Genomic DNA, 67,224 nt, shown 5'->3' with positions numbered 1-67,224 from the left:
ATATTACTTGTTTATCTTGCTCTTGATCTAGTTAACCTGTACGCCATTGTTTTCAAATATGACCAAAACTATTTATATGTTTGTTCGAGCAAAGTCAATTTACACTTCAATTGCATAGACTGAATGCAGAATCTGTAAAATGACATAAAAATATTCTGTTATTAAAACGTAATTCTTTAAGGTGGGATCTATTCCACAGGTGACATGATACATCAAAGAAATTATCACTTGCTTACGAGAAAATAAAGTAGTGACTAGCATATTACTTAAAAAACGTGGGGAAAGAACTTGTTTAGCTTTATACTTTTGAATGTTCCCGTTGTTCGCCTTAAGAACTGCGACTGATCAATCGCTATTGACATGTAAGCACCTCGAGAGTAATGAACATAAACACTGAAATGTAGGTACATCCAAGTGAAGAGTCTCAAATAGGACGAAATGTGCGTTTTGAATTCGATTTCTAACAACTATCTAACTGTGAATATACGACATTTTCATAACTTAATATAGTTTTTCTATATAATCAGTATACTTGCAGCAAGCCTCATTTGTTACAAAGTATTATAAATATCCGTTATAAATTGAAAATACTTAGATATCATTCATATACAAACGACAACAGAGTGCATACTAAACACGAGATTCATCATCAAGACAGGAAATATTTTGAAAGAAATAGTCATGGGTTCGAGACCCGGCATCTCAAGGTTAAGTGTTTTGACCTTCATATCTCAGGAACAGCTGGTCGGATGACCTTGACCCTTGTTTCGTTGTGATCCTGCTGCCTCGGCTATCGACCGGTACAAGGACCAGGAGATGTGGTCATTGGTTCGAGACCTGGCATCTCAAGGTCAAGTATTTTTATTAAAATTAGGGTAATCACTGAAAAACTGGAAAGCATTAAACAGCTTACTCCTCCTAGTTTACAACAATTAAATACTATGAACCTTCAATCTCACGTGAGATGAGACCATAAGATTTAGGATACAATAATAATATTTAATTACCATTAAGTCGAAACGCAACCAAAATCAAATTTTGAATATATATAAAAACTACCAAAGCACTGTAAAAATGTTACAATCGCATTCCATCTTAATAGTATAAAACTTTTCAGCGTGTCAATCTGTATTTTATATGAAAATGGATACATTTTAATCCACACGATACGGATTGGAGACAGCTATCCACTTCAGAAAATGGATGAAGGGTTGCACAAGATCATGAATCGATTGAAGTTAGACATTAACACCGTTGGGTGCCGTTCCAGTGGTCTAGACTCTAAACAATCCTGCGCGAGACCGAAGGTCCTGGATTTCGGTCCCGCATACGGGATCGTGAAAGCTAACTGCTGAGGAGTCACATCATAGGGCGAATAGGCCGTCTAGTGCTTACAGGTTTGCAATGGTAGTCTAGTTTACATCGACTCATGAATTCAACTATTAAAATTACTACAATCTCCACTAATCCTCATTTTGATATTAAAGTAATAGTAAGAATAATTCAAAAACAATGTTCAGTATACTTATGATAAGAAAACGCCTTTTCATTGAAATACATTCGAACAAAAATATTTGTAAGCTAATAACTATTTGTCTTAACTAAAAATGATTGAAATATAGGCGTATATTTCATAGTAAGTAATTAAGTAAAAATCACTCTTCTGTGATTTGTAGAGTTTATTAAGTTTTATTTGTAGTGGTTATCTCGGATATTATTTTGATATTAATTACTAAAACAATGTAGTTACGTTATAGGTCGCTAGGAAACCATCATCATAATAGGTATCATTGCCAAGGTTTGACTTGATAATTTCGAATAAATTGAGCATTGGGTAGATTATTATAGTTAAATTAATATAATTGTAATATCTCAATGAGTAGAAGAATTAGATTTTCTGACGTTTTGTGACTCAGTGTAAGCCACTTCTTCAGAGAATAAATAACCAAATCATCATAATATGTTAATCTTCAAATTTATAAGTATAGTTTTCCTAGATAGTTTTCACTTAATGTCTGACGTGATCCGTTTGAAGTGTAAACATATTCATACTGCTGAAAAGCATTATGCATTCATCGTCGGTGATACTCAGTAGTTACCTGAACATCTTCAATTACGCAATATCAAGACGGAGTTCGAATCAGTTTAAATCAAACCAATTAGATTGGTAGTCATAATATAAAGTGATGAGTAGAATGTGCTCACTACCAAACCAATTAACATAAATCGACTACTTATTAATCAGTGACGAATTAGTATAATCATTTTAGTTATATATTAAGTTATTCTTGTATTGAATGGCTTGGTAATAACATCCCTAATTGTAATACTGGTTACCGTACGTCCGAATGGTGGAAATAAGTCTTACTAATAAATAGGCAATATTGTTTCAAGCCGATTAAATCCAGTTAACTAGAATTAAATATAATATTAATTTATATCATTCGACAAATCTTTCAGTCCATATTTACTATTGATATAAAATATCTTTATACAAACAATTGAGATCCTTATTCTCAGCAATGCTTTTAACAAAGGTCAATTAGGAAATGATTTTAATTGTTGCATAATCTCATTGTCATAACTCTATGAAACAATTACAATATTTAACACTACTAATAGGATGCTAAATTGCAAACACCAATAAATATCGTATACTTATGAGTGTAGTATTTTCATACACGTTTATCTCATGTTTAAACTGTTGGTAATCATAGAAGCTAATCAAAGAAAGTATAGATTTGATTTCCTAAATATTTGCTCAATCTATTTCGTATTACTTACAAAAGCTAATATTTAAGGCTTATGAGGACACATAGTGAATAATCGTCATGGTATTTATTTTACAACTACTACTGTTAATAATAAAGTTTAGAAGAAAACATTGAACGACAAATCAGCGAAGCCGCAAAACAGTGAACACTAATTTTTTGTACCATGAATCCATATAAAAGTGTCCTTAGGAAATGCACATTTCTAATAGGCTGTAAATGACATTACACAAACCAACCAACTAAAAAGTGTGTTTTCAAGAACCTAAATATTTGCTCTCTATTTAAATACAGACAGATGTTTCTTTTCAAATTGTAATTTATATATTTTATAGTTGTATGCAATAAATTTTGACTTCCCAGCTTCTTTCTAGGTCGTGAAACTCCCTAGTAGCCTAACCCTGAACGAGCAACTGAATTTAACATATCCAAAATATTATCAGAATGAGTTTTATGGAGATTTTAGGAAATTTCACAGGTTGAAATCATGAGTTAATTGAAGCTAGACCACCATGGAAAACCTGGAAGCACTCGACGGCCGTTTCGTCCTAGTATGGGACTGCTCATCAGTGCGCATCCACGATCCCGCACCACGCGGGGTTCGAACCCAGGACCTACTGGCTTCGCGCACGAGCACTTAACCATTGAACCACTGAGCCGGCATCCAACGGTGTTAATTTTTAACTTCAACCAATGGTGTTCGGTGGCACAACTTCGTGGATTGGTTGAAGTTAAAAATTAACACCGTTGGATGCCGGCTCAGTGGTTCAATGGTTAAGTGCTCGTGCGCGAAGCCAGTAGGTCCTGGGTTCGAACCCCGCGTGGTGCGGGATCGTGGATGCGCACTGATGAGCAGTCCCATACTAGGACGAAACGGCCGTCGAGTGCTTCCAGGTTTTCCATGGTGGTCTAGCTTCAATTAACTCATGATTTCAACCTGTGAAATATCCAAAATATGTTTATTATACATAGATAGCTTTGTACATAATATTGTTATTTTAGAAGCTCTATGAAAATGTCCTAAAAACTGATGATTGTCTAAACACAGATGTGACAAAAATGACCAAAGAACACTAAATGATTCAAAGTATTTTCAATATTTTGTCTTGATTCCAGAGAATTTTCTTGTTAAAGGAAATCTAAATACCTTTCATCATATTTACTATTCAATTTGTTTTTTTTTCATATTAAAAAGAAAACTCATGCCTATTGTTCTAAAGAGTTGACAAATAATCCATTATGATCAGTACTAAAGACAACTCAAAATGTCAATGTATCTAATCTATCTTATGCAATACATATGATTACTTTGATTAGATATAAACAATAGTAAATGCCTTTTTGTCTTTTATTTAAGAATATAACTAAAAACTAATAGACTAAATCCCTAGATAAAAATACAATGTGTATTTCATAATTAATATACTTTGTATAAAATGTTTCTGTAATACTAATATTATCTCGTTTGTTTTAATTTGTTAAATCCTCCAGGGGACAGTTTCAAATAATTATTGTGATTATATTGGAAAACCTGCAACAAACATTCTCATTAGCCTAATGTTTTATCCTAACATCTTATACTAAATGAAGCGCTTATCGAAAGAAAGAAAAAAGAGAGAGAGAGGGGGAGGTGAACGCAATGCGGGAAAAATAGTTTCCCTTTATTTCCGAAAGTAAAATTTTAAAAAAATACAATAACAATTGGGATACGACGCATTAGAAATAGGACTAGTTATGATTAGTTTTCAAATATTAAGTTCTTATGATTTATGCTTCTATATTTAATCTTAATTATCATATTAATATTATAGTTAGTTTTTCTGCTAACGCCTCTTTCCTAATCTCAAATATGGCACCAGAATGACAGGAATTACTTTGAATCATTAGACATGTATCATTTCAAATTGACCGTAAGTAAGAAATTTGTGAGAAAGAAAAAGATTCATTTTAAAACAAAATAACTTACTAATTTGTAATCAAACATCAGTTGTTATAATTTGAAGTGAAATCATGACCTGAATTAGACACAAAATACTTTTCTGATGAATTGTTTCCAGTTAATCTATTACTATCTTATGGTATTCATGACAATATAATTACAGTAAAACTAAGATACAGTATTGGTGTACTCAAGAACAATTATGACGATAATAAAGCAACAAGTACAAAACGACATTGATTTTCAGAATATACAATGAATTCAACATATTTCATTGACTTCTTTACAGTTACATATACAAGTTATTTATAGTTTGGTTATTTTAAATCATCGACATCATTTGAAATTTATGAAAAACATGAATTGTCCAATAATGAATAACTAGACATTAAAGAGGAAGAATGTATATGTAAAGTCTCAAAGAATGAATTTGAAGTAAATCCAACGTTTTGCATATTTCTTTGAAAAAGCCTGGATCAGATTGTCAGACGAAACGTTAATTTTACTTTAAATTCATTTGCTCGGATTTTACAAATACATTTTTCCTCTTTAATACCACATCGGTTCGATGCCCAAATATTGTGAAACTATTAAATTAATAACTAGGTGTATAGAAAGTGAAAATTTGTATAAATTTAGATAATAATTAGATTTTCACAAACGCTTAGAAAAGATGTATGAAATAACAGTTCAACTCATAGGTCTTTTATTTTTTTCTAAACCGCTTAGACTCCTCCTCAGCAGGACGAAACGGCCGTCCAATGCTTCCAAATTTTCCATCATGGTCTAGCTCTTAGATTATTCTAAAAGAATTTAGAACTGTCAGTTCATGTAATTATAAAAAGCTTGTTAAAATTTAATTCTTAATTATAGATGCAGTAAAGATTTATACACCTGACAATTCATTACTAGAAAATTCACTTTATTACTTTAAATAATAAGCAAAGATAGATAGTGGCTAACAGTGGAATCCAGGACTCACGTTTCGTCCTATTTACGACCCGTCAGATGGATGTACCTGCATCTCAGGTCTTAGATTCCACTGCTAGTTATTATCCATCTTTGCTTATAATGCTCGTGAATTAAGGCAATATTGGAACAATACGCACAGTATGCACATATGCCAATAAGAGACTGATCAATTACAGTCCTAAACATCAATGGGAATATTCAAGTAAACAATATCAATTGAATTTTAAATAATGTTTACAATTTAAGGTAACTAAACTAATTATCTTCTGTGTAACTGAAAAGAAAGCCACTATACACAATCAATTCATTGTATTCTACCATCACTGTCGTCACAGTTCTTTTTAATTTATGAAGAGAATTAACTGCATAAAATAAATCAAGATTTTTCATTTAAAAGTTACTTTTACTCATGTATTGATGTTAATCGAATAACTATTTAGAACTAACTGCCGTAATCACTAAGTTCATTGAAAGATAGTTGGTGGATTTTATAAAATTTATTCAGGTTAATCATGTAAACTATCGTGTGATAGCTCAGTAGTTTATAGGTCAAACGTTCGTGTACTGAATCGAAAGTCCTGAATTTGAACCATAGTGGCGGTGTCGTTGATATGCAGTTCTAAGGAGTTCCATACTAGAACAAAACAGCTATCTATGGCTTCTTTGTTTTCGATAAAAATCTGTTACTATGATTATTCCGTGGTGTTCACAATGGAATTATACCATAATATTTAATAATTTTGATTTTCGTAAAATCATACTTATTAGAATTTACTCAATATGATACATTTATTCATTAGTGTTTTTAAAGAATTTATGGTTTGATTTATTTTCACCAAACAGAATGAATTCATTTAGAGATTATTGATTTTAATGTAATAATTGAGTTCATTGTTTGTTGAGCTCTCTGCAAATTACATGGTAAATCAGATTATTATTGTTTAGTTACTAAACATTACCTTTAACATTAGTTGATTATTTGCTAAGATGGCCATAAACTTAGTTTCATTCCAGTCTGTAATTGCCAACAGGATGTGTTTAGAATTATGAAAGAGATGTGATCATCGAAATGATTCAAACTCCAGTCATTCACAGTAACAATAAAAAATGCTGCAAATAAACTACTCAAACACTAATTTACCTGCCGTAGGCCTTAGATTTCCATATTGATCGTTGTGCACTGACCATAATTATGCTTTTCTAGTCATTAGTTTTGTCTAGATTATATCGATTGTATTTCTATATGACTATTATTCTACATAACTCAATGTTGAATCCACTAAGTTCAAGTGCTAGAAAGTTGGAGGCAACCTTCAGAAATCCTTAAAAACACACTTGTTTCTAGTAGACACAAGCTATCAAGGCTTATCTAAAGTCTTCAAGATACTGATATCGTTTATGGAGTTTGAATGCATTACAAATCTGTTTAGCGAACAAGCGGACCATTTTTGTTTAGTAAAGCTTTATGAGAATTTATTTATTTTACCCAGAGAAGCTTACTAAATAAGGATAATACTTTAATAACTTATCTTTAACAATATATGAAACCGATCAAATGTCGAAGTTTGTCAAAAAATTATCAATTATGTTAAAGCTAATTAAAAATTTCAAACGAATATTATCTTACCTTCCAATGTAGTTCATATTATTAGAAAAATTGCTGTCCCACCAGTGACAAATTCAAAATTTCTCTCCATATTGATTTTTTTTCCCAGAGTAAAGGAGAACATGGAATATTTCCCAAACGAATTATTATCTTTGACATTTTGATGTCAAAAAAAAAATTTAAAAAAATTAATAAGAGACCAAGAAACAAAGAAGCGGATTTAGTAAAATGCTCAATTCATTGTTCTCTTTTTAGTAGATAAGATTTGGTTAACCCATATTTGATAATATGAGACATGGTAGAATGACAATTGTAATGACTGTCAGTTATTACTTTTTTCATTAAACAAATTTAAGTAGTCTAAACAAAATGGGAGTTATGTACAGAAAGTAAATATGAGTTTATAAGTAAAATGAATATTATTGAAGTAAAACTGAATACACTTTTTTAAAAGAAAGAATATATTTAATTATAGGGGATTGTCGAATGTCACTGAGATCACGATCAAATTTTGGTTAGATAAGCAATGAAAAATTGAAGCATTAGACACAATTTTCTTATAATATAAGACCTCCAAACAGTGTGCATCCATAATTGTATTGTGAAATAAACTTAGGGCCTTCAGTTCTGGATGAGGACGTTTAACCTTTATAAAATTGGTCGTGGTTCCAGTGGTATACATGTTTACCTTCAGTCAATTCTCAAGACTACTCAGTTATCTTCCATCTGACATGTTTGAACTCGACTAGTCATGGCTTCTCATCGGTACTTAAAGAACTACTACAAAAGAAGAAATCATTTCTAAGTGCGTAACAATTATCAGCGTAGGGGTTTAAACAAATATATTTAACTAAACAATATCCATTTTATCTAGCTTTGTTAAAAGGACCAAGTGATTACTCATGTCTTGGTAAAACGATATTCTTTTAAATTGTTATCAAGCATCAGTTAAAGATTGATCTCTAGTTTTTTTTATCACAGCTAACACTTGCTATAGTAATAACATGAATAAAACACAAACGATTCCATAAGCAATCCAATAGATATCAAATTAACGGAATTTACTGGAAATGTCACAATGAGTAACTAAGTTTTGTTTATCGTAGTAATATGCTATACTGAAATAAATTATAGAAAACATTAACTGCTTGGTTTGCGGCACGACTTCCTTTATAATTCTAAATAAGAATATTTTATTTTAATTATTTTTTTAAAAAAGTCAGAATTCAAAATTAACTCTGTCAAGAAGACTTAAATGAGTAATAATAGTCGGTGGGTAAGATTTTGAGATGTACTGATAAACCCCTCAAATTACTTGTTCTGAAAAAACAATTGAGTTCATGGGTGTAATTAGATGTAACCAGTACAGCCTTGTTATCATACTAAGTCCCATGGACAAATATTGTTAAACCAGGCCAAATAATTAGAAACGTTTTAACACCTATAACGGGATCATCACATATTTTTGCTTTGTATTTGTTAAATGTTTAATTCATTAAATTTTTATATTACTATAAGAGTGGGCTTTGGTTTCAATTGGCAATTGTTGGTTGGTATTCTACTATTCATAAATCATCATAAATTATTTATTGACCTATGATCCAACATGTAGCATAAGTGACATAACTGTGTACGAATTATGAATTTCTACTTGTGGTGTTTTTTGGGGAAATCATGACGTCAGCTTGGTGACCTAAATTCATCGTTCTGGTTCTGGAGGAGGCTTGATCTCAACTGGGGTAGTAATTGTGCTCTGCTGAGAGTTCCAAAACTAGCACAAAACAACAGTTTACTTCCAAAAAGTTTTCCGCTTTCATTACTTTAAGATAGATTTTTACTTTAAATTGTTTTCTTTTGATTTTCGCACAAGTTTCACATTCTGTTTGTAATTGAACCTCATTAATTTTTATTTTCGCGTTGTTTATTTTGAATCATTAGCATTGCGTTTGATCAATCTCACATTGGCGTATGTGAATCCTGTGCTGTTCAATTTCTGGGTTCGAGTCCCGGAGTTAACATCAACTCTGGCATGTAGGTACATCCAGCCGAAGAGTTCCGAATGGGACGAAATGTGTGTCCTGAATTCTACTGCTAGCCACCATCCACTTTCTCCTATTAACTTTTATTTCTATACAATTTTACAATGACTTAATTATATATATATATATATATATATATATATATGTTAACGTCACCTGCATACATCTACATACATTTTTAAATAACAGATTACAACAGAAACATAGGAAAATGTTTGCTAATGTTACTCTCACTATTAGTAACAGTGATGACAATCAAAACAATAGCAATATTATTGCTTATCAGTAATCTAAACAATAATAAGGACAGAAAACAGAACTACTAAAATAGGAAAAGTCTAAATGAAAATAATTTTAAAAAAAGTTTCGTTCTTTTTATAATTTAGCAAAATTAACTTCCATTCTCATTTCGATTTGCGATAATTTTGATTATCGCGTTGTTGTTAATGCTGACAGAAATTTGATATGTGTGCATTATATGTGGATTGCATTAACAAAGCCATTATGACATAAGTTTATATAGAATAGATAGAATATAGCTAGTGGTGGATACAGATGCATCAAACTGACGAGTCCCAAATAAAACAAAAGGCGTGTCTTTGATTCCACTATCAGCCTTAATCCATGTATTCTGTATAAAAATTTACGCTTTTTTGATACAAGTCAAGAATTTTCAGAAACTTCACACAGTTTTTCTCATTCTTCCAATATAACAAATACCTGTAAACTGGTAGATACAGTTGAAGATAACATAAAGAGGAATTTCTCTATCAGTGACTATTCCATTTGATACAGAGAGATCAACTTGGTGGCTGGATACATCTTTCTGCTATGGTATTTAATCTACAGTCAATTTTCTCAGCTATTTTATTATTCGCTTTTATTGTCTTTATTGAGAAAATTTAAAAATAATTTTACACAAAATATTACCATAAAATTGTTTTACCTTACGAACGTCAAAATAGTTTTACTGTATGGAGCTGAAAATTCGAGAACTACCACAACCATCATCAAAAAACCACAAATGATTATAAATAGTTTTGCACGTAAGATACTGAATATCCGTTTGCCGGATATTATCAGCAAGAGCCTACTATAGGAGAGAACAAACAAACTTCCATCTGAGGAGGAAATTAGGAAAAGACGTTGAAAGTGGATAGGACACACTGAAGAAATCACCAAACTGCGTCACGAGGCAAACAGTAACTTGGAATCTTGAAGAGGGATGGAAAAGAGGAAAGCCGATGAATACACTGCACTGTGACTTAGAAGCAGATATGAAAAGGATGAATAGCAACTGGAAAGGATTGCACAAGACGGAGTTGGATGGAAAATGCTGGTGGGTGGCCTGTGCTCTTCCGGAAGAGTGACAGGAGTAAGTAAGTAATGAAGTTACCGAATCCTTTACTTAAAGGAATTGCAAAATTACTTACACGTTTTAGTAAATTAATTACTAGTAGTAATTGTATTTTTTCTAGTTTTTTGGCAGATGTTTCGATTCACATATCTAAATTGTTAACAAGTAGTTATGACAGAATGCTTTAATTTCGTACTCTATTCTCTTATTTTAGTTCATTTTGGATATTCAAAGTTGAACATTAGTTATTTTCTTTTTTTTTATTTTATATATAAATTGACTTATGGCTCCGATATTTTCTCGATCGATTCATTTCTAACATTAGAGAAATCTACTATCTAACATTTTAGTTTAACCTATATATATGGTGTACACTACTTATATTGACAAATATGAGTAACATGTAGCACCAATTGGAAATAGAGTGCAGTAGTAACAGAATTGAAAGAATCATGAATCATGTAAAGAACAACTGAATGAAGGTGTGCAAATCATGTATCTCAATGTATGGTTTTCGTAATTTACGAAAACACTCTGTAATTTTGCATTGAACAATAAATTGGTCTTCTCTATTTGAGTCCCCGTTCAACCACATATATACTTAAAATAATAATCTACTTAGTAATTCATCTAAAAACATATTTATTCATATGGATTTATTTTAGAAATGAAATTCAATCGGAGTGATTGGTTTTCCCAAAACATCCCAAATCAATAAAAAGAGGAGTATACTGTTTCATTTTACATGAAAAAGAATAAAAACATTATTTTCAGTATGGGGTTGTGAAGATTGTTGAATTTTATTGAAATCATGAACTGATCTAAGTTGGACAACTATTGATGACCTGAAGGTAAAATATAATTGAATCATTGTTGTTACTACACTTTTTTATTTTCTGTAAGTGAACATTACAGATATGGTTAGGAAAAGCATAACTTGCAAGTGATTTTTGCTATTATCCCAATTTCACTTAATTTGTGAAGCTCTGATTACTGATTGTTAAACAGTTTGTTTAAATTTTGGTGTTATTTTTCTGTTGTTAATACATTTTACATTGTTTACAATTCAAGATACCACATGCGTTTAAACTCACTATTTCCTTATGAGTACACTGATCGTTTTGCCAAGTTATAATAAGACATATTCCTAAATGTTAACTGTTTCATTTCTCTGTACTATCTGAACATACAACTGTGAAGCATTTGGAAAAAAATATTGTAGATGAGAGTATCATTTTGTGATTGCTTTTGGACCTTCACGTATACGTATATTAACAACACCTCAAGCAATGTCTTGTTTTAACAATTTCTTATTAAAACATAATTATATGAACGAAGAATATTCTTTCCAATCAATTTCTCATCAGGTTCTACAATTATCTCATATCCAAATTAATAATCTATAAAATTGGCCAGATTTAAGGCAGGGTACATCATTTGGAAATTGTAATATGTGAATCAACAGTTGTTGTTTGCTATATAAAATCGAATCAAATCGTTCATGTTGGGGTTGACTAATATGAAGTGTTAACTTGAATCAGTTTATAAGTGAAATGAAATTGTGCGGTAAATCATCAGAATAAATATGGTCAACATGGGGTGAGGGAGGAAATAATGGAATAAAAATCACAAATTACGTAATATGTAGAAGAATATGAATTAGGTCAGATATAGTAGATAGGGGTGGATGGTGAATAACAATGATTAAGATGATAATAAGTTTGGGACATAAAAATGAACATTAATCAAATTACTTCACCGTATTATAAGATTGATTATTAACTAGTTGACCCCGATGTTGACTGTTATTCGTGTTATAATTATTTGATTGACGTTTTTTATGTAACAATTCTACCATAAATCTTTGTATTTTGTTCTTTATCCACTTGAATATGTAATACTATTTGTGCGACCCCCTGAAATCATTGGAAGATGGTTGTACGGTATCAAGAAATAATAAGTTATAAATATAAACGATTCAATGCCAACTCTTGAGTTGACAATTATTACACGCTGACTCTGATTCCTGACCCCCACTGAAGAGAAATTTTTGGGTGTGTTAAAAAATAATTAGAAATAAGTAACTCTTTAACTTGTTTTTGAAAATGGGTGTTCGTGTGATAATGGAAAAAAATATTGTGTTGCCTGTAGTAATTTGTTAATTGGCTGTGAACTGTGCATCTATGTAATCTGATTAGTTCAAATCCAAAAAGCATAAGCTGATTTGATTGGATGTGAGTATGTGCATTTTTACATTTGAGTTTATTTTAATGATTCTGACTGACTTTTCCATCCGCGGTTTGATAAAAAAATTTGCAACTTCTGAAAAAAAAATAACATTAATTCTATTCGACTGCCGTACTACAACTCCTGGCTGTGAATAGATAATGAAACAAGAACATGAATGAAATTTCTTTTCGATCATATAGAAATAAAACTGGAGTCATTAGGTATCGTGACAAGAGGAAGACTATGCATGTCATTTAAAGTAAACTGGGAAAAGTTGATAACTATTTTCAATAGTTTATAACAGTGATTACTGAACTTGAAAGCTAATAAAATGTTTAATGCACGAGCAGTAAACTGATTTTCATTTCAGTATTCCCATGAATTGTTTTAACACAGCTTGATCTTGTAATAATCATTATATGTATGCAAACATATGAATAAATCATTATGATAAGATAATGAATAGGGTATATATTGACAACACTCAACGTCAAGGATTGTTGAATGAATAAGCGATTACGCTTTCTTACTGTTTCAATAAGGTCCGCCCATCTGTTGAATACACCATCTAAGAGGTGAACGAAAATGGCATAGTTCCTGTGGAGCTAGTTGTATATGCTTTATCGTTGCGTGTTCGTGAACATGAACCAGCATGATTGGGAAAAAGAAGGACTGAGTCGATCACCAGTGCCATTCTCACTTGGTAGATAGCGAACAAGTGAACAAGTGTTTGCGTTCCGGGATATTAATATTTCACAACGAATCATAAATAAACATTTAATGGTAACCATCACTCTTAATATCTGTGCTAGGTTCGAAACTATTACGATTTCACTTAGTATGCGAACGGAACAAAGACTTGTGACCGCAGACCAATAAGCTAGCTATTTGATACGTTCCAGCCCCGCTAACTAGAGGAAGAAGTTCAAGCTTGGAAGGGGAAAGTATATTCTGTAAGCCAGAAGCACGAGTGAATAATAACAGACACAAATCAAGCGTATATATACAGCATAAAACTATCCTTGGGAAGCGTTGCAAAAATAGCATACTATAATTACACAACGGACCAAAAGCGTTAAAGATTCTCCCAAATGGGAAATACGATATGAAGGTGAAAAGTGCGCTTTTGGCGCGAAAACAAGGAAATCTAAATTTCCGGAATAAAATTATAAAATTAAAGCATTTACCAAGTGAGTTCTGGGGATCTAACATCCCCAACAATCTGTATAACTTTGTGCTATGTAAACAGACAAGAAATCTGTGATTTCCATTCTTAATTTTTATGTACATACCCGTGGCTAAATAAATAATATTTAATGAAACACTGACTTGTCTTAATCAAAAATATACATGACGCTTTTCATATTCTTTTGTAAACTTTGATCATTTTGAAGATACAAACAAGTAGGGAATCTTCCTTTGAAAAAATAATGATAAGAGATTATCAAAAAATGTTTATTTTCAATAGTTGGATTCATGAGTCAATTGAAGCTAAAACACCATGAAAAACCTGGAAGTACTGGACGGCCGAATCGTCCTATTACGGAACTCCTCAGAAGTGCGCACCCACGATCCGGCTCCCCGCGAGATCCGAACCCAGGACCTATCAGTCTCGCGCGCAAGCGCTTAACCACGCGCACTGCTGAGGAGTCCCATACTAAGACGAAACGGCCGTCCAGTGCTTCCAGGTTTTCTATTGTGGTCTAGCTTGAATTGACTCATGATTTCAACTATTGAAATTACTAAAATCTCCACAAAACCCCTCCTGAAAATGTTTATTTTGTTTGAGATACTTCCAAATAGTTAGGTTTTTTCTTTGAAAATAATCAGTAGGAAGTTAATTTTAATCACAAATAGAGACCAACTGAAAAAATGATCGAAATTAATTAAATATTTATTGTTTATAACTTATCAGAGGTGTATACTTCACCGATTCCCATGGTTATCATAATAACTTTAAAACACTAAATATAATATCAGTGGTCGGTTTTTCCGACTTCATTTTATTTGTGTCATAATCTTAAAATGATATTACATGACTGTCTGACTTCCGATATGCTCTAACTGTATCGGTCACAGCCGATAAGTTCTAATCATGTTTTCATTGTAAATTGGATAACTGTTAATCCCCAAATTGAGTTATTTCTTTGAATAATATGTTTACAGATTTTTCACATACATGTAGCCTGATATATATATATATATATATATATATATATATATATATACTCGGCTTATTTCACGTCAATCATAAACTTTAATTTAAGTTATACACCTCATCAAGCGAAACATAATTCTTTGAAATTCGGAGCAGTTATTCCTCCTGCCGCTACACAGGTTATTATTTAATGTATTTCTCTGCGAAAAAAAAACGTTATATAAACACATCATCTCCAAGGTAGTTAATATTGATAACAAATATAACAAAATTAGATTAGATGAAGTCAGTAAAATGTAAACTTTGAGTATAGTTTCAAAGAAGTCAATAAACATTAACTAATTTCCAATTTATTATAGATTAAATACACTTAAAACGTTTACATAATTAAGGATTATTTGACTTTTAAGCCCTATAATACATAATTATAATTCATTACATTATTCTAAGTGAATTGAAGACACAAATGTTTGTTATTGGATGTTAACAAATGAAGATGTATAGATATCACAGATGAGATGAATCACTTGAAAGTTGAAGAAAGGAATTTACTAAGATACTATGCTTATTATTCACTTTAAACTGGTTGATTTCATTGCATTTTTAATTATGTCGAAAAAAATAGTGTTCAGGTTACTTCTTTGACATTTTATCTGAAATTTATACTATAATGGTGATAAATAAGTGAAAATTTAGTATATTACAAACGTTAGCACATTATTTTAAAGTTACATACTTCTATTCATGACAATTCTTTCTTCAAAGGTATAAAATTATTGCTCTACATATTCTACATACTCTACATATTTGAATCTACAACTGCATCTCTGTGCTAATGTGGTATGGCAACTCGAACTGATGAACGTACGTACGAAGTTCTACGTTGTTACTGACTGACTACATAATTGTAACATAAATGGGTATATTGACGCAATTTACGTAGAATCATAGATTTCACAGAAAACTGATCGAAAACCAGATCGGGTTACTAATAATGGAATAATTCAGACCATAACTGATAGTGATATGAACGTCATATGCGTTGAATTAGCGACTGGATATCTGGACTCAGTAGCTCATTAGGTGACGTGTCAATGTTTGAAACGAAAATTACTAGATTCGAGTTACGATAGAAACATCAAAATGTGTAACGAAATAGATATATTAAGACAAACTACACAAGATGTGTATATGCCAACAAAGACTGATCCAAATTCAGTCCTGGTTATCAACTAAGGAATCAATAGAGCCTTTACTAATAATTATTATACCGTCAAATCTTTATTACCTAATATATCACTTATAAGGACCAAAATTTCTGAGCGTATATATTCGGTCTCAGCAGTCTATTCTAAGGTCATCAGCTTAGTAACATCAAATATGACTCACTGAAATACTGAAATAGCGAATCAAAGTGCTTCATTGATGACTAACTTTTAAAAATATTGACGTAGTAAGAGCTTTATATTTTTATCCAGTTCATGTATTGCATCAAATTGAATAATAAACCTGGAAGACGCTTTCAATGTATGATATTACCTGTGCAAGCACTCGGAATGATATATACAAAAAATATTAACATGTCTGATCATTCTTCATTACTTTATGGTTCTCATCGAATTATTAACAACTGTTAACATATGACAATATTCAAATTTGGAACAATAACTCTTTTTAAAAAAATATATCTGTTATGTCTTGCTGATTGGACGCTATATTCGTTTTCCTAAGCTATTCTGATAACCCGCACGCTAGAACTATACAGCGACCTGAACACTAGAAAGAAGACGCAAAGTATGAGAGAAACACTTTACACCAAGGTTCGTTTTTGTACAGAAAACATGGGTATTTATAGATGTTAACGTTTGTTAAATCAACATCATATTTCGGCCAATCCGTTAACGACATATTATGCTACTGACCAATAGTAGCATGCCACGTTGGAATTCTAGAATGCTCCATCATGCTCTGATTGGCTAGGACTCTTCGGCTCCTTTTGGGCCTCTGGAGGCTCCGTTGAAATTCTCCGAAAGCCGACTCAACAATGGCTCTTTAAAATCTATTACTGTATATTCGAGTTAATTACTGATAAAGACAATGTAAGATTTGGAAATAGTAAATTAAATCCTTGAATACAAGTAAGTGATAATGGATTGTGTTATACACAATAAACATCGATGATTTATTTAAGTCTTCAGTCCGTTTTCTTAATTAAAACTCATAACTAATATCTTCCTTTATATTCCTAAAAATCTCCCTAATTTCAAATTAAAACCACCCTGAAGCCTAGTCAGATCTTCAAGGAAATCATCTAATATAAACACAATCAAATAAGATCTACATGCACATACAATTTTTGTCTTACTACATTTCTGACCATAATTCACACTAAATGACTCAAATTTACAATTTGATGAGTTCTAAATCCAACTTAACATAGTTGGACAGTCGTCTCGTGATCCCCAGTTATATTCGATGATTTTACTTTTTAGTTATTCCCCTTACTAATCTCAGACCAAACTCCTGAACGAAATGTTCTAATTATTTTTCATAACAATAGTTGAAATTTTTACCAACATAATTTCCTTGTTAATGTCTTCTTTACACTTGGAGCGCAACTATCGTGAAACGATTAGCTTAAATTAAGACGAACGTATCAATGAAATACTTATTCTAACAGTTGAATTTACGAGTCGATCTAAGCTAAACCACCATTGAAAACCTGGAAGTACTGGACGGCCGATTCGTACTAGTATGAGACTCCTCAGAAGTTCTCATCCACGATCCCATACACGGAACTCGAATCCAGGATCTTCCTCATATCCATTAGTACTATTTTAGAAATACCACCATGGTCTACGAAATTGGAAAGTTAAGGAGATGAAATCCTAGGAGAATAATCGTCATCTCAATATCAATATATCTGATTCATGCTTAAAAGTCGTTCATCATTCCTCCTTACCACAAATATAATAAACTGAAGTAAAAATAACCAATTGATCCATATACAAAAAATTGAGCACTTTATAAGTTTAATATTGCCATTTTTCTTCTGATATGTCAAGAGGAATTTTTCTTAACAAGTTTATATTCTCAGAGAACTATACAAAAGTGTTTTTGACGTGCATCCTATGTGATAAAAAAATATAGGTCGTTTACTTTTGAAATTTAGCGTAAAACTCGGAAGCAAACTATTCACTCAGCATTGGCTCCACTCCATGCTATACTTTACCGCATATGACATATATTTGACAGTCATTGAAATAAAGTTTGTTATTGAGAAAGTATTCGTTTGACATAATGGAAAATTACTTTTAAAAATTGATTTTCATTCAAAATAACATGTTCACAATGTAGAAACGAAAAACATTACTAACCTTTTTCCGTCTATGCATATATAAATGACAGGACAGAAAAAATGCATATTCATTCTAATTCTAATCAACCAACTGATAAATTTGATGGGAATTTTAGTTAAGAACCGATTTTAACTAAAGAGAGAAACATATGACATTTACTTCACTATATTGTGTGGAACTACTTGGCATAGACCCGTGACAACCTCTCTGAAGCTTGAATCAAGGTATCTAATTTACCTCTAGACCAATGAGCTAAACTAAATTCGTTCATATTTCCGAATTCAATCAATTTGTGGTATAGATGTACCATCAATAAATAATATTGGTTATTTTTGTCTCATTGCCGATACACTTTTTCACTCTAGAACTTTCAAAAGCTTTGACAAAACTAGTCACTAGTGAGTATAGCAATGTTACTGGATGATTTTCCTACTAACTGAAATTGAAAATATGGACCAGTGAATTTCAAGTCCATTCCTGTTAGACGTCAAGTTCACTAGTTAAATCGTCCCTGAGGTCATGTGTTCATATTGTTTGAGAATCCTAAAACAAATGCAGTTTAGTGAAGGTATTATATATATATATATATATATATATTCGTAAATGGAATTTGACGTGTCAAATCATGTTAGTAAAAGTGGGTAATAAATAATCTTGACACTGTAATAATAATAATAGTAAGGATTATAACCATAATCTGCGTAATATAAATGCTGGAAATAAAGACTATATATAATCTACAGGCAATAGAATAAAATGAAACTGATAAGCTAACCATACAATAATGATATGATTGAGATAAGCTAATTAAAACAAATGCTTTTTTATCATACCATTAAAAATGAAAGCATATTAGGCGGCTTAAGTTAAATGACCAATCTTGAAACATAGAAAATCGAGAGAGAAAAAAAAACAAAGTCATAAGGATAATAAAAAGAAAGGCTTAACGAGGCAAATGGGACATTTATTTTCATTTTCTATGATCATAAGAAATAAAAATTATTATTATTATAAATTAAGAATGAAATAAGGTTAACTATACAAAGCCTATTATAACTGTATATACGATGTTTCGGTCATTATTTCATAGTTAGCTTCTACGATTTTAAACAGTTAAAATTAAAGCAATTTTTGAGAGACTGGCTAAGAATTCTAGAAACAGATTTAAAGTAATTATATGAATGATATTTAATAACTGAACTTTTACTATTCTCATCCTTGTGAAACCATGTTAGAACATTCTCTTGTATACCTATTGAAAGCGAATACTAGCTAGGGTCAACATATCACGATCTACATAAGCACTTTAACTGATAATTTACAGTGGTATATGACTCAGTTGAGTTAATTTTCAAGTATTGTATTTCCTAAGTTAGATGGTTTAATTGAAAGATTCACATGGTCATTCTAAACAATATCATCAACTTTTACTTCGAGCAGAGATATTCTTCTTGATAAGTTCACAAGTGTTGGATCAGTATTGTAAGCAATGATGGATAGTGGCTAGCAGTGGAATCCAGGACACGCGTTTCGTCCTATTTGGGACTCGTCAGCTGGATGTACCTGCATCTCAGAGAGTTGATGTTCACTCTGGGCTTCGAACTCAGTACCATTCGCTTCAAACGCCACCGCATTATCCACTCAGCTACTGAGTCCTGATAGCCACTTGCTTGTGCAATGAGGTGAATTTAAATTCACTTGGTATTGTTTGGCTTGTATCTTCCTATTGAGGTTTAAGACTGCAATTGATCAGTCTGTTATTGGCATATGTGCATACTATGCGTATGCCTCGATATTGCCTTAATTCACAAGCTTTGTAAGCAATGATAGATAGTGGCTAGGAGTGATCAATTGCAGTCTTAAACCTCAATGGGAAGATACAAGCCAAACAATACCAAGTGAGTTGGATTAGTATGTTTACTATTAATCATTTTGAAGAATATTATTGACTGTGTGTTTATGTACACGTTAATTTCTTTATTCTGCTAATTGAAAAGTTAAAAAATAAGCTTGGAATTAGTCACTATATTTGTTATTATTTTGACAAATAATGATCTATCTAATTTAGTTAAACAAAATTAACTTGCCTTTATTACATGTTCAAACGGTAACATATTTCCCAACTGTACAGAAAAGATCATTTGATGAAAACATAATTTTTAAAAAATATAACCAGAAAATTTATTTCGTTCTATTGAATAAACAACAGTTTCTTTCACAAGAAAATAATAATTTCACTAAATGAACTGTAAATCTTAGTTTACTGACTAACTAAGGAGTCTTTAAAATTAGTGATGATAAGGTTATATAGTACATCGACTGAATTTCTCTATGTTAACCACTGGATTTATGGCTTAAAGTATAACTAAATCTACAATTTATCGATCATTGTCGTTTTCGCCTAGCCGGTTGGTGCTGATAACTTATAACCATCAAAGTGTAGTGTGTTTAATGGTTTAATTCACTCGATATCGCGTTTTAATTGGACAGGAAGTATGAATTCCCTGAAGATTGCTAAATATTTTTAAAACTGGTGCCTTGTCAATCGCTTTCAATCAACTAACATAAGTAACGCCATCACATAAAATATTAATGAATAAGGAACTAATCTTTAGCGGGATTGTAGTTAGATACGTATGAGGAGTCTCAAACTAGGAAAAAAACTTGTCTAATCAGCACTTATTAATTTTCAGCTGTTTCTCAATTGATATCAGTTTAGGATGAAAACTTGTTTCACAAAAATCCAATCACTTATATAATGGTGGAATTAGATTTAAATGTAAGTTCATAAATGAGTAATTTTTAGCCAACTTTCATGTCTACACCTAATTTGAAAAGTATCTCACGATAATTATGATTAATCACGACACCATAAATGAGTAAGTTACCAATAGAAAACTAGATCGAGGCTTATATTCATCGCATCATTTGTGAGTATTAATATAATCTTTGTACATGTTTTTAAGCATTAACGTATAGAATCAGCATGGGTAATAATTCGTTATTAATCGACTGGTTGAAATTATTCATTTTAAATTCTTATAATTTCATATCTGAATGTGTTGGTATAATCATTAAAATCATTGCCACTATTACAGAACTAATCTATAAACCAACTTTACAACTAAATTTAAAAATATCAGTAATGAGTTCATCGTTTACGATATCAAAGCGTCTGAGAAACTCATGATTCCATAAACACGGGAATGTCCTGATATAATTCATAAGTGGATTCATTGTATATATTTTTATCTAACTTTTAGCAGTCAATCTTTACATGGAGTCTCGGTTTCAACTCACACTGTAACTTGTTATTATAGCCTAAGAAACGTGATATTGACTAAGTAGGACGGGTAGAACATAACACAATTGTATGTGTGGTACTGAAATCTACGTTCTTATTCTCTAACCATACATATATAAATTATATTTACCTTATTGTTATCCGTAAACGAGTGTAATGTTCGTTAAAATATAGCTTCATATAGGCTTCTGGTTTGTCTGGCAGTATATTATTAACTACACGATGTATTCAATAACTGATCTCCGAAAAACCTTTGTTGTTTAAGTACTTTAATATAAGTTATACATTTAGACAGAATGATTATTTCTAGTCCTATTTGAAATACGTTTTTGAACGAAACCCAGTGAATGATAATCCTTAAGCTGGAATAATATACAGAAAGTTTCTTAATAACTTTCTAGTGACTTAATTCTGTAACACATATTTTATTAATAGTATAGTCATTTTCTACAAATTCTACCATTATTATAAGCTAAACACCGTTTTACCTTAAGATTTAGTTTATGTGTACAACTTGTTTTCCAATTTTCCTGTACACCTGAGTTTGCTTCAACTCACACTATTTTGTCAATTGAATTCTTCAGATGGTTGAAGTTGAATAAGTACAAATTTTATTGTAATCATGAATGGATCAATGTTAGACCACCATTGAAAACCTGGAAGCACTGGATGGCTGTTTCGTCCTAGTATCGGACTCAGCAGTGCAGATCCACGATTCCACAGGTCGGATTCGCAACCACGACATTCGGTCTCGCGCGTGAATGCTTGACATCTAGGGAACTGAGTCGGCATTAAACAGAGTTGATGTCTAAGTTCAACCAATCCACATTACTGTACGACCATATTCCTAGGTTCGTGTCCTGCGTGCAGGATCGTGGATGTGCACTGTTGAGGAGTCCTATACTAGGATGAAACGGCTGCCAAGTGCTTCCAGGTTTTTAATGGTGGTCTAACATCAGTCGATTGACGATCTCACTCAAAAGCTGAACAATCTTAACAACATCATACTGATATTTTTTTGATGAAATTTTGTTTGTTTTAAGGATTTATTAAATTTCGGATTAAATTCTTCATTTAATATGACGACGAAACATACACATAATAACTTAAATTATAATCAAACTTTTGTTCTTTTAACTAAGGTTTTATAAAGTCTTTTAAAAAAACATGTTCATTCGGTCGTATTAATCTATGATTTATGAATTTCAAAGAGAAAAAGAGAGACAACTGGTTTTATTGGAATGGGATTTTATTTTGTAACTGGTAAAAGCTTCTGTCACATTCAAATTTTGTATGCAATCTATGAAACTAGTGATCATTTTTCATAGCCCAGATAAAATCCATTGAAAATAATTGATTCGAATAGTGGTTCGGTCCCAGTTGATTCGTTATAGACCGGTAGTTAATGAGTCTTGAAACACAAGCATGCATGCATTTTTCGTTTGGCTGGTGTTAAGCTATTTCTTTTCAACAAAATCTAGGAAAATATTCTTCAATTGAAATCATGAGCACATCTGAGTTAGATAGTTGGAGACTCCTCAAAAGTCAGTATCCATGATCACGTTACCGGGGATCGAACCTGGGACCCTCAGTTCCACACACGAAAGCTCAACATCTTGACCAGTGAGACAGTATCCAGTAGTATCCATAACTACCTACAGTCAGTCTGCAACCGCCATACTAATATGGTTCACCGTATATCCTGAAAACGAGTGTAAACTTCTACTAATCCAGCTGAATAGGGAGCTAAATATACTGACAATTCATGACATTATTAGTAATATTTTACAATAGTATATGAATAAATATTTGGTATAGCATATACATTTTAGAACACATGCCATGATATACTTCGGTTAAGCGCAGTAAATTTGTTTCTTTTCAAAGATGTCATTTACTGATAACAAGAAACTGTTATTTAACAGACAATAGTCTATAGTAAAATTAACAACAGCTGCGTCACTAACAATCTATCAAGAGATTATAGTATACAAGTGAAGATTTATAGTTGTTTGGAAAATGATGTAAAATAGTGAAATAAAGAGACTATAAATACTTTGTACAAAAATTAATAATCCATTTGACCAATGTAAACAAACATGCAAGTAGTCATAACAGTGTATCAAGTTAGAACCATGCTGAAATTTAGTAATTGATCATAGAGTTCATATTTGAGTTAACGAAATTACATAGCCTATTATCAGTAAAATTTATTGATCCATATTGGTGTTGAGGCGGTTCAATTAACCTTGCAGACAAGTTTAAAGGGCACTTTATTTGGAAATACATGGTGAGAATGTGCGGTGTTTGAAGAATAAGCTATTTATCGATTTACTTTCGTTCTTAATAATTAAAGTGATTAATGCTTGGAGATGCATTTATTAAGAATATCATTTATGTGATCGACAGAAAAGGTTCCCGAGGACCAAGTAAACATATAAAGGTGATCAAAAACACTAGTTTATATTTAAATTATTTTCATCTATTTATGCTTATAAGCAAAGATGGATGATGGCTATCAGTGGAATCCATGACGCGCGTTCCGTCCCATTTGCGAGTCGTCAGCTGGATATATCTGCATCCCAGAGTTGATGTTCCGTCTATCCAGTTCATCGGCACTTGTTCTTCCTCCCAAATCTTCCTGAGTAGATTTTGAAGCATGCTTGCAGTTAGTTCTATGTCTGACTTTAGTGCTTCGGCTGGTATAGTGTCAGGTCCTAGTACTATTCCACTCTTGATTTGATTGATGGCCATCCTGATTTCTTCGATCATTGGAGGAGTGACTTCTATGAGAAGGTCTGTGTATACTGTTTCGATGTTCGTTGGATTCAGTGAGGCTGGCCTATTCAATAGTTATTCAAAGTGTTCCACCCACCTTTTCTGGAGTTCTCGAATCTCAGAGATTGGCTTGTTTTTTTGTCCTTGACTTGTCTGTCTAGTTTACAATATTTTATTATGTATTACAATGCCCTGGTATGGCCGAGAGTGGGGTGGGCCCACCCTCCCTCTCACACGGCCACGCGTATACAGCCTCTACCAGGGAAGTCCTACTCACTGCCTTCTCGTGGCATTACTGTAGTTTACGAAATTGAGAGGACGAAAAGCGAATGTCCGGCGCTTTAAACGGATTCCAAAACAATGGTGCACATGGGCTCCAGTATCCTGAGGGAACAAATGGCGTATGAACCAATCTTTGGTCACTGGCTACCATGGGACTGCATCTCCTCACGATGCTCCATTGCCTTGTGGGTCAGACCTTTAGGTCCAAGGCTCAGGGTGTGGCTCCCTAAGGAAAATACCTGCTTCGATCTGGGCACCCGGGCAGTATCCCAGCCCTCACACAAATCGAATGATTTATGTGGCGCATATGTATTTGGTGCCTCCTTGTACTAATGTTTATATGATTAAATAAATAAATAAATAAATAATAATAATAATAATCTTCAAATTCACTCATGAATGTATAGAAATTAGAAGAGTGAATTATCAGGTTATATAAACAGCAAATTCGAAAATCCACTCATTAATTAATGTCGTTTTATTGTGAAATTGCCAAAATAATAAATAAACAAGGGAATATAATATTAAACGTACAGAAATGAAGATACGAAACGTAATAAAAATGTAACGAATTACATCAGAGTGAAAATTTTGGAATTTATAGCAAGTTCAGCAATTATAAGAAAACGAAGAATAAATGAAACTGTATCGTAGAAAAAGGATTTTAAGCTATTTTAACGAAAGGGTTAGTTAATAATCATCAACTTAGGATCATGAAGGAATGTGTAATGGTATAAGCTGCCGAACAATCACATCAGCATAGTTGAACACAATCGAAAAGCCGAGAAATACAAGATGTAAAATAATATTGAAAGAGGCAGAAGTAAAATGCATTTCAAAATGAAACAAGTGAGATTGAACAATAGAAAGTTTGGAATGATATCTACATGAAGATTTATAGAAGGATGGATAGGGAATAGAACTTTGCCAATTCACCCAAAATAGCTGACCAGGTAACACGAGTATCCTGTATATCTCAATAAAGAAGTTTACATTTACCGACAATGGATAGTTCAACATTTAAGGTATTCATGAATTAATATCATGATTTGCTATGGTCGTCCAATTTTTTTCTATCAATCTAAACCTATCCCAGTCAGTCATGATAAGCGATAAATTCATTAGCTTAAATCTGAATCTCGTGATTTAAACATATGCATACAAATAAAGAGGATCAGCATGTCATAACCAAAAATGCAATAGCATACTTTATTAGATGAAAAATACAAGATTCGACTAATGTTACAAAAAACAATGATTGTTACCTATTCAAGAAATTCTTATGCACCTGTGTGAATTAGAATACCGAAGTGTGGAGACAAGTCTGTTATGTATAAATAAATGTAATTAGTAAGTGATAATATATAACACAAATAGTCTGATTACGCAATTCTCGTACAACTGGGTAGTATTAATTAACGTACTTCTTTTAATTAGCTAATTTTAAAAGGTTTTTTATTAGTTATTTAACAAGATTAAGTCTGATATTTTTTTTAATATAAAATTAAAAATCTTTACCTTGTGAGGAAACAATTTGTGAACCGATTTGGAAATATTGTTAACATGACAGTGGAAAATCATGATTTTATAACAAGTCCCCATATATATGTATATATATATATACCCCAATGGTTTACAGGATGAGTTCGATCATGAGACTAAAGACTCTAGATCTGATGATTCGAGATAGGGTTTTGAATGTGTGATTTAGGAGTTTCATGTTAGGATGGAAGTTACTCAGTCCTTCCTGGTTTCCAATGGGGTGGTTTATTTATGAACAGTACGTGATTTAAACTATAGAAATACAGCTTTCATCAAAAATAATGTTGACTTCAATATAACACTTCTACCACTGACAAGTAGAAAACACATTTACTAAGATAACATTAAACACTAAATTTCGTCAACTTCCTGTTTCTTGTCAATTTATGTGAATTGCTATACGCTACTAATTATGGTGTTATCTTTGTCCTATAAGCATTTCTTGACTGAAGTTTTTCACTGATATACGAAACTTATTTCAATTACATGTAGGATATCTATACGCAGTTTTCGTTACGGATTTTTTTCGACCAGGGTGTTAATAAAAATCAAAAATTGAACAACTATTTAGCCCTGATATGAAACCCTTCAGGAATAAGGACCAATGACCATAGCACGGGGCTGAAAACAGGACCATAAGAGTTCGTAACGAATCTATGGTCGTTTGGATTACCATGTTGAAATTCAAAGGTTTAAATTTCTAACTTTAATCAATATATATATGTTACATCCAAGTGACAATGACAAACATTTTATAATGTATTTATGTGTGGTTAATTAACTTTACAAAAGATAAAAGTATCCGATTGAAAGTGAAATTTTATTTTGTTCATTATATGTACAACTTATTATCATGTTCCTTGCATTATTTTTTAAGTAACCATGTTTTTCTATCAGTATGGAGGTTCTTTCTTCTCTGGAGTAATTATTATTATGTAGATAGTTAGTTCAATTAATTGTCGTTTGTTGCTTGTAATTATATCAGTCCTTAAAATGATTATATACATGTGTATACACCACAAATGATAGTATTTTATTTGAAATATGCGATACAAAATACTAACTTTTACGCTTTATACACCTATAAAACAGATCTACCAGTTTAGGAAATATTTAAATAATGACCAAGTTAACAGAAAAATATTACGAATTATCTTGCTTCACTAACTATAGTGTCCAACAAGTACAGAATACGTTGGAAACTTCTTGGAAATAAATTATATGACACTAACCTCAACTAGTTGTCCCATTAGATATGTTTCCAGAACGAAAAAACCTACCATTCATTTTCAGGTTCCTCAAAAAGTAATGTCCATTTATACTGTGGGCGCCTGAGAAGTGTAAACCACTTGAACACTTCTACAAGCATACTAATTCATCTTAATTAGAATTGAAGCCTTTTTCATTTTCCAGTATCTCCTCGACTCCTAATCTCAACTGCTGTTTCTAGCTTCAACCTTTTATGTATGCACAATATGTTAACAGTTCATTGTCCCCACAACTTGAGCACTAAACTGATCGTTGAATCTTTCATGGTTTGAAGTACACATCATATTGAAAAGCAAGCTTCCCCAGCTAGGAGTTTTAAATTTCACACAATTATTGTATGTTCAAAACCAATATACATAAACCAACTGAGCTCATTCATTTAATTTCACATGGCTAATAAATGCGATTCATCTTTAACAAAACTAGAGACTCGTTCAGTATTGATTACGATCTCGCAAATATACGTGAGACATTAGGTCTGTAAAAAAAGACCCTGGATTTCTAAACTAGATTTTAATCAACAGTCATTTATACACTGTCACGTTAATCAGTGTACAGTAAGAAATAAATGCATAGAGATAGATAATTAATTTTATAACAGAAGAATAATAACATTAAATCATTAAAGCCATACAAATATTGCATAAACAAAGGTTTTCATACTAAAATGGAATGAGAATAAAGATTTGTTCGTAATACTAAGACATACAAATAAGGCATATATGCACAGTCTTTTTCATCATTTCATGCATTACAACACATGCACACAGAAAAAACTAACCAAAATCCATGAAAACAACACAAATACACTAAATTTCTTTGACTATTTAAGTAAAAAGACGAAATTGAGAAGAAAAGCGAAGAACACACTGTAAGTATGTGAGAAAAAAAGAAGAGAGAAACTGGTAAATTATTTCCCATTTCTTCAATTTTCATTCTTTTAAAACAAAACAATTAAAAAAAGATATCATTAACAAGTAATGATTGATGTTCCGACAAAACAATAACTCATAAAGAATTGCGCTAATTACATTTCATTTTGATTAAACATACATATGATAAGAGTTCAACTGAAATAATCACCGTTTCATTTAGGCCTACTTTTTTTGTTTGTTTTTTTTCTTTACAATAAATCTTGATAGACAGAGAGTACCAAGATTATGGTGAAATCCTCATAAAATGGAGAGAAAATGGTTGAAACAAAATAAGATATTTAAATATAGTTGATTGAAAAAACATAATCAACGAAATTACTAACAATCTGAATGAAAAATAAACATGTTGATTACTTAATTCTATGTACTTCATTTGTAGGGAGTGTATTCAACACTAACTGATATTATTCAGGTGCATCAGTGGAAAAATCGGAATGTGTTGAGTATATGTTTCGTCTTTGTATAAGACATATTAGTATGTATGAGGATTTGTGAAAATTGTAGTATTTTTCACAGTTGACTTCATGAATTGATCTAAGCTAGACCATCATTCAAAACCTGGAATTACTTGACAGATGTTTCGTGGTCTCGAGGTTAAGTGTTTGCGTGCGGGGCCGTGGATGCGCACCATTGGGGAGTCCCATACTCGAACGAAACGGCGATCCAGTGCTTCCACGTTGTCAATGGTGGTCTAGCCTCGATCGGCTCGTGATTTCAACTGTGAAAATTGTGATATGTATGTGAAGGTCTATTATATTGCATGAAAGTCCTTTCTTCCACTTGTAATATAAATTTGGTGCATAAGTATATATATATATTTTTATTTTAGCCAGCCATGAACTACATACATGATTTTAAGGCTAATGGTGAATTAGATGAAACAGCGTTTGAACTTGCAACCTAACAATTAACATCCAGATATTGTAACCATTAAACCATTGCTACAATTTAAATCATATTACAAAACTATTGACTAATGACTTCAGTACATTATCAAAATATTGTAAATGCGAACAAAACGTCTACAGAAAAACGTTGTCATTGAAAAATTCAACATTTTGACTTCATATTTACTACCGCATTATAAAAGTACGCAGAAGAGTATGGTCAACATAGTTATTTTCAACTAGACTAGTAACATTTATCAAATACATCGTTTTATACATTCAATTACTCTCTCTATGGAACCAGGTTCCTACCCTCACTGTTAGAAAACTGCGTACATTATACCACGTTACAAATCTGGAGATAAGACTGACAGTAACAATTACCGGCCGATGAATATTACTCCAGTTATCTCTAGAATTATGGAAAAAACTATTAATAATGAAGTTTCCAACTAATTACTCGCTGGAAAATCTATCAATGATACTCAATATGAATTTCTTAAAAATCGACCTTGTATGACATGTCATTTTGACTTCTTTATTTTAGTCCATTCCTGACGTAGCCAAAGATATCTAATCTTAGTGCTATACCTGGACATTTCTAAAGCCATCGACATCGTTAGCCACTAACGTCTTATAAGTAAACTCGCATCTTACGTAGTTCAAAGCCCTTTGCTTGTTTGGTTTGATTCCTACCTCAGTAACCGATATCAAATAGCTAAAATTAACTCTTCATTGTCTAGCACCGTCCCTGTGAGAAGTGGTGTAATACCAGGCAGTGTCTCAGGCCCTTTGCTCTTTTTAGTGTTTATCAATGATATTTGGGAAAGTTTTTGTGTGGATAAGCCCTTTCTATATGCAGATGATCTTAAAGTAATGTATTCATTTTCACCACGTGAGCTAAAAAATATGCGAAATTGCATCAGCATGGAGCTTAGCAAGTTAGCACAGTGGTGCTTAAAATGGCAACTGGGGCTTAATACAGCTAAACGTGGATGGATATGCTTCGGCGATACATCACTCAACTTAGATCTTACCATAGATGGCGAACTGTTATCTAGGTTAAATACAGTGGTAGACTTAGATACTCCTATGACTTGTCGTTTAAAGAACCGATATTGAAACAGACCTCCAAGTCTCAAAGTCTTATAGGTTACATAAATCGAAACCTTTATAACGATCAGTCACGTATTTTAGTGTACAAAGTTTATGTTCGACCACGCCTAGAATACTGCACGTTTACTCTTAGTAGTGCGCGCATAAAGGATAAATTAAGGCTGGAATCAGTACAGAGACGACTTAGACTTCGTATTCTTGGAAATGATTGTACCTTGACTTATAATTCTAGATGAAATAAACTTGGGCTCGACCCTTTATGGAAGAGGAGACTCAAACTAAATCTTACCTTTTTCTTCAAAATACTTAATAAACTATCCTTTACATCCAATCAAGTGATTCAATATGCAGAAGCTTCTCATTACGACAACCAAAACTCCTTGTCACTAGTGAAACAAACTTATTTTAAATCATCTTTCTACATGAATTACTTTACCTGTAAATCTTCTAGACTCTGGAATAATCTACCATGATCTATCCGTACGATAACATCACTCCCATTATTTGTTCGCTGCATTAATGCATATTGCTCCTCTTAAAATGCACTGAATGTTCTAGCACCTGTAAGTGTATCTTATTCCATAAGTGATATTATTATTAGTGAATTGCTTAAGTAAAACCAGCTGCCTGGTGTCACTTTACGTTAACACTGTATCTAGCAACCTTAACTAATTTGAATAATATCTAAAATCAACACTATATCACTGTACCACATGACATATGCATTCTGGTAGACCTAATTGACATATTTTAGTAATGATTACATTGTTGTTCCGTGCTCTCTGTTTTTTGCTTTACTTTCTCTAGTTGTAGATAATTATCATTAATTCGATCTGGCACAGGAATAACCTTAATTACACCGTTCATAAATCAACAGGCTGTCCACTTAAGAAAAATTAAAACGTCCCGGCTGATGCACTGGATCGCTATAACACATGTACTACATAAACAATTACTGAACTTGTATACTTAAAACGTTCTTCTATCACATGTCTGTTCTCTACATCAAATGTTACTATTTATATCAAATTGACCATGCCTGTAAACTGGCGTGAATTCTGTAATTATTATTTTCAGAATATATTATACTATTTATCACAAACATTGAAAAGAGTGAAGATAGTTGACAGTTTCAATAGCAGACATAAGAGTCGCGGAGAATGGTGAGTAATTACAGTTCGATATAGTCAGGATAATTTAGTAACGAGACATTTCTAATCTTAACTCACGTACTGCATACGAATTAGCGTAGCAGATTTTAAGCGAGAGCATTATAAGTGAGAATGCTAATAACAGGAAGCGGTTAGGCAAGCAAACGCATGTACGGTTGAGTTACAGTTAGTGGCTTAGTAGTTGAAATTTAAACAACGGAACCACTGAAAAACGGCTAAATATTAGGACACATCAGAGAAATGGTGTGATCATAAAATTTATAAGGCAAAATATAGACTGACATTTATTAGCACAACAGTTGAACTAGTAATTAATACTTTGTGAGTCAAACAGTGGACAACATAATATTGAAAGGACAGAATACTGTAAGACTATCTATACAAAGAATGATAAATATTAACTTCATTGTCTATTGTCGATGTTCACATCAAACGACAAACACACAGTATACTTCCTACTCATAAGTACGATCGAACACAGATTCATTGAAGATAATTGGAACGAAGATATCAATATTAGTACAGATACCTAGAAAAACCAATCCGTTTACTCCATTCAACGTCTGACTACAAATCAGTCAGTGTCGATCTTGTGTAATTATTTTGGTTGTGAAAAGTGCACTACATACTTGCGAACACTGATCATTCATGATTAAGCGTGATTTTGACAGTTTGTGAATTCATATACACCTATATGCATGCTTAACCTAGTTCTCACTTGAGGATATCAATACTTATTCTACAATCCACATATTTTTACACATCTTTTCTTCATCATACTATCAATTTACAAAACTCATTACCACCACTACTACTACTACTACTACTACTACTACTACTACCTATTAATCGCACACAGTAGTAAATAAAATGATGACCAGTAAGATAAATAGTAGCCCATGCATATTGAACATGGAAATCTAGTCATGGTAACAATATAAAACAAGCAACTAGCTTTCAATACTATCCTAATTATTATCACTATTATTATTATTGTGTTACTATGACTGACAAAAAATATCATGCGAATAACAATTAGGGCTATTTTAGAGTATAATTAAGAAACATCCATTTAATGTTGAAACATATTTTAGGTTGAAATGAAAACTGGAAATGATCGAATGATTTGAGTTATTTTCTCCAACAGTTATCCGTTAAACTAGAGGTTTTTGTGAAAGAAGAACAGGAATACGAATCAGTCAGTAGTCATTAACGCGGAATCTGATATACAGAGATGCAAGTTGCCAAATCATATCAGTATGATCAAAGGAAATTTAGAGCAACATGAATACCAAAGATGCAGAAATAATATCATTTTACTGATTGTAAACATGAGGATATGACTCGCGAAGAAAGGCTGTGAAAGAATGAACTATGCAGAAACAGATAATATTAAAACACAAAGAAAGGAAATGATTCTGAGCCCGACAAAACGATTTCCAGGAAGTCTTCACTTCCTTGTATTTAACTATTATTTGAGATCGTTGATTAGATAACAACCATAAGGTTTGGAGCATCAACTCCCTCCATTCGCACGGAAACATGTCTTGCATCAACAGTTACTGACTTCGCTAGCTCTCAGTTATTTTCGAATCTACTACTAAATTAATCAGCACGACTGATTTCACTATCGTTCCAACAGTCTAGACGATATTTCTGTGTTACATCAAGAAGAGAGACCCAGGTCTTTACATTTTGTCAAATTACTTTGAAATAGCTCCTTCTGTAAATGATGAGACAGTTCGAAAAATTGATAAAACTACAGAGAATTTTACGAGAAAAGAGTACAACCTTAACTTTAATATGAGAAAATATCTCACTTTCATCAATCTAAAAACTCCTCTTAGTCAATTCAAACTTTAAAGTGTTTGTTTGAAATTTAAAACAAGTTAATGAGCTTTTTATCATGGTAATGTATCTAAATGTAGGCATAGGTACCCTTTTTATTCCAACAGACTTTTGACAGTTTATACAACATTTTGAGTGAACTTACGTTGATAAATTGAAATTGAATGATACAAAAATTATTACAAGATACATTTTTCTAACTTACCATTTAACATTCTGATAATTTCTCATAAAATCTACGATAACGATCATCTACATTCTTCAAATAATATGAACCAGGAAACAGTCCTTCAGGTCGAAATGTTGGTTCAAATGGAGCTGAAATTAAGATCATATAGTCTAAACATCATCTATGTAAGCAAAGATGGTTAGTGGCTAACAGTGGAATCCAGGACGCGCGTTCCGTCCTATTCGGGACTCGTCAGCTGGATGTGCCCGCACCCCAGAGTTGATGTTCACTCCGGGACTCGAACCCAGTACCATTCGTTTCAAACGCCATCGCGTTATCCACTTAGCTACTAAGTCCTGATAGCCACCTGCTTGTGCAATAAATAACGGGAATAAATAACAATGAGAAGATACAAGTAAAACAACAATTGAATTATCTATGTAAGTTGGAAATCATTATTATGATTATAAATGTATGTACCAGGTACAGATCCGTATGCTTGACCATAATCCATACTCTACGTGTGAGAGTTAGTGATCTTACCATATAGTAGATCCAACTGATATAGATAGGGCGGGGTTCGAGCCAGTGACAGTGGCTCAAGCTCGAATGCACAAACCACCAAACCACTGAATCAAAAAAGACAATTTCAAAAGATACTTTTATGAAAATTTGAAAACGACACTGGAATTCCAAGTAGGTTGTGATTTTAAAGTCAAATTTTTGACACAACATACACACAAACTTCCAAATTACACAGCAATTTAACAACTAGGTTTTGAAAGCTTTATTTCAGCGATTTAAACTTTTCCCGCTTCTTAACATAAATTATTTACTATGAAATCGACTACAGTATTAGCCATCGTCATTTGGTAATGAACGCGGAACGTTTTGGGAGATTTGTGTATCCTACATATACCTACTTATGAGTAGTTAATTAATTTACCACAAAATTTCCATGTCCATATTTTATTGAATGTAAACTAGCTAGCTTATTACTGACATAATTATCATTCATTCAATGATTGCTATCTTGTTTGAAATCACTATATCAACTATCGTTGCTGGTTGTTCCACCTTGAATACATGTTTATAACTGAAATCAATAGTTGTTGACCCATATAGTCAGAGAAACTAAAATAAGATGACTGGTTGACTTCATTCGATCTTGTCGAGTGAGTCATCAGGATGAATTTAATATACCGTAAAAAACTAAATAAAGAAAGGACACATGACTCTGAATGATGAAAATGGTAGTAAATTATCTGTGAAAAATTAAGTCTAGTTCATTTTCACATTGAAAAAATCACTAGCGTCATAGCTAAGTTAAATTCATAATCTATATAACTTCAGGCTGATGATTGACCAATCACTACGTATCACTATTTAAAAAATGAATACTAACGTCACTTCATGAAAAATTTCGAAAATTAAAATTAACCGTTGCTCAACAATCCTTTTAATTGTAAGGATTTGAGCCCCAATCTGAACATCAACACTGAAATGAACGTATATTTAGTTGGCACGTCCGAAAGGGAATAAGGTGTGCGTTTCAGATTCCACTACAAACGAGTATTGATCTATTCTGTAAGATGTGTTCAATTTATGGATTTGTTTCGTTTGGGTAGTCGTGTACCAGTTAACGATATCATTTTAACAATAATTCGACTTTGTTTTCAATACACATTAGGGGAAAATTCACAAACGAATGTAAATCTATGAAATTATAAAGGGTTGGACATTCCAGTATTCACAAAATAAGTTATGAAGAAACTGATAAATGTTAAAAGAATATTTTCAAAGACATTTGATGTGAATATAAAATATGTAGTTTTTAAAGTATTAATTCATAAACCGATCTGTTGTAGAACATTCTATTAAAATTAATCACGTGGTTTGAAAACAGGTAACGACATCCAACTGGAGCCATTTTACGAAACATTTATTATTTAATATTCATATTAAGTTGAAACTAATTTCACAACTAACAGTTCGCTTACATTCATCGCTATATTTATTGGGCACTACATTAATAACAATTAATTAGTTAGATTTATTGAGCTTAAGAGATTTGTGAAGGCTGTTAAGTTTCAAAATTCACGTCATCAACTGATCATAGAAAACGATTAAAATCAAGAAGCACTAACATCCGTTTCGTCCTAATATGCTATTTATCTACAGTGTGTATTCGAAGACCAATCTGAGATCAAACTCAGGAGCTTTATATTTTTCAGAGAGCTCTTAATCTTTAAACCATTGAGATGTAATTCATAGGTATACACTTTTAACATGAGTCAGTCTATGTTTTTAGTTGATATCATATCATCGTGGGAAAGCACTACTATAGAGTTCCATGACAAAACGAAACAGCTGTCAGTGCTTCTTGGTTTTAATCGTTTTCTAACTATGATCAGTTGATGATGTGAAGGCATACAGATATATGCACACATGAATAACAATCCAAGAAAACGAGAACATCTATTTTTATTGTTAACTAAAACAATCGCACTAATTCTTTACTACTAAGTCAAACTTTTTATTATTATTCGACAAATATTAATTACTACTTGGGTTAAAATTATGATTATATTACATGTATACAAAAAGTACTTACCTGAATTATGTGAAAGTTCTCGTTCTTTAAGCATTAGTTCAAATTGCGAAACAGTCACTTGAGTTCGCTCATCAAATAGACGTTTGTGAATATGAGACAAACCATTGGACGATTCTAGTGAACAATTCAAAATTGTGGATAAATCACGATCTGGATGGATAAGAATACTGTACATAGCTGATGCCATTCCAGAACCATAAGAATACATTAGTATACGACGTCCTAATAGTTCAGCTTTTGAAGTACTAAGAATAAGAGAGAAAAAAGTAGAACTGAGGACATTGAGTTAACAGTAATCCATTCACACGTGAATAAGTCCGAAGTGCTATTTGAGGTATGAGAGCTGTTGTTATCGCCCGGTTGTTCACACCATGAAAAGATATTTCTTCTTGAAGGACCTGGAAAGAAAACTGGGTTAGGGGTAATCTTGGTGACATGGAAGTGTAATAGCAACGCCCAAACGATAGCTGCTTTACAGAAGCCACACGTGGTTCTTTTACGTGAAGTTCGTAGGGTGTAAGCCCCGCACTTTTCAAGCCTTATCGATCCCAATGGAAGTACGTGGACTGAGGTTGGGTACGCTAACTTCAAGACAGATATTTTTGAAAGTTTTCTTCTATTTTGAGAAGGTAGATGCTTGATGTCCGGTGAAGACACCCTACGGACAACAAATCCCAATACAGTCATTGGAATAAATTTTTATTGAGACCTATTATTTTCTGCTTTTAGAATTCACTCTCCAACCGACCAGCCTGGGATAGTAGGTCATAACAGAGCAGTTATTTTACCTAATATGGTTACATTGAATCACCACAACATGCAAGTGTGAGCCACAGTCGGGATATATGAATAAGATATATACCAATCTGTATCAAACACGGAAAATTACAACTGGGAAACAATAGCCATCCAGGAAAACAAGTATATTGGAAGATTTCTTTCACAATAAAATAATTGACTCTTGTTCTGTTGGCTGATTTGGGTATTTGTTAAAATTAATACCAATGAACCCATGCAGATGACCTTGTTTCATACACATTTGATTAATTACACGAACAGTCAAATATTTTTGATCACTAGTTGTCTATATACGGTCCCATCAATACTGCTGGTAAACCTTTCATACTTATTATGTTGAAATGTAATAGATAAATAGTATCAAGCAGTTGCAAACAGTATATTTCCAACAATTCACAGTTTAAAGGATTATGAACTAACTGAGAATAACAGGTAAGAAAAATATCACAGTTCTTATTTCAATGTAAAATATGTTTCAACATTAAATGGATGTTTCTTAATTATACTCTAAAATAGCCCTAATTGTTATTCGCATGATATTTTTTGTCAGTCATAGTAACACAATAATAATAATAGTGATAATAATTAGGATAGTATTGAAAGCTAGTTGCTTGTTTTATATTGTTACCATGACTAGATTTCCATGTTCAATATGCATGGGCTACTATTTATCTTACTGGTCATCATTTTATTTACTACTGTGTGCGATTAATAGGTAGTAGTAGTAGTAGTAGTAGTAGTAGTAGTAGTAGTGGTGGTAATGAGTTTTGTAAATTGATAGTATGATGAAGAAAAGATGTGTAAAAATATGTGGATTGTAGAATAAGTATTGATATCCTCAAGTGAGAACTAGGTTAAGCATGCATATAGGTGTATATGAATTCACAAACTGTCAAAATCACGCTTAATCATGAATGATCAGTGTTCGCAAGTATGTAGTGCACTTTTCACAACCAAAATAATTACACAAGATCGACACTGACTGATTTGTAGTCAGACGTTGAATGGAGTAAACGGATTGGTTTTTCTAGGTATCTGTACTAATATTGATATCTTCGTTCCAATTATCTTCAATGAATCTGTGTTCGATCGTACTTATGAGTAGGAAGTATACTGTGTGTTTGTCGTTTGATGTGAACATCGACAATAGACAATGAAGTTAATATTTATCATTCTTTGTATAGATAGTCTTACAGTATTCTGTCCTTTCAATATTATGTTGTCCACTGTTTGACTCACAAAGTATTAATTACTAGTTCAACTGTTGTACTAATAAATATCAATATATATTTTGCGTCATTAAATTTTATTACTGAATATCTAGCTAGTTTACATCACAGTCCCGTGAGTTAAATTTGTGAGTGAATAATTTATGGTTAAAAAGGTAGAGTTTAAGATATAAGATTAGGATTAACGACTGTGGTTAAAGTTTACGGTTGTTTTACGGTTAGTTTATATGTACTTTCATCTGAATCGCGAACTATTCGTCTAAATCCTTATCTTAACTCAAACACTAAATCGTAAATCCAAACCCTAGCTTTTACAGACGTTTTCGTCATTAGCCGTTTATGTATGATAGAAAAAATTGTGTTCTGATATATATACCGTGACTATGAAACGATATGATCTTTCTTTATTGAAATGACCTTATAGTTCAGTTTCACCGTTTCGTATAGCATTTCTTGATATAAATCATGTCTGATCCTGTTATAACTGAACAAAATACTGGTGTAACTAGATGAAAGCTGGAAGGAAAGGACAACAGATGAAGATTTATTATACACCGTAATCTATATCTGAATGCACTAATTTTAAATTTTATCAACACTTATTAATAGTCTGATTTCAATAAATTGGACTAGATAATTATTCAGCACACAATTTACAATATCTTAAGGTTAAACTGATATAATTAAAAAATGTAACTAATCTATTAAATTACATAACTAATTTATCTTGACAATTTTTTTTATGTTACTGTGTGCCAGAAAATTATTTAAAAACCAGTATCCTTTAAAGTTAAATACAAATGGTTGGTATGTAAATGGTCTTATGTGAAGTAAATAACTCAATAAAGTTATTCAACTTCACTGAGATTATATAAGTGCTGTGATAAGCAGGTTGATTCGATAGACGAAATAAATGGCAAAGTATCACAATCCATAAAACAAACAACTATTGATTATATTCTAAAGTAACATATAAACATTCAGTTAAGAATAACCCCAGATCTTAGTAGTTTTAATTTTAATGGGTAAAATGAAACTCAAAAAACTTATGAGATGGAGACTATATCCCTACTACTCAACAACGACACAAATCTCACCAAATACACGACGCTTCAAATTCAAAGTCTACTGGAGCTCATCGATTTATGCCTAACAACATATTTTCAATTCAACAACAAAATCTACAAACAAACAAAAGGGACACCAATGGGATCACCAATATCAGGACTGATCGCAGAAGCAGTGATGCAAAGACTAGAAGCCACGATATTACCAGTGATCAAGCCAAAAATTTGGATTCGCTACGTAGACGACACCTTCGTCATCGTCAAAAAGGATGAACTGGAAAACACATACAAACTGATCAACAACATTTTCAATGACATCAAGTTCACAATGGAACAGGAGTCAAACAACCAACTAGCATTTTTGGATATATTGATCACTAGAACGGATACAGGAAAGCTGGAAACTCAAGTATATAGGAAACCAACCCATACAGATCAAATTCTCAACTACAACAGCAACAACCCAAGGGCTCACAAAATCAACTGCGTACACACATTGTTCAAGAGGGCGAGGACACACTGCAGCACACTGGCAGCACGAAGAAATGAAGAGAAATACCTGAAGGACATATTTCAAAAGAACGGCTACCCAATCAACTTTATCAAAAAGCACCAACGGCACACAGCATCACAACCCAAGTCAGGCACAAAAATCAGTAAAAGGATCACCCTACCGTACATACAAGGAATATCAGAAACTGCAACGAGACTGCTGAAAACCTTCGGGATAAGTGTGGCACACAAACCAACAAAATCACTACAATCAATCTTATGCAAACCAAAAGATGAAATAACAAAGGAGAACAAATCAAACATTATCTACAAAATAAACTGTACCAACTGCGACAAACACTACATCGGACAAAGCGGACGTCCCCTCCACCTACGCCTACATGAACATCAATTAGCAGTCAAACGCCATGATATTTCTTCACTTATTTCAATACACGTGGATAACTACGGACACTCATTCGATTGGGAAAATGTAGAAATCTTAGACAGAGGAAACTCCAAAAACACCAGAGAATTTCTAGAAGCCTGGCACTCAGGTCAATCAGCAATCAACAAACATATTGAAATCAATCCAATTTATCAACCAATCAGGAAAACCATGCATAAATATGGGAACAAAAATCAAACCAATGGGAGACACAACCAAAACAAAGAAGTAAACAATGATAAATTTAAGGTCAACAAGAACCAATCAACATCGAGGTGCACAGAACAAGCTGTGAAACACATGTGGAGAAATTCGAACACTTCACTTCTATCTGAAGTTTGTGCTGATGATGTCGTTCAGAAGAACGATGAAAGCTCCACGACCAAATCATCCAGCTCAGAGAACAAAACTCCATCAAAATCAAAAAACTTATTTTTCGAAATTTAAATCAGACAACGGAAATTTCAATTCTTCATTGTGGAATATTTGTTTAACTGTCCCTGCACGTAAAATGACTTTTTGAAAAAAGAAAAAAAATCATTTATATACTCTTTTCTTAATATACACAAATTGTAGATGTAAACTCAATACAAGCAAAAATATCCTTAGTTTTTAGATTTAAAGAAGACCTAGTTCTCAAAATAGTCAAATCAACTAACAACATACTATAGAAACAAGAATGTGAAAATCGAGAAAATATGCAAATATAGGGCGTTGAGGAGATTATTGATTTTGACGTTACACATCACAGACTGATCTTAGTTAAACAACAAGTGAAGGCCAGGAAGCAGTGGACAATTGTTTCGTCCTACTACGAAACTCCACGGTAAAGTATAGCAATGACCACATTGAGGACCTTTAGACCCAGCAGTGAACATTGAAACTCATAAATATTCTTGACAATTATTTTTTAAACAGTTTACATTGGTATATATATATGAAAACTAAATTTGCTGAAGTTAGAAATATGGACCATTGTATACTGACCCAGTAGTCAGAAGGTAAAAGGTTAAGAGTCCAGGTCCTAATATCATTTAACTGGTGATACTTTACGACCATCATTCAGTGTACACTGATTCCAGCCTTCAATTGTTGTTTAACTAAAATCAATCCGTGGGATGAAACGTCGGAATAAACATATACATAGGAAAATCAGAAAAACCAATTTTACATTTTAATGCATCAATTCATTCAATTCAACGATTGATGAAACATAGTTCTGCAACTCCAATGTTTGTAAGCTAAATCCTGCCAATCAGTAAGAACTATGACTTACGTTTTACAAACACACCTGAATTAAACAATGAAAGCTATAATTAATGCGAACATACCTAACCAGTACGTACAATTAAGTAACATTCTTTATGCAAAATTTCAGGAAATCCGATCAAAATCTGTCGAAAATGGATTTTTCGAAAAGCCATCTCAAAATTTTTTCTATCTAAGAGTATTGATGTCGAACCTAGACCCCTGGAGGAAAACTTACCTTTAGTAGGTGATTATCAACTAAACATCAAACTTTTCTTGAGGTACCCACAGATTCCATAATATATCAGAGTCAATCTTAGCTATAATAGAACTTTTGTTCTTCCCTTTATTCTCTTATAGGAAAATGGGTTCTTGGTTAATTGAAGGAATATTATTACGTACATATGTTATGAATGATTTGTGTTACTGATAATATTAAGGATGCCAATACTTCCGGAAAGCTCATTTTCTCGCTTGACTTTGGTTCTCTGTGCACCAGATTACCTATAACTGAAACTATGTTACATATGTGATTATATTGATTCTAATAACATAGATATAGGCCCATCGATTGACCATTTCAAAGAACTCTTGTTACGTTGTACCTTCAATGTCCAGTTCAGTTTCAGCAATGAAATATATAGACAGAGAGATGGGATCGCAACAGTCTCTTTTGGGCCCAATCTTAACTAGTAGGAACTTTTCTGTATCCGCAAAGGATAAGCTTCCTCATCTGTTTACCTCTATGTGCATCTACCAGATCGCCTGATCTTGAGAAACAAGGTACATTGGCCACCGCCAGTGCTTGCTTTCAAATCGGATACGAAAACATTTCCCAGTGTGGTTCTACAAGGGTGAGAGGAAAGCAGTTATATGCTTCATTCCTGAACATTTAATCGACTCTAATCACTCCACTAATCCACAGGTTGATTTTAAGGTTCTTTAAACAATTCGTCGAAACCTAGCAAGATTTTTTCGTACCCAACTCCATAAAACAGCAGAAGCTCTTGCTCCATGATTTGAGGGCAGAACTGTGTGTACAAGAGAAGTACGTCTTATCCCTATCGTGTTTATTTCTTGTTCATATGTACTCACGGAAGTAATACTTTAACAAAATTTTCATATAGGTACGATTGTACAGCTCGTTAATAAATTCACTGAAAAAAGATCCCTTCGCTGAACTTCGTGTTTTTTTAATGTTGTATCGTATTTAGTTTCCCAATGAAATGATCGATTTAATACACAACCAAAATATTCAGTGAGGAAAATTTCAAGAACAACACAATATAATAAACTACTCACTTAAGAAGAAGACTAACAAGACATGCATATAGAGAAGCAGTATACATGTTTCCAATATTTTTAACGAACATTAGTCCAGGATCTACTTTACGCCTGTACAACGATTCAGTAGCTTTCAAACAAATTGTATCCAACTGGTGATCAGGAATACTAAAGTAAATAACAAACATGTTAGTCAGTAAGCAATACACGAATCATAATCGCTGAATAAAAGTGAAAGCAACATTCGAAAATCAGGGGCACTAATTTACCAGATGATACAGATTAGTTTACTTGGCCTCGAGTCACACCCTAAATGTGGAAGATACTGATGCTAACCCTAACCCGTTTCCCAAAATAAAGTAGACGGGGCGGAGTTCGAACCTATAACCTAGTGTGTGAGAGTTAAATCTAGAAATCAGAAAGTACCCAACGACTATTTTACTCCATTCTACTCCAGAACTTGTCAGAAGTTAAGACTGATAACACCTCTCAATAATCGACACTCAAAATACTAAATTTTGAAAGCTAAAAAGTCAGTCCTGACCGGACGACTGAGGCTAAGTTCCACTTCCTGATATTTGTATTCGTGGTAAACCTCATTCATACAGGTTTTTTTCATTTATAAAGGTTTTGGTCATTCAAATCCAAACATCTGATTAAAGCGAATTTTAAGTCACTGTTTAACTAGTGACTGACTACATTATTATGAGATCAACTACTTTCAAACTAATTGGGAAGCTTAAAACGATAGAAAACCGTTACTACTGTTACTAATAATACAATTGCTAATATCACCATGAAATAATAAACTTACTGTTTATCATCAAGTAAACGGTAATCTTTTAAAGCATTAAAAATAGATGGGTCTATCTGATCAAAATACTCTGATTTCGACGTCATTTGATGATTATTATGACATAATTGACCAGCTTTTGAAGATGATAAGAATACATCAGAATCGTTTAATGTATCTGCAATAATGCCTTCTGTACGCATATCAATCATTGCTAACCAACCGATCGCTTTTTGTACAAGACGAGTAAATGGTGCATGCAAACACATATAGTCTATTGCATTGTTCACCTTCGGTAAAGTATCTCGCCAAGGTGTTGTTATTATACTATTGAGACCTAAAATGTAAATCACAAACAGTTTATTTTATAAAATCTAAAAATGATACTGTCAAACTAGTACTGTGTAAATACAAATAAAGAAGAATTGACTTTACAAAGTACACAAAAAAGTTTATATTCACATACGTGAAAATCATTCATACTATGGATATCATGAAATGAAGAATAACTTGGTGAAAGGTTTTTGGTGAAAAGATTTAAAAACAGTCATAAAATTGTTTTCACTCACAATCTCATCACCACATCAGTACAGCTTGTTTACACTTACACTTCATACTTTCGAAACCGACCAATAAGCCTTGTATTCTCTAACTGATGGTAAGGAGTAAAATATAAGTAAAATAATCACAACGTGAATGGGTTCAGCTAGACCTAACAGAAAATTGGAAAAGCCTTCGGATATGAGTTCAGTGACTGAATATGAGAGACAGTACTGGAATGTGCCAATAAACAGTCTAATAAACCCTATTGAAGTCAACTGTTACTAACTAATTATTCAATGTTCAACAGACGTTTGATTGAATAACACTGTTTATCGACGATTAATAGATAAAGTCATAAAGATATTAATTAATAAGTAATATCGAAAGGTTCTGAATGGTGGTCTAACGTTGATCGGTTTATGACTTCAATAAAACTCAATAATCTTCATACAGAATATAGAGATGAATGGGAAGTAGTTATTCAATAAGATAATTTCTGAATAGTAAGTGGTAATCGTACCAATAATAATAATAATAATAATAATAATAATAATAATAATAATAATAGCATACTCAGAATAAATTAAAATACGTTTACCTTTAGAAGCTGATTTGTGTCGATATAATTTATAACACATTTCTAATGCCTCTCGATAACACTGCATACTAAAGTGACCATCAACGATAGGATATTCAGAGCTTAAATTTGGCTTGTAGAAATCATAACAATGTTTCATATAAACAGCTCGTAGACCTTGACAAAATAAATGAAGACAGTAATGAAAGTCCTATTATACGCTAAAAATATTACTGTTATATAACAAACTGTTTCATTTACAAAGACCTACATTGATCTGTAATTTAAGTGAGGTATACATTTATTTGTTTATATTGACTACATAGAGTGATTAATCTGCAGTGGTAGTTCAGCAGCTGAGACATATGACCACGTCGTAGGCCCGAATCCAACTGCACCTAATTCTGTCCAGGCATCCAGGTAGTATCACTAGCTGTAAGCGCTTAGAGTATGACTCCAAGCCAAGTACACTAATCTGTACCTAGTTAATCAGTTTAACAATATGATAGATATAACAAGACAACTCGGCAGTGATTTGTAGTGTTCTATGATGATTTTTCAATAATATTCTGTTATAGCATTGAAAAATAAAACAGGAGTGTCACGTACATGCACCTACTAATAGACAATACGATTTGATACACTAGATAATAGAGTAGACACACTAGACCATGATGCTAGGTAATTACACCACAAGATTAGAGATCACATGATATACAATCCTGAAAAACGACTGAGAACTGGATTATGAGCAGGAATAACCGTTTATTGATATTAATTATAAGCAGTCAAATAACGTGAACTCCATAATAAATACAATGAAATCCGAGTCATATATAAATTATTCATTTATATTCCTATAACCGAATATGCCTATTTTTGCTCAAAAATTGATTATCTCTTCCAGCACAATCGGTCCTAAATTTTTCTTAGCAGTTAATGAAGACTTTCAGGATTTATTTTATTGTGTTAATCTTCGTATTCATACTTTATAAATAGCCACGTCATTTATTTTTACACAAGAAACCTATTCTTCTGGTTAGTGATCTGGCCGTTTTTCAAATCATTCAGTGATTTAAGTTAATAATTTGGCCTTATGAGCAGCTATCACTTGGCTACATCATGAAAATCATAAAGTTGATAAAATAATAGAGCTAAATGCCCAACACAAATCGGCGATCAGAACAGGAAAGTATAATTCAGCCTGTTACGAACTCAACTCATCGAAAAAAATTCGATAACGTATTGATACAAATTGGTGAGCCAATATACCCATTCTCCCAAAATCACTGCAGCTGATACAGATAACAAATTAAAGGCAATCTCCAACATAAACACGATAACACTACTTCTAGCATTTCAACTATGCATCAACTATTTTCATCCACTGTTCATCTTTCGATCTTGAATTGCACTATTCCCTCATATCATATATACCTATCTAATCTGTTTTTTTCAAATCTTATTTCAAAGGCTTAGTCGTTCAACTTATTATTGCTACTATTCCATTTCTGCTATATCCGAACGAAGAATAAATGGATGGTAACTACTAGGAATTATTTATGAACTATTATTACATATATTCCTATTGGATAACTATTAAGTAACTAGATTATATATGCATATTCGTATTTCTTTTATCATAAGCTTCCATTTGACCAACTGACTACTGTTATACGATTTGATATCCTTAAGGTAGCCCCAATCTATTAGTTACAGTCTTTCACACTCAGTCACTTTTGGTTTGATCTTATATAAATGTCATTTTTCAATTTATGGTGTGATGCAGTCTGGTTTGCTAGGTACGTCCGAAAGACATTAATCATACGGTGGAGGCTGAGATTGTGTTCTGGACTGAATAGGCAGGGCTAGGTGAAAAGGACCAATAAGAACTGCAGGCTTCCTATGCCGGTCAACATATTATTGGTTTAGTACAGTGTTAAGATTGTATAAGTCGTGTTTTGATTGGCGATCTTATAACGTGATAATAAACAGGCCAAAAGATATAACAATTGGCGGCAGGGATTTTGCGAAAAAAAGTAAAACATAGCAAATGTAATAATATTTCTTTTTGAAGAAAACTAATTCTGTTTGTATACGAAATGAACTGATATAAGAAGTAAAGTTTTGAGTAGAACACCAAAACGCAGAATACTTCAAATATCTAAACTCCAAAGATTATTATACAAGAAACGCCAACATGCTGAAAGAGAGAACTGTTTTTAGAATGATACTGATATAAAATCTACAAACCAAAAGCTAACACAATCTATACAATAACGAACAAAGAACATCATAATGCTATCTCGTAAAAGCTACTTGATAAACATATTCATCATGTGGAATTTGTAACGCTATAATAGTTAAGGAATTTCAATTGCAGTACTAGGCATTCCATAATGAATGATAACCAGTGCGTTTTTATTATATTGATGTATACTACTAGAAAGTAACAAATGTGTTAACATTGGGAACTTGAAGTTCGTGATGCAGTGTTATTTTATTGTTATTAAACTCGTTGATCGGTAAAAATTCGTCACAAACTAAATGTTCCAAATGTAACGTTTTCCTAGAAATGATGAAAACTCTCATTCATAATCTTGAATGCAGTTCAAATTTGATTATAGCAACTATCTAACCAATAGATGCTTGCAATCAAGGAAACCTAAATTTTGAGTGATATCATAAAACATTCTCTCTACGAAAAACAACTGAGCATACAAATCTTCATAAGACAGCTGGAACACCATAGTATCTACTCAACAAATCTTTAAAAGTTAAGACCTTACCAAAGTCAATCACCAAAGGAGCATTCGGTCCGAGTAAAATTGCTACAGCCCCCGCACCACCGGTAGGACGAGCTGATTTATCCCCATAAACTGCTATATCAGCTGCAACAACCAACGCCATACGGCCTTCATATGGAAAAAAATGCAAAGAGATCAGAAACACAGTAACACTGGAATGAGACGAAATGCAAAATTATAAATTGATTTTAAATTTTAATTTAATACTTCCGTAAACACCTCTAAAACCTTAATGTATTTGGGGTTTTACAACGGTTTTAGGCAGTAGTTATATCCTTCACATTTTTATAATATACACGACTAGCAAATCATTAGGCTTATCGAGTACAACACATACATTATCGATTTGCCGAGACTAAATCAAATAGTAACACAAATCAAGGACTGCATTCGGGTTAACAGACCAAATTTTGAGCCATACTTATCGTGTAAGACCTAAGGAAGCTTAATACTTAAAAAAATAGATATATAAAGACAGTGAAACGTTGGACCTGGGATTAAAATGATAAAAGCATTTAACCGATGTTAATTTGGTTTTAGAATATGATAGGAACTATCGTGATAGTGCATAAAGTTTATTCAACTTACCATTGCAGTAACTAGATTCAAGCCAGTTAAGCGCACCGAACAAAGCAGAGGTACCACCGAAACACGCGTTCTTTGTATCCGTTCCTTCAACGTCAAAATTACCAGCTGTTTCGAATAATTGCATTAGTACGGTTTTTGTAGACTTTGATTTATCTATAATCGTTTCTGTTCCAACCTATAAATTAAACACAGAAACTTTTATTGCTTAAAATTATACGGATATAAGAAAGTACTCATTTCTATAAGCGATTTGACTGTTATAATTTAACTATTAGTTACTAATCCTATTAAAACCGAGATCGATTAAAATGTAAACAAACGCAAACGTTATTTGACATAATAACGTCTAAGAACGTAATCCACGAATCGATTGCTAAGAACAAGTAGCACTGTGGTGTGTGCTACTTATACTGACATAAGTAGTATATGATGTTAGTCGTGAACAGAAGGTCTGGCAGTAGAGAGACAAGAGGATTGAACAGTAAAATATAGAAACAGGATGCAATTTGTATGAAAATGCAAGAACAATGAAGCCTGAGTCATTTTGAGATAATTGGTGGACATTTTGCAAATTAAGCATTCATTTTATGATTGTTAGATTTTATTAAAAAGTTCAGTAATTTTGTGTTAAATACATTCGATTGTCCCCACGGGTGTTCCTGTTCACTAAAGTGTGTCCACACAATGATATTTTTCTGCACATGGTAGTATTATGATGCGATAAGTATGACAGAAAGAATAAATACAACTAAGAAGTATTCGTAAGAAATATGTATAATCTTTCGAAAGGTCACTTTTAAGAGGCGAATGTTTATATTGACTATTGGTGAATTTAAACCACAGTGTCAGGGCGTTATGTCATTTGCTCCAACTCAAAATTACTGTCTAGAAAGGAAAACTCTGACAATTTAATCAAAATATGGACACTGTAAACCGTTCACATTTAATTTATTTTCTTAAGTAGTGAGAATACACTTTCAAATATCAAACTAAGGTTCTTCTAGCTTAAATGATAGCCTCACCAAAATTTTTCCATATATTAGCGAAATAAAATTAATACACACAACATACGATCTAGGTATTTCAAAGAACAGCAAATTACTTACCTCGAGAAAACCAATTGTTTTCAGGTCAAGATTTGTACGCCTGATAAGGTTGCTCACAACAGTTAGACACATTGAATTTATATCTTCCTGTATTGAACAAAATCCAAGAGATGTTTGTCCTAATCCTTGAGTATACTTTCCCACACATTTGTCCTCTACTTCAAGATCATGTTGAGAGACATAAAATTTTGGAAAATAGATCTCCAAAGCAATAATACCGAAATCTGAATTACTCATGACTAGATATTTTCGACCAACACAACTGTAAAAAGATATCGCAAAAATTTTTTTAGAAAATTAGTTCCATGTAACTGGCTGGCTGACGAACACTACTAAACATTATGTACAAAGAATCAGAATTTCCAAGAATAGTGCAAAGTTATCCTTATCGTTTCTGATGAAAAAGAAAATGAAACTCACGAAATGACAGAACTTCTTTTATATTTCATGACTACTCTGAATATACAAGCACTATAAGCACATAAGTTTATCACACGACTTAATAACGGAGTACATGTTCATTTTATTAGATATCGAACTGTGCTTGTGTGAGAGCCAGATACATGACCCAGATCCTACTTTACCTATTTGAGACAAATACTGGTAGAACTGGACAGCATAATGAGTATGCGTCACACAAATAAAGAAGTACGATTACGATGAAACAAACGAGAGGAGGGGAATACAATTAACAAAACGTAAACTTAATAAAAAGCGAATTAAAATAGTATAATATATTGGATATACTTCTGTCAAAAATACAACCAAGAGAACGTTTTTCGATTATGCAGCTATATTTCGCTTTCATATAGAATGTAGACGGAAATCATATCAGAATTGGTAGTGATTCCTATTTTGGGCCATATCTAGTAGTTTCGGCATTCACAGTACAGAACGTTTGCAATTTGCATTCGAGTAAAAAGATTAGAAACATTTTTCATCAATTAGCTCTTGATCACGACCTTACGATGATGTGGGTCTTATAATGGGATATAAAACAAGCGCCGATTAGAGGTGACAAAACTATCTATGAAGTTTGAGTTACCTACAAAACTACTAATTGACGAATTAAATCCCGAAATCTGAAAATATTCATTATTAAATAGGTGAGTGTTTAACAACTCAGTCAGTCAGCTACAAGGTAGGACCAGGCACATATATGCATCAGTACAAGTTGCCATACCTCATTAGCACAACAAGGTGAACACCAAATTCATAGAAGTAATTACTTCAATGGTAGTAATGTATAAAAGAAAGATTGTGTATAAGGATATAATACAGGAAAAAGAATTACTTCGTAAAAAGAAAGGTATAAAGTAATTTTAATCTCACGGTTTAAGGGAAGACAAAGAGTATATACACCGCCATTGTGATCGATTCTGAGCCAATGCGTGTCGTGGTAATCGGTGTTCAGGTATATGTAACACGTGGCCCAGGCATCTTAGCCTATGAGGATTCACAACCTCATCAACTGATTTACCATCATTGCTTAATAACTTGCGTCTAGCCTTAATATTACTTACCCGGTGAACCCAGCAGATGCCAGCAATATTTCTAAGACATCTGTGATCAGATACTAGTAGATTACGAGTATCCTCTACTCTTAATGACCACAATTCGCACCCATAAAGTAGAACAAAACGAACTGCCGCACAGTATACTCGTCCCTTAATTGATAGACGGATATCTCGCCTTCGCCATAGGTGACGTAAGTTGGCAAAAGCCAAACGAGCCTTTCGAATCCACGCAGAGATTTCATCAGACACCAACCCATCACGGCTGATCAGACCTCCAAGATAAGTGAAGTTGTCAATGTGTTCAACTACTTCACTCCCTATCCTTAGTTCAGGTGTTGACGTAGACCAGTCCTGAATCAACAACTTGCATTTAGAGGGAGAGAAGCGCATTCCAAAACATTCTGGCATTGTTGCTCAGTGCTACCAAAAGATTCTGCATTTTACCAGCGTCTTCACCAAACACGACTATGTCATCTGCGCATTCTAAGTCGATAAGTGGACCTCTTGGTAGATCAATGCACGAAAATTCAGTCGACGAGAACGTTATTTTCCGCACTAGGTTTATGATGAAGTTGAACAAAAATGGAGATAGTGGATAGCCTTGACGGAACTACACAAGGTTGCAAAATCAGATGATAGTTCGCTATAAGCTCTGATTTGACTAGTTTGTGTACTTCTGAGGTACACCTTTCAATAACAGACACTGCCACAGAACTTTTCGATCTATAAAATCAAATGCTGCTTTTAAGTCAAGAAAGACCACCATCGTCGGACGCCGACAAACATACTTGCATTCCAAAATATGACGAATGGTGAATAAGTGGTCGATACAGCCACGACCAGGTCTGAAGCCAGCCTGATTTCCTCATGTTTGCAGTTCACGAGTCTTTGTTAGGCATCCGATAATTATTGAGACTAGTATTTTAGATGCTATATTAGTCAAACTAATCCCTCTATGGTTATTACAGGATGACTTTGACCCCTTCTTATATAGTGGGACAATCAGTGATTGCAACTAGCCAGATGGGGTTCCATCCAGTTCCCAGATTTTAGCTAAAATATTAGTCAGCCTAGTCGCTAAAACCGGACCACCACCCTTAAACACCTCTGGAGTCGATCTATCTGGACCAGTTGCTCTTCCTCGTTTTAGATTAGCTATGGCTTTCTGAACTCCAATTATAGTCGGGGGACCTACTTTAATGTTCCATTCAGACTGTTTGAGAATGGAGGGTAGTTGTATAGTAGCTGAACTGCTCCTTAAAGTGTTCCGCCCATCGTTCTAAACATCTGGGCTGACAGTAGATAAGAGTGTCGTCTTTTTCTTACATCGTCTCACACTTGACTTCTTTATTCCAGTTTCTTTTATTAGTCTAAAAAGCCCCCAAATGCCCTGGTACGGCCGAGAGTGGGGAGAGTCCGCTCTCCCTCTCGAAATGCTCTCACATGGCCACGCGTATATAGCCTCTACCAGGGAAGTCCTACTCACTGCCTTCTCGTGGCGGGGGTGTTATTTACAAAAATGAGAGGACGAAAAGCGAATGTGTGCTCGTATTCGAGCATGATCGGAGTCCAAACAGGTATTTTAAAACAAGCGAGTCTTCAATCGAGCTTCTCCAACAATGACAGATGGCAATATGGTTTATTTGAGTTCATCGTTGGTTTGGTGCAGGGGGTCGCCATGTTAGACGATGTCTCTCCTTATGCTTAAAATTTGTGTTTGCTAAAAATAAACGATCGTCTGGGCACAGTTGCAGCAGACGATCACCATTATCTGTTCGCTGTGTCAGAATACTAAAATGCCCACCTAAATGTCTTTCTGTTTGGTTTAAGCTACCTACTTGGGCATTAAAGTCACCTCCTACGAGTACTATGTCTGAGCGTTTAGCTTTTTGAAGAAGTTCGGACAGCTTTCTGTAAAATTCATCTTTCACTTCGTCTGAGCTGCAGTCAGCGACAGCGTAGGCAGAAACAACGTATGTCTCTATCCTCCCGAATTCTTATGGAGCCGTTCCGCTGAACAACACATACACGACTATTAACGGGGATCCATTCTAATGGTGCTTGTTCTGCCCTCATGCCTAGTGCTATGCCTACACCCGTCAGTCCACGAGAACTAGCTATCGGGTCGCCAGATAAACGGAGGGTGTATCTCGTCGGCTCTCCGTTCCACCGAGGTGAGGTCAAGTGAGTGATCACACTAGGATCCTGTATGTGTGTTTCGGAGACACAGCGTACATCAATGGTATGAGATTCTAGGGTTTCAGCTAAAGAGGATGCGTACGTTGAAGGCTTCAATGTGTAGTTTGGAGCGAGGTTCCAGTAGACCTGGGGCAGCGTTTCGCGCACTAGAATCGTTGTACATGGTGACACTTGAGGAGAAAGCCGAAAGAGGAAGTTTGGAGTTAAAGGCCAATGTAGGAGGAATAGTAGGAATTGAGGAGGGAGGTTGATTATGAAAAGAGTGGTCTTTAGTGCTGTGAACTTGCAATCTGACAAACCAGACAAACCACACTACTACAAAACTTTCAGTGCCAAATACTTTTCGCCATTATTGATATTACTATTATTTTAACTCCTTGGCTGTTTATCCTGTTAATTTCATCTTGTGCTGGTTAGACATTATAACGTAAACGAACCCATACCTCGTTAAGCTCTACGTTGATTATTAATGACGGGCTTCTTCTATATAATAAAAGATATTGCTGGATACAGCTGGGCTGACAAGTTGCAGTAGTTTCAATAACGCAGTACTCTAGGATTCACAGGTAAATATAGTTATCTAGTCTTCAAACAAGAAAACGTTTTGCAACGTAAATTAAATAGCAGTGACTTAACTGACCAATTAACTGGGTTCAACGACCTACAAATAGGTGATATGGTCACTAAATCATTCGAAAATTACTTATTATTCATTTATTTATTTGAACACATACATATTGGTACAAGAATGAGTCAAATATATATGCGCCACACAAAACAATGAGAATTTAAAGAGAAGGAAAAAAGGTAAGGAGGGTTAAAAAAAGAACAATAAGGAAGAGATTGGTGTAAGGTAGTGTAATAATAATAGTGGTAATAATGAGGGAACGGAAAGGTACAATCAGAAGTAATCTTTCAGTTAAGGAAGACACAACCACATTTTATGAAGAAAGTAAAAGAAGGTTACAGCAGGATCGCCACTGGCTTCTATTCTGAGCCATATCTGATAACGTCTCTAGCCACTGTTGCACCATCTCTAGGACCCCAACCAGGGAGTCGTGAAGGACCGACACAAGCCAGTCCTTTGCAGCTTTCTTTCATGCCACGACACCATGTCATATACTGACCACTTCTCCGCTTCTTCCAACCAGTCCCAGAGTCGGCAAATAATGCACGACGTGGAATTCTCTAGGACGACATTCGTAGAACATGTCCAAGCCACCGAAGTCGGTGTTTCAAGATGGTGACACCGACTGCATTATCGTCTCTGTGCCCGAACACACGATGCCGAACCTCTGCATTACTAACATGGTGTTGCCACTGGATGTCAGCAATCTTTCGAAGACGACGATGATCGAACACAGAGTCGTCTAACGTCCTCAACTCGGAGAGGCCAGGTTTCACAAGCATTCGAAAAACAATTATGGTCGACAAATAGTAGTGACAATTAGCCCCGTCAAATCATCGACTATTACTATCCTAAAGCATCTATTATCGCTGTAGACTTCTAAGCAGTGACTTAGTGGTTAAGACCAACTTCCAACCGTTAAGTTCTAGGTTCAAAGCTAAGGCTTCTTCTGATCTGGGGAGCCCCCAAAAGCCCTGGTACGGTCGAGGGTGGGGAGAGTCCGCTCTCCCTCACCAAATGCTCTCACATGGCCACCTGTATACAACAACTACCAGGGAAGTCCTACTCACTGTCTTCTCATGGCGGTGTTGGTTACAAAATTTAGAGGATGAAAAGCGAATATCCGGTACTTTAACCGGGTTGGTGGACACGGAGGGTCCACCTAGAGGAGCTGTAAAACCCTGATTTCGAACCAATGGTGCACATGGGCTCCAGGATTCTGAGTGAACAAATGGCGCATGAACTAATCGTTCGTCACAGGCTACCATGGGCCTGCATCTCCTAAAGCTGCTCCACTGCCTTGTGGATCAGACCTTTAGGTCGAAGGCTCCGAGTGTAGCCTCCTAAGAAAATCACCTGCCTCGGTTTGGGCACCTGGGCAGTATCACAGCACACACACAAACCAAGTGACTTGTGTGAAGCATCCATTTTATTATTGCATTTGTAGCTGATGTACATCCAGGCTATCATGTTAAAGTTCGTCTTTTTTTTATATAAAATATGAGTTGACCGACACCTCTCACTAGTTTTTCCCTAAATTTCCTTTATTTATGAACTTTGAAATTATAACTATTAACACAAACTGTTTTAAATCGACCAAAATAAAAAAGATGGAAATATTGCCAAATGACAATCCGTTAAACCCAAAACACTTCCACACAAAATGTATACACCTAGTCACAATTGATTGATCACTGGGTGGTGATCAATCTCATGCTTGTCTAGTCCTTATTAGTGCAGATCGAATGCTATCGATCATGTTGCAATGTGGCCACCAGTCTAGGTGACTCGACACTGCGGGCACTATGTATTGAGATTAGATGGTGGTTGGAGGTAGTCAACAGGAAACCCTGGACTCGGGCTTCATGCTACTTGGCACTCGTCAGCAAGGTGTACCTGTAATCTTGAGGGAACTGATGCTCCCTGGCGGATTCGATCTCGTGTCACCCAGCTTCACAGTCAGAGACGTTACATCTCAGTCCTACAGGAGGTTAGTCACGGCTCGGATAGCTCAGTGGTAACGTCTCTGACTGTGAAGCTGGGTGACACGAGATCGAATCCGCCAGGGAGCATCAGTTCCCTCAAGATTACAGGTACACCTTGCTGACGAGTGCCAAGTAGCACGAAACCCGAGTCCAGGGTTTCCTGTTGACTATCTCCAACCACCATCTAGTCTGTATACACCTAGTATATTTCACTGAGAACATTTGGCTTGACCGAACAAAACACAACCTGCACATTCGTAAAAGTTACATACTCTGTTTTAACAAATGACGTTTTGGGTAATCATGGGTAAAAAAAGACTATGAAGCATCTTGAACTTCGGCTTTAGAGCACTAACTCAAAGTTCTGCATATATGATGACTAATGGACAAACAACAGGGGACGTGGTCATCTTAGTCTTTAAACTGAGTAGAAGTGAGGAAGAACTGAGCAAGTTGGAATTTTTTATGAAAATAAAGTGTGGCTGTAATTTTACTCAGGCTTAGTTAGCTTTTTAGATAATTGATGAATTGCACACTTTTACCCGGAGAATAAGTGTATATACATACAACCAATAGAGGGAGAATTTCGCATGGTAGGCGAAAAGGATAACTTTTTAACGCGTCCCTCTCTTACTTTACCTTTGTTCGAGTTTGTTCCCCCTTTTTTGGTAGCTTAGGTTAAAAAAATACCGGGTACTCATTGCAAAAAAGATTAACTCAGATACTTTGTCTTACTAGCTCTTTGCAGATACATTATTAGTTTGTGAGTCCCTAAATTTATCACTTTTCTTCATAGTACCTCTTCATTTGAAGATATAACTTTGATCCTCTCTACATGAGTCGCAAATTTAAATCATAATGCAACCTCAACCGGCGATCCTGGAGCCTTATGCTGCAAATATATCATAGTGAAAGATTGCGGAGAAATCTCAAAAAACGTTTCTTTAATAGGCTATAGAAGCATTATCATAACAATGCGACGTTCAACTGAGACTACGTTTTCCACCACGAGATTAAAATTTATTTTAAAATCATCAAAATTTTAGAAGTGTTCGTTAATCTTTACAATATGTATATGTTCGTGGTTCACATGCATTTACCACTCACATGTACGTAATGTTTTGTGATGGTAGCGCAACGAATTAGATTACCTCGGCATACAAGGTCAATTTCAAGTATTCCTACTGATAGTCAGATCGCTGTGGATGAAATATAAGAAGCTTCTGCTTAACGGGCTTCTGTATCTGATAGCGGTAGATCACTGATACCTCCAGCTAGGAACCTAAGTATATTTAAGGGGCAAAGGAGAAATCTTAGTAAAATATGACGAAATAATGTCCCAAGTCCTTAAGGATGTATTAAAATTCCTTTTGAAACTCAACTGGAAAGTTGTTTGGATCACCTCATTCTTTGCCATATTACGGGGTTCGACTGCTCGTAAGCAATCGGAGTACGGTCCGTTCTACCATCCTGTCTCTAATTTCTGGGTGTCGCCTCAAAGGTTTGTGTTGGGACTGAGCTTAAGTAGGCATCTAAGAGGATGCCCAGGAGTATTTGGTATGCTACAATTCATTGGGATGTTACCTATGAGACGCCCATAATCTAACTCGTAAGGACTCTGTGACCTAGGGCGCTCTTCATAATGCCTATATAAGAGTCCTCGATCGAACTTCCTTGATCACATTATGTTGTGTTCCAGTATATCCTTATCCCTTGGGACTGTGGGAGGTATTATTATGTTTCCATATTCTGGATGTGGCTTAATGAAAATTTCGAAAATTAAGTAGAATGTTCTGCCGTCGAACTAGCCAAAAATAAGCTTCAGTGTTACCAGTAAAAATTTGGACGTAAAGCATTTTTGTCACAGTTAGCATAATGCATTAGATTATATAGTACCGAAATTCCTTTGTCTTTTGCAACTTGGGACACCTCCAAAAAGGAGCTACCTAAGTTGTACGGGTATCTTGCACGATGGCTCAGATGAACCACTTTACATCTTGAGATTGAAAGTAAATCTGTTGTTATCTGTCTAGTCAGATCCTCTTGAAGTGCCAGCTCATAATCCCGGATGCATACTTCTCCCAAAGTTTGACATCGTCGGCTAAAAGCAATAACCCAAACGATACATGTTTAGAAAGTCCATTTATAAATATGATAAAGAGAAGAGGTGTTACTTCTAAGCCTTGCGGTAACTCCCTGAGACGTTCCGTAGCCTGACAAAAATAGAAGTTTACCCTTACCACAAAAAGGCTGATTATTTAGATATGAAATAAACCAGTTCACTAATACTGAATTTATACCTAGTAGTTTGAGCCTATTGATGAGATATATGACTTACGCTATTGTGTCTGGTGCCCTGTCAAACCAACATTGGTTATTCTAGCTTCAGAGCAGACTAGTCCATTCATTCTTCTCCAATCACATTTTGACCTTGTCAATTATTTGCTTACTAATCTTGACTGTTTTATATGAGCATATGTGTGTGCATTGTTCATCCTACGCATCAGGTGTCTGTGACTTATTTTTGTCTGGCTATAATTTTCGAATCACGCTTGATTCACTCGAGTTGGCTCTCACATGCCTTCGCTTTGCCCTTTCTTCGTTTCCCCTCTTCCTATTACTTGATAAACGAGTGCTTGAAGTAAATTCCTCTAACCGACGCCTAATCGCTTTCTTACTACCACCATAACACAACCAGGGTTAGCCTTGGTAATATACGGAATTGAATGAAAGCTTTATCTACATACCATCTTAATACGATTAAATCGGACTCAGGACTGGGTCAACAACCTTGCCAAAATCTTGAGACAAGTTGGGATATATAACATCAACCTTCGCTTCGCGATCATAAATGGTTGTCCACCTGTCCACCACAGTCAATTTTTTTTACTCTACAGGACTGGCCTTTTCTGAAACTGTGTTATTGCTGGCGAAAAGAAGCTTGGTGATAGACCGTTGTATATTAGGTACTGTATAGCTTTTTAATGTATAGATTAAACTGTTACCGAATGGTAGCTTGAAGTTTGATTGCGTTAACCTCATTTGAAAATTGGTGTGATATGCATTAGCTTTCTGTTACCTGGTACTGTGTCTTGGCTTAACGAATGTGAAAACATCCCAAAAGATGGCGTTACCAAGTTTGATGCTTCTTATCTCATTATAGAGAGGCGAATCATGTCTGGGTTGGGAGAAGTGTCACTGATAAGATGCTGCAGTTTCTGACACACCAATTCGCATTTCGGTTCACTACTAAGACTCCTCTTAGGTTGTCAGTAAAGCTATTATCGATGTAGTCCTTATGTGACGCTTGGAATGGTTGAAAATAGCGTTCTTCCAGGAACTCTTCAGGATCACCGCCCTTTCTGGTCTGCTAATTAGAAACTAGTAGCTGAGAAACTCCGGGCTTAGGTCGTCAAAAAGAGGCGGCATGACGGGATAAAGTTCGCAGATTGAAGACGAATTTATAAACTAGCTTGTTTTCTCTTATCACTTGTGCGCAATTCTTACTCGCGTCTTTGAGCTGTCTGTATGCGCTGTCGTCACGTGTTCATCTGAATTCCTCTCATTAGCACTGTCTCAGTCCTGGTGGGTTAGATTCCTTATGATTGTACGTCGCTTCGAACTTTCAGGGATCGTTTTCAGAATAGGCTGTCAAGCAGGACGTAAGATCATATACAGCAAGAAATTCCAGTTAGCGTCCACTTCAATTTGCGGTTAGACTTCTCAGTCCATCTGCTTTATATAGTCCTATTAAGGTGAGAAATTCAAACGTTTGAGATTCTAATGCCCGTTATTAGTAGAACATTTCGGCTCAGTTCCGCTCATAAAATTGAAGGTTATGGCAGAGTGATCACCATATTTGTCCTCCTCCTGTTCAATATATAATAAGGTCCTCTCACCTATCCAACGTTCGGCTTCAACTGTTACATGATTAGGAACCAATGCCACCAATCTCTCAATATCGAGATTTGAGTGTTTCGCAAAGTAATAAATAGTGATATTTCCTCCATCAGACGATTGCCGTGTTCATTGTAAGCAGTAGGGTTTTTGTAGATGACCTCAAGTAGACACTTTGAGGTATTGAACAATCTTCTTGAGCACCACTTAGATTCATCAAGATGTTCTACTTATAAGGATCGTAGGTGCGTGGCTGCCTTACACAAAATTCCAGTTCTCCTGTCGTTGTGAAACAAAGATATGCCAAATACTGTAAATTCCTGACCCGTGATGTGAGATCTCCATGTTTCAGGCATCGATATACGATAAACATATTGTGTTACTTAGTTTACTCAACTCATTCATTTCGTTTGGTGAACTCACAGCGTCTGTGTATAAACAGTTTATACTCTCAATTTTAAATGCGTAAGCGTCCTCGTTCTGCTTGGTTGAATGAGTTTCATATGATTGAACAGGTGACCTACCTACAAAGGGTTTTCTGAGTCAGTATTCCATGTCCTTTTTACGTTTTTCCCCTGTTTTTAACAGTCCACAAGTGAAGTAGTCAGTTCCGATTTATTTTCGTGCCTGATTTTTGCATTATATGGCCCTCCTGGATACATGCCAAATTCAACTGGTAGCTGGAGCACATTAACATGAAATGCTACAAGAATAGCAGTCGCTCGTTTGGAAGAGGAGAAGGCAATCACAGTTGGTCAGAGCCCGGCATAATTTGGCTAATCGTATCACATATTGGCGCAGAATATTCAAGAACAGCTTTATGAACTCCCACTGCAATATATCGTAGACTGTACTATCGGGGTCTGTATTTTCGGAGGTGTCCTGCTTAATGATATTTCCTTCGAGAAAAAAAAGCCTAGCGAGATACTCTCGAGATGTTCTCGGCGAGGTCGCGCTTAGAATATGGTATAACTGGGAGTACACTTACATCCGCTTTTGATTTTAACTGGTGAAAAGCCCGCAGAATATCTTCAACATCATCAGAGCTAGTAAACTTTACACTTAGAAGTCTTGGGTAGGTTGAGTGTTTGGTATATTTCCCCCAGATGAGTCATATGATCGGTAATGATGCCATTTTTTGAAGCTCCAGATTCCTGTTGAAGTTTTCTATAATCATACTGTCGTTTTTGTTCTGCAAACTGAGAGGAACGTAAGAACAGTCTTTAGGGTTCATGATCGTTAGGGGTTCGTCTCAAATGTTTACTGAATTTCCAGGTTATTGATACGCTGGGGTCAAGGTCCTTTTGGCTTGGTCGATGGGTTATGGTCTAGATTCCCGTGCCTTTTCGTGACTACTTGGACAACCCTAGGAGTAGAACGAATGGCCGGTTCATTAACTGGTTGTCTTACAAGATCTGGGCCGTTCAGAATTATTGATGGTAATCTCTAGTCCTTTCTAAACTCTATCACCGAGTCCAAACGCCTACGTTAAAATTTCAGAGGGCTACAGTTGCATTTGGAGAGTCTTTACTGGGTAACAAAGGTTACTGATAGGACCTGGCACCGATGTTATGGTGGCACCGATTTACATCACTGGTGTTAGTGATTACTCCATCAATATTTCGAATCTTTATTCATTTGTCCGTTTTAGGATTGCTTTTTTAAGGATCACTGATAATTTGTTTCGCAAGTCTGTTAGGAGAATGGTGACAGGGCTTGGCAAACCCTTGCACGTCCATTGCATGTACCACTTGCCCATTTCAGATTCGAATTTCTGACGCTGTAACAAGCGGTTTCTGTGAGGTCTGTGTATGTCTCATGAAATCACCCTATGCACTTGTCACGCTGCATACCATGGTGAGATATAAGTTGTCAACCGAATTTAAATAAAAGCTTATAACTATGAAACAAGTTCGTATTCAGAATGGATAAAAACATCTATACAAACACTTAGAATGTACTAAAAATAACGTTTTGACGTGAAATATCGCAAAAACAGAATAGTAAGGTGATGCGAAACCGTTGTCTACTAATAATTCGAATGAAATTCAAAATAGAACGTTAAGTTTAGGATCGACTCCTTGCAGCAAAGATGGCACTTATGTTACGTGAAAGCACAGCAAAGGTTTGAAAAATGCGAATCATGTTAAGATTATACTTGCCGTTCGTAAAGCGTCCTCTATAAGAATTCCTAAAGAGATTTTCGAACTATCTCAGCTAGCAGAGAATTTCAAGACTTGACTATTCGTGAAGGGTACAAGGTATCCCCACAATCTGTTTTACCGTATTAAACTTCTAATTTCCAAGGGTTTCACTTGAAATATGTGTTAAAACTAAGCATAATCAAGTGTTCCAGAAGGTAGTCAGATGTGCCTTAGGTCATCACGATTCATAACGCTACAACAGATCGTTAGTTTATAGTTCGATTGGCAGACGACCTAATATGGGACCTTATGTCATACTACTACTTGAAGGCTTTCGTCTATATAGTTAATTTGTGATTTGAGATCAGGATAAGTTTTAGTTCAGACGTCTTATCAAACTCATTTCTGAAACCCACTGGCAATAATGTTTGATGACAAAGTTTCGGTCTGGCTGAATTTACTTCGTTTTGCCTCGTCTCTTATAGTGCAATTTTATTTGTTAGTATAGGAATATCTTACTGCAAGTAATAAAGGCACAAAAAATCGAAATAATCACGTTAGGGGGGAACAAACTATGGTTCTACAGAACTGAGAGTTTTGTGTGAAGATATACATAGGTTAAATTGGCAAACGCTTCACGTTTGTCAGACCTTGATTCTGACCTCATGATGGATAATAAGCTCATGACGGTTCCGTTATAACAAAGCTTCGTAAGCTTATAATTGGGCACTTCATATCATACTCTTGGGCAAATAAATGTATATCAAAATAGCTTCTATCAAGTGGCGCAGCCCTGAAAATAATTAGGTTTCTGTAATTATCCGCCTTAAGATTAGTTCCCTAATCACTTTACACTGCTTAAAATGAACACTTTATTGGTTTTAACGCAACTTTAAGTCTCTAGGAATATCCAAAACAGCCGTTTATCTATTGAAGAAAAAACGTAAAACCGAATAAAATGTAAATTTTCAACAGGTCGAAAGCAGATAGGGAGTATGAATAATATACGAACTCACATTAAAAACATATTCAGGTCTTCCCATAATTTTATTTTCGCTTTATTCTTGTTTGCCTGACTATATTCCCTTCTTAGATTTGTGGTGGGGATACACTTACTGGAAATTGTCTGTATTAAGAAGCACCACTTGGTAATTACCAATTCTTCACAATTTCAAAAAATATCGAAACCCCTAAATCGGAAATGAGTAAGTATATATGTGACGACATCTGAGCATCCACATTATGATATTGACTTACTATCACTTCGTTTTTGGCGCAGAATTAGATTCCAAATGATCGTCGACCAGATATTTTGTTTAAATAAAATAGCCATCCCCAGCTTAGATAGTGTGTCATAGTAAGTCTGGGTTTATGAAAAAATGCCGGCTTGTTTGCACATTAGTGGATGTTTTGGCATCTGTTAGACACAGAAACTATCTCAAGCATCCCATTTCGTTCATCATATCAATTTTATGCCGGGTAGTAGTCGGAAAATTCAGGTATTTTGATTATGATATATTCACTCATATTGAAGGTGATGTTGAATTACAACCAGACATCATTTAAATTTACTTTTAGACATTGATAAGAAAGTATTGGTGATTTGCCCAGATAACGAAAAGATTGTTGTAGTGTGGCGTCAAGTCGGGGTTGACTATGGTCACCACTACAGGAAGACTACGTACCAGTTAACCGATAGGATCCCCCGTAAGCCAAATATCAGAAGGCAGTTGATGGCTGTGGTCGAGATGTATTTGTTGGCAATCTCGTGGTATCAAAAGAATACCGAGATCGTGCCAGGTTACAAGTGTGGTTACTGAACGTAACCGAATTCGTGCAAGGTCACAATCAACAGAAGAAAGAATATCTTTAGTACAGTTAAACAAACAAGTACAGTAAAACAATCACTGGTGCGACTGGTCATAATAATAGTTGGTTCAATTAAACCAATCGCGTTCTCTTGATAAAAGCAGGTCACTAAAAGATCAAGATGTTGTATCAACAATGACACATATAGGGTAGACAAGAAGGAAATATTCGCATTTTTGAGATTATGCAACATAAATAAATTATGTCATATTCGTAGGAGACTCTTAGCTACTCCTTATGCGACGAGTCGTTTTAGATTCGGGGATTCACATTAACTGGGAGCATAGTGCTGTTAATTTTTTCTCATTCCAATGTCGAACAGGTATGTTTCTCGAACGTGTTTCTAAAACAAGCAGATCGACAGCAGATAACTAGTTTAACATAGACTTAATGAGTGGTGTACAAAGGAAAGTATCAAGCACACTGTATTACAGGAGAACTGAAGAAATTCGGCTGATTAAAAACTTTCATATTGAATAGTAATAACTTCACTATTTTTGGAAATATTTGTTTTATTCAACTTCTGAACTTCTTTGTTTGTATCTCTATCACCAGACGTTTCGGTTTCTCTTTGTGTTCCGTATAGTATTTGGAAAATGCTTGCTGGGTTAACCTAAAAAATTGAAGGTTTGTTTTTTAGTTGTTATAATTATCACTAGAATAACACTTGAGTTAACTATTTGTAATTTGCGAATAAACTTTGGTGCCTATATTAAAATTTGGCTCTGTTGTTAATTTGGGTTCGTAAGTTACAAGTAGACCGATATACCGTGCTGAAAACAGTATTCCGATACACACATGGCTGACTCCCCTTTTTGTGGAAGCTATTTGAGCCCACTCTTTTGTAGATTTTATACGGTCGTGAGCAGACTTCGTTTTTGGAGAATTGTCTAGTTTGCTTGCAATAGAATTACTCGGTAGGAAGTGAAACTAATTTGGCGTTTTAAACACGATTTAAAGAAATATTTTGCATAGTAAATCAGTATCATTGCCATTGGTTCGTGACATTCCACTGGACCATAAGGAGCTGTAATTAAACAAAATGTTTTGCCCTATAGACATGGGTGGATTGAAGTTTTATAATATAATTCACTAAAAGAGACAGATTTCAAAATATATAACTCAGTTAACACAACTTATTCAGTTTTCTGTGTAAAAATCAATTTGTTTGCAGAAAATTCCATTATAATTCTCAAGAATATTTACAAATCGTGCATTCAAGCCACTTACCTTGCTTGTATATGGCAAGTATGATCATTTGAAACTGAAATCATGTATAATTCTTGATCTTTTTGGTACTTAATAAACATGAATGTTTTCATCACTTTTTGATATTGTTGATCAGATAGTATTTCATAAAACCTCCTAAAACTCCACCTTTTCTGTATCAGCTAACCAATGCCAACTGCTTGTCAATGTATTCTGCGAAAATCCTCACTTTAATGTGAATAAAATTAGAGCAAATTGAAAGCACATACACAATCCGGTTGTACATTTTTGCAAAGCCTATTTTATAAAGGATTAGAAGATATAAACATTAACTCGCGTGACAAATGATGTTTAATGCTTGTTATCTGCGATAAATCGGTTCAACTCCTAGAAATACGTTGGCATGAACTTCTTAACAGTGAAACAACAGTTAAGCCTTGTTTGGTTAGTTTAAAAAACAAAATTAACGCTGATGTGCCAATCTCATAAATGGAGCATCAATCCTAAAATAAACCGCAACTACCTCCCACAATGTATGAGCGAAAACCGTTCAAAATGCTCTGCTAAATAGCAAGCTTTCAGTTATATGGATTCCGTGATGCATACTACAACACGATTTACGTGTGCGGAGACGGCAGAACGTGCTTTTGTACTGAGCCTTTCAAAGTGAGAATCCCTTATCTAAAGTGCATGAGTTTGTAGCGTCTGGATAATTAAGTGATCTACCGAAGTTTGAAGACCTGAAAACCTGTCGTTTTTAATCATTTGAAGCGTACTATCTTTCTTTTTGGGTGCTAACATTACACTTGCTTTGAGTGATTGTCTGTTGGAAAGCTTTCGTTATAGTTGCTACGTTGGAGATCGCATAAGATTCCAAGAATAACTTAGTATCACCAAATGTCATAACATGCAATTCTAGGGACTGTTTGCATACGTTGGCAAGAAAATGTCCAATGCTATCGATGAAGCTCCTAGTTCCCGAAGTATCCCAGTTCATTGAAAACAACTTGTACAGCTGATGTTGAACAGACTTTTATTGTTTCGGGATGGTTTTCAGAAGGCCCTTGGTGAACTTGAACGCGTAACATAAGCCTAGTTCTATTGCCCCATATACTACGCATATTCATTAAATGCAAAGGAAAGCATAGCAAATTATTGCAAAGGGATCCTCAGTACATACGTAAGGAATTAGTTTTTCTGGTGATGTGTAAGTCTAGGCTTCCCCATTGCTTTGATGCCTGGCTAGCATGATTAAGACAGAAAGGAACATTTAAAAAATTCAAAGATTGAGCGAAAAAAGATTAATTCGTAAAGATAACTATGAAAAATTTGAATATGAAACATATGACTAACGAACTCTACGCCAGATCACCGAATCTGCTCCATATTGCCGAAGTGAACCTTCCAGAAAAAACCAAAAACACGTGTCATATATGCAAAATCCTCAAACCTAACTTTTCATCCATATCAAACGCAGATCCCAGGATATTTGATTCTCGCGCTGATGTTTTCAGACTTCAGTACTAGGGATAGGTAGTAAATTGACCTACATTAAACCTGACAATCTGTAGCATCACGAAAATAAAATCTCTCTTTAAATGTATTGAAAGAAAAAACTGATGTTACTTGTTCTGATGATAAATTCCAGTAATTCATTGTTCGGTGTGAAAAACGGAACTTCGGACATAAGCGATTTGATCTCGGTCTTTGCACAGTCTTAGAATGCCCTCTCACATGGTCAGTCCCAGATGGGAGGAAAATAAGACATACTAATACGAAGATCATGGCTTAGTAAACGATAAGCTAGTATTGGATCAACCCTAACCTGAAGTAAGGCAACGGAAATAGGTTGAGGAGTCTCAGTATATCACCATAAGGTAGGTCAAAAAGACCTTTTACCCCGTTGGTCTCCTGCCATTGAACTCAACTTCGAGTATCCGCTTCACATTGAAAAAGAGGCAGTCTGCTTAAATCCAATTTTCCGAATATGTACTCATAAAAGTTGGGTATAATACCCCAAAAATCCCTTCGTCCATGTGATAAAATGACTTACGAATGCCCCATTAGACCTTCTAGCCTTTGGCAGAGTAAGCCTGTAGTGGCATTGGACCATAACCATACAATCTTCAAAGCTGAACACAAGACAACTCGGAAAATAGATATTCAATATTTAACGCGGAGAAACACCTAACGATGGAAAAGGCGGGAACAGTTAATTGAATGAATTGGATTTGATCGAATGGCATGGCTCGACCATGCAGGCGTGGTCCCTGCTGAATATCACCTCATATCTTTTATCCATATTAAATATATTGTTCTTTCTCCAGCCTAAGCTTGCTCTTCATCATGTATTGGTAGTTGGTACGATACAGTGAGTTGGTGTAGACGATGATGTGACTTCCACGTACGATCTTATAGATTAGGCAGTTATATCATGACAAATCTACAAC

General features: G+C 34.3%; 1 protein-coding gene across 3 annotated transcripts; it reads right to left on the bottom strand.

Moving 5' to 3' along the window:
- Positions 1 to 25,266: 25,266 nt before the first annotated feature.
- HMGCS2_1 (Hydroxymethylglutaryl-CoA synthase, mitochondrial) lies at positions 25,267 to 56,949 on the bottom strand (the record flags this gene model as incomplete). 3 transcript variants are annotated; one of them, XM_051210502.1, is made up of 10 exons in its annotated part: positions 25,267 to 32,874; positions 33,769 to 33,881; positions 36,347 to 36,591; positions 42,931 to 43,080; positions 43,727 to 44,042; positions 44,847 to 45,002; positions 47,615 to 47,740; positions 48,221 to 48,395; positions 49,327 to 49,588; positions 56,763 to 56,949. In XM_051210502.1, the coding sequence occupies 8 exons, from the start codon at positions 49,561 to 49,563 to the stop codon at positions 33,772 to 33,774; spliced, it is 1,515 nt and encodes a 504-aa protein (XP_051070499.1). In that variant the 3' UTR covers positions 25,267 to 32,874; positions 33,769 to 33,771. The 3 variants fall into 3 exon arrangements, with proteins under 3 accessions (XP_051070499.1, XP_035586981.1, XP_051070498.1); XM_035732624.2 differs by lacking the exons at positions 25,267 to 32,874; positions 56,763 to 56,949 and adding an exon at positions 56,198 to 56,247; XM_051210503.1 differs by lacking the exons at positions 25,267 to 32,874; positions 33,769 to 33,881 and having other exon boundaries at positions 35,723 to 36,591; positions 56,391 to 56,949.
- Positions 56,950 to 67,224: the final 10,275 nt, after the last annotated feature.

This window comes from Schistosoma haematobium, chromosome ZW, assembly GCF_000699445.3.
Source record: "Schistosoma haematobium chromosome ZW, whole genome shotgun sequence".
NCBI lineage: Eukaryota > Metazoa > Platyhelminthes > Trematoda > Strigeidida > Schistosomatidae > Schistosoma > Schistosoma haematobium.
This window is presented reverse-complemented; position numbering and strand designations above follow the sequence as displayed.